This window comes from Phasianus colchicus, chromosome 1 (assembly GCF_987193195.1).
Source record: "Phasianus colchicus chromosome 1, bPhaCol1.hap1.1, whole genome shotgun sequence".
Taxonomy (NCBI): Eukaryota; Metazoa; Chordata; class Aves; order Galliformes; family Phasianidae; genus Phasianus; species Phasianus colchicus.
Window position 1 is genome coordinate 19,953,039 of NC_143436.1, and position 72,089 is coordinate 20,025,127.

Sequence of the window (72,089 nt, forward strand, 5' to 3'; positions counted from 1 at the left end):
AACCTCCTCCATACTAAACAACCCCAGTTCAGAAAATTATAGAATGGTTTGAGTTGAAAGGGACCTTTAAAAGTCACTTAGTCCAACTGCAATAAACAGGGACACCTACAGCTAGATCAGGTTGCTCAGAGCCTGGTCCAGCCTGACCTTGAATGTATCCAAGGATGGAGCATCCACCATGGATCAGTCTGTTCCAGTGCCTTACCGCCCTTATGGTAAATATATTATTCCTTAAATTCAATCTAAATCTCCCTTCTTTTAGAGAGAAATAATTTCCGTTTGTTCTGTCACAAGAGACCCTGCTGAAGTGTCTGTCCCCTTCTTTCTTATAGCCTCCTTTATATACTGAAGGGCTGCTATCAGATCTCCCCAGAGCATTCTACAGGCTGGACAGCCTCAGCTCTCTCAGTCATTAGCCTTCGTGGTCATCCTGCACCTGGCCTTGTTGAACCTTCTTGTGTTCACATGGACACAATATTCAAGATTTTCTAAAACATCCCTTCCTTCTATTGAATCAAAAGCACCACTCATTTCATTGTCGCCAGTAAACATACTGAAAGTAGACTCAATCCCATTACACAAGTAATTGATAAAGTTGTTGAAAAGCACTGGTGCCAAGAAGAACCTCAGGGTGGCCATATTCAGCACCAAGCTCCCCTGAACATAGAACAGTTGACCAGCACCCTCTGGATGTGACTATCCAAACAATTCCTACTCCACTGAAGACTTCATCTGTGAAATCCATCTCTCTCCAATTTTGAGATATAGACATAGTGTGGTACTACATCAAAGGCTTTGCAGATATTTAGGTAGATGACATTAATTGCTCCTCTGTCTACTGTTTACAGATTTTCATGGTATATGGACATTTTTAGAAATGCCTGGTGATACCTAAGGAAACTGCTTTTATAAAAGAAAGGCTACAGCAGCAGTCACAATAAACATGTTAAGGTTTTAAAGTATTTAAGAGTGTGGCATTTGCCACCCATACAGTGGCTTTGTGTAATGTTCTATTGGCAGTAATTTGAGTCTGAAGGTGGAGGGTAATGAAGCAAGGCCAAAATGATTTATACATATATATATAAATGTCATGGGCTTGTGTGTCTCCCAGATGAAAACATTCCTAGCAGCTCAGCAAAGACTAGTCTTTTCTTAAGAGCTTCTCATTATCTGGTTTAAGGCATTACAAACCTCTCCATCTTCTTCTTTTTTAAATGCATGCGTAATAAATTAAATTCATAATTGTCTTTTGATGCCATTATGTATATTGTTAATTTCTCCTTTCCATCACAGTGTGACTATTTTATAAACAATTATTTATCTTTTTCCTGTAAGCAGATTGCAGATTCAGAAAAGATCTTCTTCCAGGTTGTTTTATCTCTTTACGTCTTCATGACTGTAGTAAATGCAGTGAGTGGAAAATAAATAAATAAATAATGGAATTACATTTTATTAGCAGCCTAAACTAGAATTAGATCAGTGTTGCACATGAAACCTTCAGCTGGATGAAATCAGAGACTCATAAGCGTGCTTGGATCAAGTGCGATGAAAATGCCATTTCAGGAATTATCTACCACCCTGTCTCCAGTCTACTTCACTAAACAATGATGTTGTTGATGGCAAGTAAAAATGGCAAACAAATGAATAGAGAGTTGTGGAACAAACCTGGAAAGCTCTGAGTTTTGCTTGCTTGCTTAAGCTCTGCAAAACAAAGACAGTCTGTTGACCATAATTTGAAAAAATATTGTGGTTGGTTTGTGTGTGGGTTAACAGCATGAATGGCAGCTAAAGTCATTACAGAGATTACAAAAGTGAAATTGAATCGTACATTAAAGCTCAGAAATGTTAGTTCTGGTCACAGAGTAATGTTCTGTAATATTATCAACATCGACTCTTGTATTAAGCAATGGAAAGAATATAGCACACCCTGATTTCACGATTTATTACAGTCTCCAGCTATCTATTTTTTGTCAGATAACTTCAAACGATGCTTTCTCTGTAATTTTCCCTGCTTTATTTCAAAAATTATTAATTTATTTCTCATGGCTCCTTCTTTCTGCTTGGAAAATTATCTCCTTTTCTATTTGTTTAGTGCTAGCAACAATAACCTTCCAGGATATTTTGAAAATGTGCTCACATATCCCATAGTGGGGGGAGTTGGAACCAGATGAACTTTAAAATTTCTTCCAACCTAAGCTATGGTTCTGTGATTCTATGTTTATGTATTTGAACAATATCAGAAAAGGTACTTTAATATCCTACCTACAGAGCAAACTGTAATAAGATTGATTGTAGTATTTGTTTCTTACTGATAAATGAACACTATATTTTAAAAAGAGTAAGCTAGCATTCTTTTAAGGTAGTAAAGCTACTGTGTTCCTGTAACAGAAAACATGTGTCTTGCATTAGAAGAGATTTTGTTGTTGTTTTTGTTCATTCGCTTATTTATGAGGAATGGCAAAATTGGCTTTCAGAAAGAAAATTTCCAGCTGATTTAGGTAACAGTATAAAATGAGGAGATGAGGGTTAGCAGGGGGTTTTGCCACAGCTGTCTGTATGTGACAATGTATCATCAGTTTATCATTTCAGAAGCAACGTTAAGGACTTTCCTCACTCCAGGAGTGGGAAGATAATTTTCCTTTGTCTTCAAGCAGTGATAAGTAACTTTCCCTTTAAAGTTCCTCTCAACATAGCACTCTGCTTACTGCAGTTCATGAGTAAGGCTGGAGACTGAACTCCCTGTATAGCAGTCAAAATAGGCTCCAAATTATTCACTTTTAAGATAATATTTTGTCACTTTATTCAAAGCACTGAGCATGCATCTATCACAGTTTGTGTCATCTCTGTTCCGTCTTGCCTCAGAGCTAGGTTTGTGGAGCCTGTTGTGGAGAGGCATGCGTGCTGTCACCCACCAAGAGATGAGTTTGGAGCTAGCAAGGACACTGGCAGGTCAGCATCACTGTGTTTTCCAGGGCTGGTCCTTAAAGCACTATAAAATCTTAGTAATTTGGTTTTCCCAGAGCCACAAACTACTTGAAGCTCAGATTGTAGATCCTGGGAAAATATTGTAAATTAATCTGGTTCTTATAAAATTACTTTTATATTCTCTTGTAACTGTCTGCTGTCCAGGTTTGGTCTTAGTACAATCAATCATCTTTTTCTTATGTTCTGATAATCTGAAATGAACTTTGAACTCTAAACAACTGAAAACAAATGATGCATTTCTGAAGTGCTTTCAAGGCATTTAACACTTATATGGGGAATTAACACAAGCCTATGTTAACAAAAGAAGCATAGTTTCATTTGTGTCTTTAGTCATTAGAGAGAGCAGGGTTTCTCCTGGAGAGAATTTGGGATATGAAGGAGAGGAGAGGAGAGGAGAGGAGAGGAGAGGAGAGGAGAGGAGAGGAGAGGAGAGGAGAGGAGAGGAGAGGAGAGGAGAGGAGAGGAGAGGAGAGGAGAGGAGAGGAGAGGAGAGGAGAGGAGAGGAGAGGAGAGGAGAGGAGAGGAGAGGAGAGGAACCCTATGGATTTTCTCAGGATTGCCTGCTTGGGAACTCTATCTTCCTGGGTAATGAAAAGATCTTATGGGGTTGGGCAGTCATTTGCCCAGTCCTTGTCAGTAGCCTTCCTTCTGTTTTGACAAGGGCAGGAATAAGGCAGGAAAACCTCTGATAACACACTTGTTGTGATGCTACTTTTACAAATACACTTGTATTGTTTCTAGGCACAGTGAAAAGTCATCCTTGATTCTGAAAGTTTCCTAGCCTTGGTGGTAAATTATAGAGTTTGGACCTCTATACACTATAAGAATAGGCAATAAGAATTGCTTTTTTGTTACTTGGTTGGAATTTGCAAACCCTATGTACTCATTCAGTTATCCCAACTGTTAAATGCAATTTAACAAAACACTTAGACATATCCTATGTGTAGCCTGAGGGTATAGAATGGTACAATAGCTTTTCCTTTGCTTCCCTAGGGGAGGAACAAGGCAGTCTGACCCTGGTCTTCCTTTTTATCCCTAAGAGTCTACAGAGCTGTATTACAAAGCAATCTGTTATGTCAAGTCTAGTAGAGGTAATGCAATTGTAACAGCATGTCTGCATGGACACATTCATGCACATATGACAAATGTTTTGAAATGTGGGTGTCCCCTTACAATGGGTGGTCCTCTGAAAATGGTTTAGTTCAGACCCTTCATATTCTGTGATTCAGACTATAGAGAGACAAATATACAATTTCTTAACAAGTTTTCATCTTTGTACCATACAGTATTCTGAACATAGTGGAGTTCTTCTTGGGCTTTTCCACAGATTCAAGAACAGGGATATTAATACTTGGAGCCTATAAGTACATGCTTTCCTATTTTTTAACTTTTTTTATTTGTATGAAAACAGAATAAATGAAAACAAAGCAACGAAAAAACAACAACAATAACAAAAAAAGCACAACAAACAAACAAGAAAAAAGACTGTTTTCCTCAGGCAGCTGTAGTACTTGGGAATGAGTAATGCTGGGGAATTGTATAAATCTTTCTTTACAATGGTTTAAGTTCACTGTAGGTTTTCTCCCACAGTGTAGGCTTTGAGATAATAAGTCTGGTTCAGGAGGGGAAAAATGTCATACTGAGAACATGTGTGGACAGATCCATCAGATAACAACTGAGTAGAAAGTGAATTGAGAGTGACAGCAGCAGCTCACTGGAGATAACAAGCAAAAAAGACAGGAAGCCATTGAGACATGACAAAGAGAGTAAATGAAATTAATCTTCTTCCTGCTGACAACAAATTTTAGGTCAGCCACAGCCACCCAGCCCTGCATTACCCTCAATTATATTCTGGCTAAGTAAATTTCCAAATTAACAGGAACTTTCTGAAGGATTTGATTGACTGGATTTGTGATATATGAGAATTATTTATATTTTTATATATATAAATTTATTTATATTATTTAAATAAATAAATTTAAATATATATATATATAATGTTTATATTTAGAGGGCATGTGTATGTGTTTGCTATAAAGAATTAGACTCCTGTCATGCATGGTATTTTATTATCAGATGTCACTGATATCAGAAATGAAAAGCATTCATTGAAAAGACATGGAGCAGTCACAGAGTCTCAAAGAAAGAATAACAGTACAGCTTTGAATGTCAAAGGTTTCCTTTTCCTTCCATTAGAGATCTTTTTATTTAAGTCTCTTGGCCTACTTAATGTGCGATAAGTGTCCCCACTGTAACTTCCTTGCATTGTATTTCCTTTGAGAGATATTCCTCAGTGGTAAATAAACACAAATCAGAGCTCAAGGTCTCTTTTAAGTGTTCCATTTTCAGATCTTCCATTTCTTTACAGTGTCATGATCATAAATGTTAGAGAGAATCACAAAGTCCAGAAGTGTAGCATAGGAAGGAAAATTCTGACTCCAAATTAGACATACACTGATTGTATCTACATGAAGATAACTGGAAAAAATCACACTTGCTCTGATGGGAATAATTGCTTTTATTGGTGCTCTTCCTCTGCTGAGTGTGATTGATATTTTCCTGTCAGTCATTCATGACACAAAATTGCTTCCAAAGTGATAATGTGAAGAATGAAGTATTTACTACTTTTTATGACGTTCACCTTCATAAGTGAATAAGTTGAATTTCAAATAAAAATATTTCAAAGTGAGATTTGTCCAACATATTTCAAACCTATTTTTTTCTTTGCTTGTAGAGCTAAATAATGATCTATCAGCATAAATAGTCTTAATTGTGTTGACCAGTGCAATTCAATCCAAATGAGAATCTAGTCCATGCTAGATGGTCAGGACAGTCATCACTGATTGTGTGAAAAGGATTCTTGTATGTTCGTTTTGATCTTTCAAATTCTTTATATGTTTTCTTCCTTTCGGGAAGTGTTTTTTCATTCTTGTATTAATTCTGTCACTGACGTGCAGTTAATAACTAATGTATAGCTTTCAGTCACACAGGAAACATGGCATCTATTAGAACACTCTTTTTTAAAGTGCTGTTGCTTTAATACCAAAGTTTTTAAAAGTGAACTCTCTAATATACTGGGAATTCAGATCTCTGAACTTTTACCAGACACTTCTCTGTGTGTGGTCATGCATGGAGATGGGTATTCATTTGTTCTGGAGAAATGATGAACCATTTATTGTGAATGTCAATAGATGCCTTTAGGAAAAGTCTAGACAAACATCTGACGGGATTGCTGTAGATATGACAGATCAAGCCTAGGGGCAGAGAGATGGACTAGATGACTTTTCTGGGTACCTTCTTACCCTAATTATATGATTCTGGGAAATGTAGGAGCACTATAGAAGCACAGGTTACATATCAGAATGCAGCATCATATTTCCTAACTTGTTCCACTATACCTGAATTGTTCATTTATTTAGTAATGGAAATGTTACCAGAAATACAATGAATGTGAATTTCACAAAAAGATAGAAAAATTCTGAGATGAACAGGCCTCTGGAAAGTACTACATCTTATTTATCTTAGTAATCATTCAAATAAGTGGAAGAAATGGAGGTTGTGGGAATACAAGGAAGACTATTCAGAGCAGCAGCTGTGAAGCAAGGTAAGCAGCATGAGAACCAAGGACATCTCCAGAAGAAGAGAAAAACAAAGTCAAGTAATTTGTGTAGTGACGACCATGACTGGAGGAAGAGAGCGTGGCTAGGAATGACTCATGGATCTGATTGGATAAGTGCCTGCATGCACAGTTAAGGAGTGTTTGTGGAATAGTCTGTTGACATGTAAAGGTGGATGGGAAAGTTGTAAGGGCAGATGGGAAAGCTAAAAAAGGAAACTTGTGAAGGTATGTAAGTGATATGAGAACTTGTAATAAACAATTTGGATCGTTCACATCTCAGTCTGTGCAACAGATGCTGAAGAGGTGTATTATCATGTGTGAATACAGAAGATAGGTTTAGAAATTAAGTGAAGACACAGAAAAAGAAATGACATTTTGAATATAAAATGTATCTTTACGTCCAAACAAATATAAGACAATAGAAAAAAATGTATTACATGTATGAATTCTAAAACAAGATGAGAATCTCAGCTCCTAGACAGAGACAGGTGGAGGATAACAATATTTTAACACATCTCTTTTCGTATCCTGTGACTATCTGTTCTGTAAGAAAACAAAAAATAAAAAGTCCAACAACACAATCCCAGTATTGACTGGGAAACATAATATATTTTGAAGATCTCAAGTCAGGTTCAGAGCTGGCACACCCACTCACATTGTGTATGTAATTGGCCAACACCTTGTCCAAACTATAAGATATATGTTGCAATGAAAGCATCATATCAGGTAATGATTATGCATAGTAAATATTGCATAGGCTACATAATGATTTAATGAATTCTTCTCATTAGACAAGATGCAGAAAAACTAGAAGGAAAATGCCTGATATTTACATTTTTCTCTTTCTGATAGAAGTGTATATAACAATTCCGAAAGTATGCCATGTTTATACAAAAAGCACACTCAAATATTTTTTTGACAAGGTAAGGAAACATTTTAGTTCATTTCTAACATGTGATATCTGTAACAATTCTAAAGCAGCAATACCAGATTACAACAGCTGAAAAACAAAATATTTTGCTTCTCCTAATTATCCAGCATATTTGTCAGCAAAGTTCTGTTCATATAAACTTCCTATCTGTGGCTATTAACTCCTACAGGTCCTACCTAAACTATCAAAATACGATATAAAAAACTGAAGCAGTCTAGAAATGATATATGAAACCAAGAATGGAATGGTTAGAATAAATGGGAAAGCTTTTAAAATGTGTGAAACATCTTGCATAGCTACAAATTTTATCCAGCATACAGGTGCAAGGAGAAATTCCTCAGCCCAAATGGGTTTGCAACATACTTTCTTTTTCTGGTTCTAGCAAGGATGAATACAGAATGAGAATGTTGTAAGTCAAGTTTGCACAATAATGAATTATAGTAATGCAATATAGAAATACAAATCTGTTTAATTGATGGGTTCAATCAGCATAGAAAAAACAATTCTAACAAGGAAGCCTTCAGCTTCCTTGTCTCATATTTCATTTGAAGGCCCTAGCTGACACTAAAATTCCTATTTATTTGTGCCTTAGAATGGCAAAGATGAAAAGAGATGATGCCTTTGCTGTCTTGCCTAATAGCTTCACTCTAGAGCCTAAGTCGTATAAATCCAGTTGCACTTTCCTATTTGCACTGGCAATTGCTTTGCAGGATTCCTGGTTCTCTCACAAGAACAAAATATGGTAAATCAAATCTATTTCATGATTTATTTTAGCTAGGAATGTTTTGTACTATGTTTTTGTGGTTTGCACAGAACTGCATTCTTTTCCTCCTCACGCAGTAGGTGAAGGTGAAATATTATGCAGGTGTGGATTAGGTAGGAACTAATACTACCATGAGCTAACTTCGCAGATGAAAGTGCAAAGACAACACTGTAGGGAGCTGGAGATCCTTTAAGTTCTTCCATATTTTCTGCCATTTTCAGTGTTGGTCAAACTTTGGTAATCTTGTAAGTTCATTTCAGCTTATAAAAAAGCAAATTTTGCAATATCTTCTCTGAATAAAGCGTAAGAACTGATCTACAAAATTTGTGCTAGAAATATTGGCCTGCATTTCCATGTATCATTTGATACTTTCAGAAGAGAACACTTTCATCTCTACTTTCAGAAGAGAACACATCCAGGCAGGCCAGGAGGTGAATAAAATTGAGGAAAAAGAAAGATGGAAATGATGGTAAACAGGAATTTATCCAAATGTAGTTGTGGCAGCTGAGCACACAGAACAGTCCCATATCCATGGATCCAGCCAAGATGACCAATTTTTTTTAATGATGGTGACTACAACTCATCTTTTTCTAGTGCACTGTGCCTACAAGTTACTTCTGTTGAAAACACAAATGCCATCCTCGCCTGATAGATTGTAGTCTTGTGAGACAAAGAATAGTCTTTAACTCAAGATTTTTATTACTATTAAATGACCAGGAGTCCTACTCCCTACTATTTTTACTGGGAAGAATGACTGTCTTCATGGCAGCTGTGCTAACACTGGCACACCACATCTGTTGGGGAAACTTTGCTTGCAGAACCTCCTGCCCACAGAAGGGTTGCAGCAGTCTCAGCCCCTAACTTGGTAGCCAGGACCAGCAACAGTGAGCACATGGTAATAGTGCAGAAATAAAATACAGTGCTCAGAATAACAAAGGCAACTACAGATGAGTTAAAAGCACTGTGAGCAGAGCCCAGATGTAAACTTTGCTCAATTCTAAACATCTTCTGTGACAGATATTCTAGCTTGACCACCCCAAAGATGTCTGAAGTAAATGGAGCTCATTTTTCTCTTACTTCTTTCTGTTTTCTTTTTCTTTTTCTTCTTTTTTTAAAAACAGATTGTAACATTGTTCACAGAATCCATTTAGACTAATGTATGTTTTATTGTAAATAATCATGAAACTGAACTTTCAGGCTGGACTTTCCCCAGCCCACAAATATTTTTGTACAATATATAATAAAGCGATTCTCAGAAAAGATCATATGCTTTTGTTATTACATTGTCTAATTGTTGAGATTATTTGTGCCAGGTGGATTAACAGCCTGCCAAAACTTGGGAAGCCAAACAACACTACTCCTTGAAAGCTTTTGCTATCCCTGCCTTATTGCAGTATAAATATCTGTGCTAGAAAGTACAGACTGTGCTAGTGCCTTAAGCAGCAGTAGTATATTGTAGTTTTCAGGTTGTGACCTAGTGTGCTTTGGTGATTTATTACTCTGAAGTGTGGTGACATAACTAGGAAACTGTGTATGTAAAATGATAAAACTTGATCTACATCTTCTGTTTCATGAGTCCTAGGAACTAGAATAGTTCTAACTTACCCTGTTCTTTCTCCACTTTTCTTCCATATTGCACAAAATTGAAAGATAGTAACTCTTCAGAAAAATTACAAGAGTCTGCATAATGGAAATTTTCCTATATGCTTACATTTAAATAATTTTATTTCAGTGTTAAAATCACAAGATTTTTTCTGAAATAACAAAGGTATTTTCCAAAAACAGTGAGATTTCATGGTAGAAAAATTAACTCAACAGCTTGAAATTCTGACATATGCAAAGGATTTTCTATTTACTGTCTCTTGGAAATATTGACACCCAGTTAATTCTCTACAGGTTTTCACTGTTTTATTGAGAAAAAAAAATCGTAAAAACAAAACCAATTTTTTTTTTTTTTTTTTTTTTTTTAAATAAAGATAGACCAAACAAGTGGTGATTGATATGATTTGGATGACACCCAGTTTATGGCATCTGCCATACTGAGAAGGTGGTGGATAAAAGGCTGTGTAGCCCAAAAATTTTTGCACCATTTTGTGAGAAAGCTATATTTATGCTGAGTGATTCTAGTAGAAGGGTAATAATTTGCCTAATCCTTTCTTCATTCTTCCCTAACTGGGTTTACCTGCAAAGCAAAAAGATGCAAATAAATGTGCCAGTCAGTGATTTTACTTTCAAATCATGGTATAAATCATCTCATTGACAGTCCTTGTTTTTTTCGTGATAAATTATAGTATGGGATATTTTTTTCAGATATATTTTTATTTATAGTAGACTTATTAACCAAGCCTAAACTGTGGGTCACGTGTTTTCCCGTAAGAAATCTTATATTCTGCCCCAAAATGTATGCAGCATAGTGACAATGCATGTCCTAGTTTAATCCTCTGGAGACCAACTCTCACATGAGAGTTGGATAAATGGTGGATTGACAAAGTCTGCCTCACTATGGAGTCAGCAGCAATCTGACTGGGATGTGGCAAGTGCTGTTAGGTACCATAGCTTAAATCTAACAAGGTTAACGCACTGCTGTATGGTAATGCTCTGAACTCAGTAACCATCACATCTCTTTCATGATCTGTGCTCAATTTCATATCAGTCTTTGTTCAAGACATTTTATGACATCATAAAGTACAAAATTTACTAAAAAGAAAAATATATAGAAAATTCAGATAAAGAACATTACCTTTGCATCTTATAGTAGGAGAAATAGATTTTCTAGCCTCAGGATACATATTTATTATGATTACTATAAGAGAATGAATAAGATAAAACTAAGCTAATTAAATTACCCATATTTTATCAAAGCCCAAATGGATTTCATTTTTTATTCTTAATGAAAATGTACATTGTTACCTAATGTAATGATTAACATCCATATTCAACAAGCACTGTGATAATGCCATAATAAATTATGGATAACGTAGGAACAATTAAAAAAAAAGAGATGCAAAGAGGGAAGAAAAAAAATCCACTTCTTTTTACGTGTTATAAGAAGTTAAGGTGCTACAGTCCTAGACACCAGAACTCTGGACTGCATTCTGCATGGGGAAATAAAGTTTTAATTCTTTAGATTTTGTTAAGAGGGTTGTAGCAGTATCCAGGTAGCATGGAAATAGATATGGAAAGCAAAGAAAAGCATTCGCTTCTTGAGTCAGTCAGTGCTGAAACCAAGACACCTATTTCCAAAGCAGGGTACAAAAGTTTTGCAGTGGTTTGCAGTGATGCTACTTCCATTATCCCAACAGACTGATCCAAATATAATCATTTAGTCACCCAAATATAATTGTGTCAGATGGGTGATTTTAGCTGTGTCCACACTGATGGAGGACCTGCTCATGTAGAACTCCTGTACCTGAAACAACTGTCCCCAACTCTTCTGTAGCTCTGGTTGCAATGTCAAAGCAATGGATCCTTGTCTGATTTTTGATTCTTCTAGTATGTACTGTATGTTCATTTACTGTTATTTATTCATCAGGTTTGTTTCATTCTTCCCTGCCGCAAATTAGTTTAGTGCTAGCAGAAGCTCATTCACTAGACTGACTTTAAGCATTTTCAACTGTTGAATAGTATCACAGCATCTGCATTCACGTGGCTTTGAAATCAATGGGAATAGTAATGCTGATTCTCTTTCATGTGAAAAGAAGCCCATCCTTTGGTACTCCTCAGTGAGACAGTGTGATTAAAATAGGAGCAATTAAAAGAAGTTTCTTTGGCTGTATGAACGCAAAATGTAAAAATGCACACCTCCAAACATAAAAGTGAGCAATTAATAACTCAGTAAGAGAGCTCACATGCATATATGCACTATTTTTTTCTCAGACAAATGACAAAAGAATTAGCTGTTGCAGAACACAACTTTCTAATTATTTTAAGGATAATATTAATACTGACAAAGAATATTTTTCTTTTGTGTAAATTCTGGAGGCACTGTTTGACACAAAGGAAGGATGTGAGCTCCCTTACACTGCATAGGAAAATGCCCATTTGAGAAGGAATGAGATAAATCTTACAGGACACATGAAGCACCATCAGTGTCCCTCTGAACTTCTCTTCCCACTATGATATTAGTGCACTGGACATAATGAGTGTCTTTGGGGCTCTATTTTCTGTACCTTTCCAAAGGAGTTATGAAAGTTTTTGTTTATTTTGGGGAAGGTTTGAATCTTGTAGCTATGGATGTGAGTTGAGCCTGGCTACACTCAATCTTCAGTTGACCTTTCATTGTCTGAAGACATCTGGAGTACTGCGTCCAAGTCTGGAGCCCCCAGTACAAAAAAGACAGGGAGCTGTTGGAGAGGGTCCAGAGGAGGGCCACAAAGATGATCAGGGGACTGGAGCACCTCCCCTATGAGGACAGGCTGAGGGAGCTGGGCTTGTTCAGCGTGGAGAAAAGAAGGCTGTGGGGTGACCTCATTGCAGCCTTTCAGTACCTTAAGGGAGCCTACAAAGAGGAGGGGAATCAATTCTTTGAAAGGGTGAGTGACAGCAGGACAAGGGGAAATGGTTTTAAGCTGAGGGAAGGGAGATTTAGGTTGGACGTCAGGGGGAAGTTCTTTACGGAGAGAGTGGTGAGGTACTGGAACAGGCTGCCCAGAGAGGTTGTGGATGCCCCGTCCCTGGAGGTGTTCAAGGCCAGATTGGATGGGGCCCTGGGCAGTCTGGTCTAGCATTAGGTGGGATGGTTGGTGGCCCTGCGTGTGGCAGGGGGGGGTTGGAGATTCATGATCCTTGAGGTCCCTTCCAACCCTGGCAATTCTGTGATTCTGTGAAGAGAATATTATTAAGCTGCAGAATATCCAGTGTGTCCACACTTTTTAGAAAGTGCAATACTTACCATGATTATATTTTTCTGTTCTTCAGTTGTATACAGTGCAGATTAGAACAGAAACCTGTTAAGCTTGAATAACTTTCAGATTCTGTTCTATAGGGCAGTGAAAAGGCTAACCACACTCCATCAAACAATGTAAAGGCACAGGGAAGAACAGCAGGGCTTCTCTTACCCAGGCTTAAATATATATATATAAATATAATATTTATTTATAATACAGGTCAAATAATTGCTGTACACCAATAAATGTAAAAGATTTAGAAGTAATAATGTCAGTTATCATTGACTTTTGTTGTTGTTGTTGTTTCTGTTAATGTATTTGCATAAGCAGAAACCTCCCTCTGTAGCTGTACTGACAGCTGCTGTCATATTGCTATGGACTGGCTTCCAGAAAATGGAATGAAAGAAAAATCAAATTGCCTTGAACACTTCTGTACACAGTTTTGACACTTGTGATATTTTGTCCACCTTTTACAAAGTTCTGTCACATGTATAAATTTTTGCAAAGTTATGTGAATTTTTACACCAAATTTCATATGTATACAAATAAATATATAGAATGGAAATATTGAGCAAAAATGGTAAGGTGCTAAAATATAGCTTTATTTACAGTTATTTGTTTTTTTTCCTTCTTAAATGACTGTTTTGAATGAAGCAGTTATCATAAAGGATGCTGGAATAAGGTGAAATAAGTAAATAATCTGATAGTCTACAAGTGGTCTACTATGTAATTTCTTTTTTTTTTTCTGTTTAATTCCTTTGGAAAGTGATGATCATAAAGCAGATGGTTTTGACAAAATTTTTAATGAAGTCAGTTAATATGTTTCATTTCCTTACTCTGCATTTAACTTTTTAGGAGTAACACATGAGGTAATTTTTTTTCTCCCTGAATGAACTGATTAAGAGTAGATTTTCACTCTGGAGTGCTCACACAAGTTGTCTCACTCAAAGATGCAACAGAAGAAAGTTTGTTAATATCCTCCATGACACTACATATTGGAGGAAAAAAAAAAAAAAGACTAAAATTTTCCTGGTGCCCCATTTACATGAGGCAGCAGTGTGCTCTTGCAGCTCGGAAAGCAAATGGTATCCTGTGTTCTATCAGAAGAGGGGTGGCCAGTGGATCACAGAATCACAGAATCACAGAATCGTAGGGGTTGGAAGGGACCTCCAGAGATCATCGAGTCCAACCCCCCTGCCAAAGCAGGATCCCTACACCAGGTCGCACAGGTAGGCGTCCAGGCAGGTCTTGAATATCTCCAGAGAAGGAGACTCCACAACCTCCCTGGGCAGCCTGTTCCAGTGCTCCGTCACCCTCACCGTAAAGAAGTTCTTGCACACATTTGTGCAGAACTTCCTATGCTCCAGCTTCTGGCCATTTCCCCTTGTCCTGTCTCCGCACACTGCTGAAAACAGTCTGGCCTCGCCACTTTGCCCCCCACACCTTAGATATTTATAGACCTGGATCAGGTCCCCTCTCAGTCTTCTCTTCTCAAGGCTAAACAGACCCATATCACTTAGCCTTTCTTCATAGGGGAGATGCTCCAGGCCCTTCACCATCTTTGTGGCCCTCTGCTGGACTCTTTCCAAGAGATCCCTGTCTTTTTTGTACTGAGGAGCCCAGAACTGGACACAGTACTCCAGATGAGGCCTTACCAGGGCAGAGTAGAGGGGGAGGATCACCTCCCTCGACCTGCTGGCCACGCTCCTTTTAATGCACCCCAGAATGCCATTGGCCTTTTTGGCCACAAGGGCACACTGCTGGCTCATGGCCAACCTGTCGTCCACCAGGACACCTCTTCACATCTGGAGTACTGTGTCCAGGTCTGGAGCCCTCAGTACAAAAAAGACAGAGAGTTGTTGGAGAGGATCCAGAGGAGAGTCACAAAGATGATGAGGGGGCTGGAGTACTTCCCCTATGAAGGCAGGCTGAGGGAACTGGGCTTGTTCAGCCTGGAGAAAAGTACGCTGCAGGGTGACCTAATTCCAGCCTTTCAGTACCCAAAGGGAACCTACAAACAGGAGGGGAGTCAACTCTTTGAAAGGGTAGATAACAACAGGACGAGGGGAAATGGTTTTAAGTTGAGGGAGGAAAGATTTAGGTTGGATGTCAGGGAGAAATACTTTGCTATGAGAGTGGTGAGGTGCTGGAAGAGGCATCCTGGTCTAGTATTAAATGTGGAGGTTGGTGGCCCTGCCCGCGGGGGGAGGGTTTGGAGATTCGTGATCGTTGAGGAAAATTTGAGTAGACAAATCGTTTTTCAGGTCATTTTTCTGAGTTTGAGATATGTATTGTATCTGAAAGAAACCCTTTTTATTTTTTTCTGCAGTACTTTTTGATCTAGTATACTATAATGTTGGCTTACTTAAGAGCTACATATGCCCTTGCTGCTGCAGATTACTCATGCACATTCATTTTATGAGTTTCGCAAGCACTGAGACCCATCACACTTTCCTACAAGGAAATGTATGGAACTGGGTGGAATTTTCTGTCAGAGATTTCTCTCAGTCTCTATCAGAATATTTTCCACATGGTGAAATTTCCCCTATGCATACAATGAGAGGAGGTAGCACGTTATTTCATTCAAATCTACAGAAATATTTAGGTACTAACAAGTAAGACAAGAAAGCCATGATCATTCACACATCGTTGTTTTATCACGATTTATATCAGTCAAAAGTGGTATTAATATGAATTTTATGTGTGAAATGTAATCTTTATGTTCCACTGACAAAAGACTTGCCTTTCTGTATTTTAAAAGGAAATAGCCAGTCTTCGCTCCTGATGATGAACATCATTACTAAACAGATGGATATCTTGAGTAAACTACTCTATTTTGGAGAAAATCAGAGATTCTGGTAGTTTCCCTGACAAATAGTGCACTTTAGTAAATTTTTAATTATTGTTATTATTATTTTTTTTTTTCCAGTGAAAGGAACATCTGGCTAACCAAAATCGACACGTGATTTTTAGGTAATTTTTCAAAAAGTTTAAAAAAACCTGAAATTTTATACATGTAATTTAATTAATTATAAATATATTGCTTTTTTATTATTTGAAATAATCCTTTTCCTTAAACTTCAAAGTTCTTCTTAAAATTATGCAACTCAGTCATTTTAATCCATTTAATCTCATTCCATTTATTTTCTCAGAACTTTTTGTTTTAGTGGATTGTAAACAACTGTTTCAAAAAGCTGTAATACAGAATCACATAGAGGAAAAATAGTCTCAGACTAAGTATTATAGACTGCAAATATTATTGCCTGGAGCTTTTTATGCTAATTATATTTTATCCACATTTATCTAGAAATATGCAGTCTTTGTGGTTCATATATAAAGAAGAGAATAGTTTCCTTTTCGCAATACTAGCATGAGAATTTTTTTTTCAGTGTTCTCAATTAAATGTTTCAATAACATGTGGCAGTAAAAAATAGAAGTTGAAATAAATGGGGAAAAATCAGTGTGTAGAAGTTAGTGTTTAAAGATAACCACAAGAAATGACTACAAAAATCTGGGTGGGGGAAACCTTTGCTGATAACAACATGATAGAAGAGATGGCAGCATTCACCTTATGTAACCATTGGAAGTTGTCTAATTTAAAGTAATCTCTAGAGTTTCCCTACAATCAATAAGACTACTGCAAATTTATTCCTGTAATACATGTACAGTTTAGAAAGGGATTAATCACTATTTGAAATCTCCTATTCTTCCACATTAACTTTAGGTAGACTTTAGATAATCTGAATCAATCTATGAACCTAAAATTTGATATATTGCAGAAAAAAAGATATTAATTTCATGCACTGGGTGGAATATCCTTTTTAGAGTTACTGAATCATTTTCATGATTCCTCAGACACTTCAGAGTTATAGATTCTGTGAGCAAATCATCCTCTAATTTAAATGTTCTAGATGATCTGCAACAAACAAACAAAGAAAGAAACAAATAAATAAGACGTGGCTACAGGGAAACTGTTCAAGAACAGCTGATGAAAAGGCAGGTCTCAAATCCCTCAAGATTTTGAATTTATTGTCCTACTTAACACTGTTATTTTTGGAGTAGCATTATCTTTTAATCCAGAAAGTTTTTCCTCTCTTAAAATTTTAAATTAAAACACTCTGGTTTTAATAAAGAACAGTAGCACATACAAATATCCCAAAGCACTCATGCTATTTGAGTCTATTTAAACCTTCCAAGCCTTTTTCCTTCCCATGATCCCAACATAGGTCAGCCTTCAGTTTGAATATCCCATTCCAGAATGCTAGTTGTACATGTAGGCCTCTTTCAGTCTAGCAAAAAAAAAAAAAAAGAGAGAAACAAACAAAGGTGTTACAGTAAGCATTGTTTCTCTATTTCTTAAAGCCACAGAGAATAACATTTGCATATGTTTGCTTACAGTTGTAAGCCCATGACTTTGGTGAACAAAAGGTTTTAAGTTTCTAATGAAGAAAGTAGTATTTGCAGAGTTGCAGCACAATTAATGGAGAAATATCAAATCCAATATTTAAGCATAAAAATGTGACATTTAAAATGTGACTTTGCAATGAGGTAGTGAGGCTGATAAAGGAACTAGATTTTCAAAATATGCTTATAGACAAACTATAGCAGATGGATTGTAGTCATGCTGTTCCTATATTACCTCCCAGCACAAAATTGATGGAAAATAATATCTTTTGTTAGGCAAACAGAAATGACTCCAAAAGCATACAACCTTTTGGTCAAGGAAATCCTTCAGAAATCATAATGGGAGTCCCAGAGTTCCAAAGATTCTCTCATTTCTGTAGCTATATTAGCTGAAATGATATTAAAAAGAAATACTACTTCACTCTTCAGTCACTTCTTTTCACATCACTTTCTCTGAACTCCTGTGCTATTCTCTGCACTGAACATTAAAAAACAATTTTTTTTTATAACTTAAGCTGATTTTAGTTTAGAAGAAATTTTAACAAGCAGCATGTTATTGAAAAGATTTATAAAATTTAGAGCCATTTTTTATTTTCTTATCATCACTGATAAACAAACAAACAAATAATAATGGATTTAAGTATTCTGCATAAGCATAAATTTTAGTGGAGGTTTTGACTAGGAAAAGTCAGGAGAGAACAAGTTTCACAGATTTTTCCAGTCTGAAGAGGCTACTGACAGTGAACAAGGTTACAACAGGAATTATTCAATTAAAGATCAAGAAAATGGAAGACTGAATCCAGAAATACAATATTGTGTAAATAGATGTTTCAGAATGGTAACCTGCAAAACAGAAAGATGTTTTTCATCCTGTGAACCAATCAGTGTATGTAAACATGTACAACAACCTATAGTACCTTTCTTCCCTTAATCCAATGCCATAATCACCTGCATTCTTACCATGTTAACCATGTTAAGTATGGTTACAGTGAAGCAGAAGTGTTTTAACTATAAATATAATATAATCAGTGCTAGAAATGTAGCTATTGCTAAAATGTCTTTTTAATGAGTTAAATAGCAATGTTTTTGTAAGTTCAGATGCATTTCAAAATAAATTACTTTTAATAAAGTCACTCATTGTTTTGTCATTCAGTAAAAGAATGTTGTGAAAGCATGTTAAACTTACTACATCCAGTAAATCAAAATAAATAATGAGGCAAATATGCTTGGTCGACTCTGACTGCTACACTGTGACGCTGTCTAAGATGAAAGCTTGAATTTTCAGATTCAGGCCAGAGACGAGGACAATCTCTCTTTTGCAATGCACTAGCATCAGGCCCCATGCTAGTTTGAAGACAGTGAAGTACATTGCAAATCTTGACTGGACTGTCCAACTGCACCCACCATATAGTCCAGTTTGGGTACTTTCTGACTTCCATTTGTTCAGTCTGGTGAAAGAAGAAACATTTTCCTAGCAAAAAAATCTGTCATAGCAGCTGTGACTCTGCTGGTGCAGATTTTTCTAAGTGTGGCAGGCAGGATCTAGTCCATCACTGGCAAAAATGCACAGCTAATGTTCTTTGCATCTGCTGCAGTTTCCATGGAACTAATTAGAAAGCACTACTTTTGGAGCAACTTATGTATAAGTATGCCTCTTGTCTTACACATTCAGTAATAAGATATTCATGTTAGAGTTAGCTATTTGAATTACTGAGGAACTCTGTCTGAGCTGAAGTAGGAAAATGCAGAGATTCTATTTTGCTTAACTTGACCAAACTAACCTTGAAATAAGAAGACTACTGATTTCTTGAAACAGGAGAAAAACAAATGTTAGGGATTAAAAAATAAAAAAAGAGATCAGAAAATTTCCCACTGTAACAACAAAAACAAACCAACTTCTGCACTTAAGAACAATGTGGTCAATATTTCACTAAAATAATATAAGAGAAGAAAAAAATAAAGGATAAGTCTACAATGAGTGACTGTAATCAGAGAAAGAATAACAGTGAATTGGAAATGATGGATGGAGAGATTTTTTTTAAATTCTACATCCCTAGACTAAGAAAAAGTTAAAAAATATATATATTTTTTTTTTTAATAGAAAACTGCATTTAAATGAAGTAAATAGGAAACTTAGTTTCCAAGATTAAAAAAAAAAAAAAATCAATAGCAGGTATTTCATTCATATATGCATCATAATTTAAACTCTATCCAGGACCAGAAATAATGGTACCACTATTTGTAACTGGTTTGTGAGTGCTTACAGCATATGTTGATTTTCATCACTTCTTTAATTTTAACTTAGCTTTCTTAATTATAGAAGTGTATGCCAATAGGATGGGCACCGATATTCTGCAAATATAGAAGAAGCATGTACTCCAGCTATAGGGGATACAAAGGAACTTCATTAATCACACAGTTCCATTTTTTTCTGATAACAAAAGCACAGCAGAGATCCTGCAAACTGACAAAAGGATCTATGAGTATTAAAAAAGTACTTCAAAACTTCTGAGGTAGAAGAAAGGAAACTCTGATCTGAAGTCCCTTTAACTAACATTTCCCATCAGGTCTGAGAATCGGGTTGGGAACCTAGAGTGTACCTAAAAATAAGTGTTTAACATTACGTACTGACCTATGACACTCTGTGTGCCTGAGTATCCCTTGAAGTGAGGACAGGTGACAAGAAAGGACAGGGGCCGGGGAAGAACAGGGAGCAGCAAAGCGTATGCCCTACAAACATTACAGTACTGTCAGCTGAAGTTCTATTTGTAAGATCTTTGCAGACATGGCTTGTGGTTTGTGTATGTCAAAAGCACTTTTACACTGATATAATCATATACTGGTATAAATGGTATAATTGTGTCCTTATCAAGTGTGTACACAGTCATTATGTTTATAGTTCTCGGGTCAATGGAACCCAACAGAAGTCGGGCTGTTTTGTACTCAGCACTGAGGATATACTGTTATATCAGCATTTCTGAAGGTCGTAAATAAATTATAGTACAAGTATTTAATGTGCTGCATATATGTCTAATGTTGTGAGCACACAGCACAGATTTCATATATTTGGAAATACAAATTGGATTTCTTTTTTTTTCCCACTGAATCATAAAGATGAGAGATACCAAACATACATGATGCCTGAGGTGTGACAAGTCATCTCCAGCTTCAGCAGAATGACATAAATTAAAAGAATTCAGAGCTCATAATAATTTCCCAATATATCTACTTCAGTGCTGCACTAAAGGCCTAAAACCATGACTGGCAAATGACTAACATAAGCTAATAACTGCTTGTATACCTCAAGGTAGTTGAAGGGCAAGCAGGTCAGTTGCTATAATAGCAAATATAAGTCATTAACTCGTGGAAAAATCTCAGCTAACTTGCAAATCCATAAGACTACTCTGTTTTGCAAGGCAAAAGTGGATATATTTGGTTTTAATGTACTTTGTTAATTAAAGAGGTAGGCAATTTTTTTTAAGAAAATATAAATGTTCCATAATTTTCATGGAAATTTCCCAGATCTCTGCTGTTCCTAAAAAACCTTATGTTTCAGCTGAATGAATGTAAAAGTTCTCAGTTTCTTGAAGAGGAAGAAGGAAGAACAAGCACAAAATTCTTATTACTAGAAAGCAATACAACACTGCAAAGATGGGCTTTCTTTTCCCCGTGTGGTCAAATGATACATACTGTGGTAAACAACCTTAAGATATGTGATCATAATTTTTCTTTATCAGTATTTATAGTCAACCAGTTCTTCACATGCTCCTCCGGACAAATACTGTTTTCTTGATGATTGCTTCTGACAAGAGGTCAAAAGGTTCTTCCCTCCAGGAACATGTTGAAGTGATCCTGCTAAAACTATAAACAGAAGCTCAGTACTCTCATTAATAAATAAAATAAAAATTATCAAACACAGCAAGGTAGAGTCTTATAAGTATTATTCTATTTATTTTACCTTATTATTATTATTACTTTTAGGACATTATATTATATTAAAAACCATAAGAAGTATCAGAGCCCTGTTTTGAATTTTCAGTACACAAATTTATAGAAACAATCTGAGCCACAGACTTTGTTGTTATTGTAATTGTGACAACAAACACATCACTGAAGACTAAAGTGGTGGGAATGGAGAGGAGTGGAGTTCTATGAATAGACAATGGCATGTATGCTAAGGGCAGGCAGGGTGTACCTTTATAAACTCACACAGGAATATTCTGTTTGTCAAGCATCAGCCCTTCCCCCTGGCATGTCCTGTTCCCTCAATTCTTTCCATGAGCTGTGCACTGGTTTATGGCCTGCAGTCCTGACATCTATTGTCAGCATCTCTCCAGACCTGACTCACTGCACTGCTAAAGTTTTTAAATTTCTTTCATGTTCTTAGCTTATAATGAGAACAGACAACCTCTTATACAGGTGAGCCTCACCATTTCTTCAAAGTGCAATGTTATTTATACTGATTCTTTATACCACATTTATGACACATTTACAAAGTTATCCTTACTGTAATTACTTTTTTGGGTGTTCACTTGTGTACTGTATAAAGACACATCCTTGTTTAACTCTCGTATTTAAAACAAGTTAATTAAAAGAGTAGAAATGCATGGGTTATTTTTCAGAGCACATAAGGTTTATTTCAGTTTGGTTTAGGTAAATTAAGAGGAAATTGAGCTAAATGAAGAAAAACAAAAGAAGAAAGAAATGAAAGCAAATCCTAACCTATATGTTAAGTTTCTGCCGGCTCAGCTAAGTAAATTAGCACACTAAAAATTCCTATGCTAAGCAACAAAGCTATACTGGTAGGGAAAAATTTCCTTTACCATATAGTTTATTTCATCTAGGTTCAAATCTCGACAAATAAAGAATTTGGTGTAAATGAGAAATAACTTCCAAATGGAAATTGTAGTAAATGGAAATTGGTAGATAAAAAGCTTGGCAACTTTGCTGATACAAGTTTGCAGTACGGATAAACTCTTCACAGCTCCTCCTGCCACAGGTACATGCCTAAAGATGGATGCAAACAGATGTGGGAGTACAGTTGCAACAGCCAGCACCTTTATGACTCCTTTTTTCAGGGAGATAACTGATCTTCCATTTACTAGCAGTTTCATGAGCTGAATTATGGTCCTTCATAACCAGGATTTAATGATCAAGAAGAAAAAAAAAAAGAAAAGGGAAAGAAAAAACAAGTTTGTCTTCACACAGTGCCTGATTAAATGATGATAGTCACTGTTCCAGAATGTTTTATAAATCAAAGGTATAAACAGTTTTGAAAAGGGGTTATTATGTTGGATGGGTTAATATTAAACAAAATGGCTTGGTTACAATAACCAGTGCAGGAAGCCCAAGAAGCTCAGGCAGCCAGAGTGTATGAGGCTGTCCCAGAAACAATCCCTCAGGCATACTGAGTCCCTTATGTATCACCAGCCCATGCTAACAACTGGCTGCCGTGCTCTTTGATCAGACCGAGTGCCATTATCCACAAGATGAGTGAGAAGTGTACAGATCCAGCCTATAGCAGCTCCACCAACAGCTCTGATGTGAGCACGGACTTGTGACAAAACAGCTCAGTGAGTAGGAGAAGGCACTTGGCACAGCATTGGTAAAACACATGTTGCCTGTTCCTTCACCTCCCTGGGAGTTGCATTTAAATGAAGCCAGAGTGTTGCAGACCATGAGAATATGTATGCAACTAAGAGTGCTTCAAGTTCATTTCCACATCAGGATTTCCGAATAAGTAGTCCCTCTGCTTTGCATAGCTTCTGTCTTTTATCCAGTCCTAGCAGACTTACTTTGTTGTTGTAAATGTCCTGACACAAGATGTCAACCTGCATCCAGCTCAGCTTTAAAGACTCAGGCCAAGAGATGCACCTATGTATACACATCAACAGTATGAATATATACTATATACTGTAGTATATAGAACATTAAGTTTATCTCCAGGTTTTCTTCTGCTATATATTAAACATGATCTGTCAAAAGCAGGTTTTAGGAAATTGTATTCTGAGTAGAGAGTCTTTGTGGTAGCTTTAAATGAGACGAAACATGAAAGATTTTATGTTAGGTTTTACATATGTTGATGTTTTGTTAAGAGTCGTTTTTAAAGTATTGAGGAATCCCTTTGCTACACATTAAGCTTAAATGAAAGTTCTTCTGTGTCATATTTTGCTGCAGCCTGAGCTATCTGTAGGGCTTCTCTTTCATAGAATCATACAATCATAGAATCATCTGAGTTAGAACAAACCCTGAAAGATCATCTAGAACAACTTCCCTGCAATAAAAAGAGACACCTCTAGCTAGATCAGGTTGCTCAGAGCCTGGTTCAGCCTGACCTTGAATGTCTCCAAGGACAGGGCATCCATTACCTTTCTGGGCAATTTGTTCCAATGCTTCACTAGCCTTATTTGTTAAAAAGTTAAAGGAGAAGAACCACTGACAGTTTTTGGAAATGGCAATAAAAGCAGCATGGAAAATTAAATTCTTATCAGTAGTCAAGATAAATGTTATAATTGACACTGAAACTCTGGCTTGGGTCCCGTAAGACATTCTGAATGAAACAAACATCTCCGTCAGATGAAAAAAAAAAAAAAAAGGTAAATATGGGTAGAGTTGTCAGAGTTAGCACACCAAAAGCTGGCAAATTTGTTTACAATGATTAATTTTTGTACTTACAAGCAAAAGTTGTTGAAAAACCTACCTGTAATTCTAAACAATATATTTGCTGGAATAATTATGGAGACACTAACAATTTGGCTTGTCACTCAACATAGCATATACAGACACGTACCTATGTATCTGTTTTGGTATCTTCTAATTACTTTTTTCTTTTTACAGTATGTATGCTACAATAGGGTGAGGTTAGTGAGAGCAAACAGAGATTGGGGGATAGAAGGAATTCATAAACTACTGTATTTCATACTACCACAATATAAAGTATATTTCCATAGGCCATATATGATTATCAGTGCATGAGCTTGATATTGAATTATGTTATTTGCCAGGAGATCTTAAAGATATATGGATAACTGAAATCAGGGAGTTCAATACTATTGATGCAGTTAATTTTCTGCTGTTCATATTCCATATTTCCTTTTTTTCCAGAAGGAAGTTATGTGTTCAAAAGAAACATCCATGGAAGTAAATCACTGGCCCTAATGGCACTTTCCATGTTTTACTTTCATAGGTCCTGAACAAGATTTATTTTCCTAAACTTCTCCATTTTTTCTGTCCAGAAAGCGAATCAGAATATAACTGTGGGAATGCAGTAAATCATAAGGGAAATATAAATTGTTGGGTATATATTGTAGCATATCAGTAATCAAGGAAACATCATTAACCAGCTATATTCTGTTTTCTGTTGAGATTGGAAGTTGAGAGTGATAATCTTCCAGTCCTTATCCATCCCAATGATCACATTGCTTCCACACACACATACACACACACAATGAAAATGAAGAAAGAATATATATATATATTGCTCAAAGTGTAGTGAAGCCCAATTTTTAGCTGTGATTTAGTTTAGCAAAGTTGTTTAGTGAAGTGCTCGGAATTTATCACTAGTGACAGTGACAATACTTGTGGTTAGTGCTTGTGTCCCCTCTGAGCCACCTAAGGAATACCACACCAGTTTTCTCTCTTTGGTATTTTGCTGCTACTCACTAGCACAGAAATTGTTCAAATTTCCCATATAGAAAAGTTGCTCAAACATCATTTTTAGACTAATTTTCTGTTTACTCCTCACAGACAGAACCATTTTTCCTGAGCGCTTTGAGTGCTAAAGATCTCTGAACGAGATCTCTTTGATCTCTGAACGAGAAATGTTCCACTCAAACAGGGCTCATAAATAATCTCCATAGTTTGATTTATGGGGTCTGATTGTCTCTTTGCTCACACCGGTTTTAAGCTTGTATAGTTATACTAACAATAAAGTAATTTCTTTCTATGAAATGATTTCCCCTCCTCCAAATAAAAGGAAAGAAAAGGAGGAGGAAGAAGTATGAGTACTCTCTTCTACTCTTTCCCTTCTTTCTCTTTCTCTCAAAACAAATAAACAAACAAACAAACAAAAGATTACAGAACAAACCTATGACTTTCTGTGACAAAAAAATTAAGAACAGATAAGGAAGGCAATTCCTCATTTGTGAGGTTTGGTGATTCTATGAAATAAGATTATAGTAGCTAATTTTACAATTCAACAAAATTTGGAAAAATTGCTTTCATTTCAAATGAAACATGTAAATATCCATAAACATATTCTTTATGGGTGGGTAATGATTTTAGGGCATTTCTGCTGAATGTAACAGTTTGGGTCATATTTCAATGACTATTATCAGCTTGGTTCATAACAGCCTTTTCATAACAGCTCCTTTCTGTTTCTTCCCTGTATTTTCCACAAACATGAAAATTGGCGTGAATGTGGATTACATAGCTCGAAAATATTTCTTCTTTCCAGATTTAGGGTCATAGTTTAGTGATGTAACTCTGTAGGTCATGCTGATAACTGAACTTGCTGATCTCCATTTCTTCAAAAAGGAGGGGAATGACTCTGCTTGTAACAGTTTTGCTCCTACTACCCAGTGATGCTTTTCATTGACTTTACAAGAGTTGTTGGCAAGTGGAGGCCTTATCTTTCCTCATTCTTTACAGGTGAATAAGGATGTCCTGCTATTTACATTTCTTAAAAGTCAGAATATCCAAGATGTCTTTGTACACTTTATAATACAGAGAGGTCTCAGATTTCACTTGGTAACCTCTTTTACATCTTTTCAGATCTTGATATTAAAGCTTTCTGAACTGAAGATCTTCTGATGTGGTTGAAGAGGAACTGTGCTACATGTCAGACACAAAGCTCTTTGGAGTAATTTTGATCATATTAGGGTTAGTGCTTGGATCTATCAAATGGTACAGAAAAGTACTGCAGAAAAGAAATAATTAAATAAAGCAGAAGTTCAGGCTGCTCTTTCTGTTGGATAATTGTGTTTGCTATTCAAAGACAAATTTTCTTTTTGTTCATAATGAAGCCAGACTTTTTTTCTTGTTCAGAGAGGTAAGTAAAAATTGTCAAGGTGTTTATATATTTAATAATTTTGCTTTCTTTTTCTGTAACGTTTTTATTCCATTAGTGAATCCTCATATAAGGATTAATATTCTAATGAAGCATTAGTTTGTTCACTATTTTTGATATTGTTATAATGATGATCAAAAATTTCATTCAAAAATTATCTTTGAAATTGGATCAACATTTTTCCACTTTTGAGCTGTAAAGAAAACGACAATTAAATAAGGTGAATTGCTGAAGTTTCCATTCAGAATTGTCAAGAAAAATAGGGATTTAAAAGTCAGCATTGTGAGGTTCCTCTCCATTCACTCCAGTTAGCTAAAATTTTTGTACGTAAGACTAACTGCATGCATGGGCTTCCTTTTTATATCCATAGGAAGAGACAAGTACTTCAAAAAGGAGTTTCTTATCTACCTGAGAATCTTACTCTTCCTTGTAATGAGCTGCTTTCTGGATATCTCCATCTCTCTCCTTTGACAATACATAATTTTAAACACCTAGCGAAGAACTCAGTCACCTTAACACTGAGAGTAACCAGTGCAAACACTAAAGTTACTGCTCTAGAGATCCTCAGATCTCCCAAATATATCATGTCATTTTAGCCAACCCCACACAGATATGCTACAGTCCATAATCAGAGGCGTGGCAAGAGACTCTAAGGTTTGCAAGGCTGTCTTAATGGAGTTCAGTTTTGGGATTGCCCTAGGTTTCAGAAATTTTATAAGCACCTTTACTATTGGCAGCAGAGATGCAAATGTGTCTCCATCCTTTTCAAGTTATCCTGAAACTTGGAGGAATATTACACAAAGACTCCTGAGCTGGCAGCACAAAAACAAGCTTGGCTCTGGAGGACACTAAAGCAGTACCTGCCCTCCTCAGTTGTCAGAAACTGGCTCTTCCCTTTCCTGTTTGCAAGCTGGTGTGCAGCCAAATTAATCATCTTTGCTTCATGTTCCCCAGCCCCCTACTTCCAGTTATAGACTTAGCATAAGCTTTTCTTTGTGCTGGCAGAAATGAAGTGTTAGGGTTTTTTTTTTTTTTTTTTTTTTTTTTTTGACAAGGTCTTTTGGCAATACATAATACTCTGGATAGAGCATATTGTATCTATAGTGTCTCCAGGCTGATAGAACTTGGCACGTCTTGATGTGCCAGCTTGAGGTTTCCACTATGGTACTCCATAGTGTGGTATAGACATAGCCTCAGCCAGACTTCCAAAGGCATAGTGGTTATATGGAGAAGACATTTCTGCAAACCAACACAGAAAACCTAGCCTTTAATTTCACTTAAACAGTGAAATTCCTTGTCTAGCCCTGAGCACAAGGTGCCATAGTACTACAGACCTGTACAGGTGCACAGTGAAAAGGAAGAGGCTGCTCATGTTCTTTTCCCTACTTGGCACACATTGCCTTGCAAGCCAGGATTTTGCCTGAAGCACTCGTTCTAAGTGAGAATGTCATGCAAATAAAAGCAAGGTCTTTTATTCCATCATGTCATTAAATAATAATCCCAAAGTAGAAATTTTATACAGCGTCTCTAAGATTTATTCTTCATATTAAACCTTGTCTGTTTTTAATGTTCACTTGTAAACCCTCTGGCTTTCATTGCAATAAACCTAATCTTCAAAGTTCTGAAGCAATACAAAGTTTCCCAATGCCCCTTAAAAAAACCTCACCCACTTTCGAAGGTACCCGATTTCAGAAGATGATTATTTGACTGAATAAAATGTCGTTACTGACCTGTTCAAGTCATCAACTTATGTCATCCTAAAAGCTGTGTTTTATACACTGAGAGAAACTGTGTTCAACCACAAATGCTAGGGAAGTATTTGTCTACTGAATGAGCCAACTGAAAAGATTCAAATTATTGTATTGAATAACGTACAGAAATAGCATGGTACCAATGCACTTTGTTTATATGTCGTTTTTTTCCCCATTAATGTTCCTATTTGCATTACAGTTATGCCCAAACTTGACCAAGACAGATACTGTGTAGACAAATGTAGAATACATTTCCTTTACAAAAAGAACCATTTATTTTCAGGATAAGAAATAAGAGGTGGATGTAATCAATACAGCAGTGGGAAAGGATAAAGGTAAAACAGATAAGATAATGCAGCTGCATGGGTAATGAATGCCTAATGGTTTTGATTAGATTAATTTGTTTTTAATTAGTTATATAACTCTTGCTTGACTCTCCCATGTTGCATTTGTAGACTTGGCTACTAGGAAAACCATCTCCCTATTTGTACATTTCATCTGGAAATTGTTTAGAAACAATAAACAACTATATGATTCCATTTTAATGCAAAATATTTTTCTTCTCAGAAATCTATTTCTGTACAATACAGTCTTTCTCATTTCTAGCCCCCAAATAATGTACCAAGGCACTCATAAAAGTAGAGGTATTTACAACACTTTATTTTGCAGAGATCCTAGACTCTGTGAGACAGAACTGAATTGTATAAGCAGTCTATTTCTATCTGTGTCAAATGCAAGCACAGAATTGATCTAAATACATCTTGACTGGCTTCTCCACTCAAATTCTTCCCCATACAGGGGGAAATTGAGTCTTTTCCTTGTGGAACACATAAAACACTAGAAAAAAAAAACAACCATGAGATTGATGGATGACACTTCTAGCAAACTGAGTGTAATATCTTACACCAATGAAGTTCCTAACTAATATTTGCTCAAAACCCTTATTCAGTAAGATACTGTGAGCACCAACATGATTCAGAAGCTTAAATAATGTTTCTACACTTGTGTTTTAATTAGTCATTTATAGTGCTCTGTTGAACCAGGGCCAGTGAGAAGTCTTTGCTGAGTAACCCTAATGCGTTTAATCAGTATCAGTGATCAGAACTATGTGCTTTTATTTGGTTTGAACTGTTGTCTTAAAAAAAAAAATACACATTTCACTATTTCTACTGGGTCTCCTATTTGCTTCTTTTAGATTTTTATTCCTTTAGACAGTTTGAATACTTAAAATGGGGAAAATATATGTTACATACTATTTAAACATTTTTATCCTTATAGCATACTGCTGAAAATTCTCTTTCACAGAGACTTAAAAAAAGAAAAAAAAAGTAAAAAAAGAAAAAGAAGAAGAAGAAGAAAATTAAAACGTTCATATTTGATTTGGGAGGAAGCCAGTGTCAACGTGACTGATGATGGGAACACTGAAACACTGACTATATGTTGGGTGCGTCTCTCAAATTCTGGAACAAGTAGAAGCCTGTTAAATAGAGCTGAGAGAGCCTGACAAAAGAGCTCACCTAACAAGAAAACTCACTGCAGGGAATTAGGATAAAACAACACAACAATAGAGTAACTTGTCAGCTGTTTGTATTCTCTTGCTTCTATACAGGTTTCAAATCACAGTAACATGAGGATGTCTATCTTTCTCAGTAACATCCCAAGCAATCCTTTGCTCTCTTTAAAATGACTGGTGGGTGTGTTTTCTTTCATAATTATAGAATGATAGAATCATAGAACCATTAAGGTTGGAAAAGATGTCTAAGATCATCTTGTCCAACTATCCACCTCCCAACAATATTGCCCACTAAATCATGTTCTCTAATACCACATCTACAGGTTTCTTGAATACCTCCAGGGATGGTGACTCAACCACCTCCCTAGGCAGCCTATTCCAGTGCCTGATCTTTCTTTTGGAGAAGAAGCTTTTCCTGATATCCAACCTGATCCTTACCTGCTGCAACTTCAGGTTATTTCCTCTCATCCTATTATTAGTTATGTGGGAAAAGAAGCTGATTTTCACCTCACCATAACCTCCTTTCAGGCAGTTGTAGAGGACTATAAGGTCTCACTTGGGCCTCCTCTTGTCCAGACTAAACAATCCCAGTTCCCTCTGTTGCTCATCGTAAGACTTGCTCCAGATTCCTCACCAGCTTTGTTACCCTTCCCTGGACTTGCGCCGGGGCCTCAGTGTCTTTCTTGTAGTGAGGCACCCAAAACTGGACACAGTATTCAGGATGTGACATTACCAGGGCTGAGTACAGGGTGATGATCACCTCCCTGCTTCTGCTGACAACACTGTTTCTGATACAAGCCAGGATGCCACTGACCTTCTTGGCCACCTGGGCACACTGCTGGCTCATGTTCAGCCGAGCATCGACCAACACCCCCAGGTCCTTTTTCTCTGCAGAGTTTTCCAGCAATTCTGCCCCAAGCCTGTAGCATTGCATGGGGCTGTTGCAACCAAAGTGCAGGACTCAGCACTCGGTCTTTTTGAACTTCATGCCATTTGTCTCAGCCCAGCTATCCAGCCTGTCCAGATCCCTTGTAGGCCCTCCCTACCCCCAGGCAGATCAACACTTCCTCCTAACTTGGTGTCATCTACAATCATACAGAGGGTGTACTCAATCCCCTCATCTAGATCATCAACAAAGATATTAAATTTACATTAAAATTAAATTTATTGATTAAATTAATTATGTACTTTGAAACTTCCGCAACTAAAAAAGTGCAATGAAGACATGACCAATCTTTTCTTTGAATTTAGTGTTCATAAAATCAATTGTTTATCAACTGTATTGTCTAGTGATAATTGGTTGTTGTATATTACACACACTGTACAGTTATACTGCTTTGAAAATGTAAAGCTAGAAAAGTCCTTTGAGGTTCGCACTTCCTCTGGTTTTAGTATTGTGCAAGTGTTTCTTTCCTCCCGGACTGTTTGCCAGTGCTTCTCTCACCTGTCTCAGCAGGTGAAAATAGTTTCCACTATGCAAACTCAGTACTCTGTTTCACTACCGAAACTGAAAAAGGATACGATACATGTATTGCATCCATGCCAAAGGCTGACTATGCTTTTCACATGTAACTGCAATAGAATGACAATAGCAGGCAGTTAACAGGTATTGCCACAGGTTTATGACTAGATCGAAGTTATTTAGCATACTTATGCATATTATGAAACCGTACACTGGATAGTCACGTTGTACGCTCAAATTTAATATTCCATGCAGCTATTTTTACAAAAGTACCTTCAGTTCTATTTTTATTTTACTTGACCATTACATCTAATGTGTCAGTGTTTATTGAACCTTTGTTTTCATGTGCACATATACCTACTTGCCAATTAGTACTGTGTTAGTTTTTTCATGATCTGGCCAAACAATTTGGACTGTAATTAAAATACTTTTTGCCATTAGTACCACATAACCATTATATGCTCAACTAAGTAGGATTAAAAAACTAACACAGATGTGAAATAACATGTTCTAAAAGCACAGTACAACCATACTATGTTTATCCTACATTTGCACGGATTCCACTCATACATTAAACTGATGAATTTTGCACCTCTTCTGACAAGGTTCTTTGCCAAATCAGTGCATTGAAATCACATCAGGAAACAAGTCTTAACAGCTGTCAATATAATACCTCAACTCTTGGACTGTACAAGACTTTTCAGTTATTATTGAGCTAATCTAAGTTCAACATGGTCACTACAAGAGAGGAAGAAGTAATGTCACTGTAGTCTTCCAGGCATCTTAACCATCATATCCATGGTCACTATTGTCTCTGGAATAAAATTTTAAAATCCTCTTTTTTTTTTTTTTTCTTCTTCCTTTTTATTCCTTTTTCTTTTCTTTGTTTTATTTATTTATCTATCTATCTATCTATCTATCTATCTTTAGGAGTAGAGAAAGGAATTTAATGACTCAGGAGAAGTACGTAGCATTCAAAAAGATGGTCCTCTATAAAGAGAGACCAGTTGAGAACAGTGAACTAGCACAGCCTAAATAAACTAGGAGGGAAAGAACAACTGAGAAATATGTGAGGGAACAACAAAGCATAGAAAAAATTACATTTTATTGCAAACAGATATAGGACAGATAATTCAACACCAGACATTAATTTAAAACTTGAATTATATCAAGAATCATCAAAATTTTTCTTGGAAGTCTCGAGTCTGCTGCTTTTGATCCTGTCTTTGTTGATCCATTTAGAACAAAACAAAGGGAACTCATTCTGTATTATCCACTGGATTTCTTTAACAGTTTTAAATCCAAGTTATCCTGGCAAATTAATATTTCTGAATAATATTAAGCCCCGCTACAAACAATTTCCCATCTGCTTACCACCCCACCCCCCAAAAACAACAACAACAAAATCAAACCAAAAAACAAGCATTAAAAACACACCACCAGTAGAAAACCTGTCTTGAAGAGAATAACAGATTGTTTAATTCTTAGGAATACCTTTGGAGCATTTGCTATGGACATTCATTCAGAATGAATGAAATTAGTAATAAACAAATGATTATAAAGCCAACATATAAATAATATATTTTGAATCTGCTTGTTTCTTTTCATCTATCTCTGTTTTGCTCTGCTCACTATCATTTCTACTTAACCCACTGTATTTTCTGTCTGAAGCAGCCTGTCAAATGACAGATTATTCAAGTTGAAGGGACCTTGGAGGAATCTCACTGCAGTCAGGGTCTATAGTAAGAACTTTACCAGCTGAGAATTGGAAACCTCAGAAGATGGAGATAACCTCTCTGTATAAGCTATTTCAATGGTTGGTAATCCTAAAACTGGAAATTGTTTCATTATAGTCAGCTGGAAGCTCTCTTGGTTTGATCTGTGCCTACTGTCTCTCATCCACGTCCCACACCTGGCTTTCACTCCTCAATGACTCCCTGTAGGAACTGAGGGCTGTTGTTTAGTCCCATCTGCAGCCATCTCTGCTCCAAGCTGGACAAAGCCATCTCCTCACAGGCCAAGCCCACCCCCCCAGCCATCATGTTGAACCTGTACTGAACTCAGTCCAGATTATCAGCATCCTTGTTATCCAGGGGGCGTAAACTGAATGCAAGAATCCAGATGTGTTCTAACAAGTGCCAAGTAAAGTGGAATAATGACTGTCCTTCATTTATTTTCTACGATCCTATTGAAAGAGCTCAGTATGCTCTTAAGTCTCCACTGCTGCTAGGTCACACCGGTAGACCTAACCTCTGGAACAGCTTTAAGGGACAGCAGCTTTGTGATTTGGCAATTAATGCTGTAATTGTTCTCCTTCTCTCAGTTCACAGAATTTACCAGGTCAGAATAAATGAAACTCAGTACAGAATGTGCAAAACCTTGGCAGAAAAATGTAAACATTATAATTCACTTGAAAATTTGCAGGCCCCTTTGTGTGCACAGAACAGATATTTACAGCATATTCTTAAATTTGTCATCTGTAATTATGGTAGATTTAAAACTAGAGCTAGCTCTGAGCTTCTCAGTATTACTGGCAAAACTCAGTTATATTCAACAGAACGGGATGAAAAGACCTTTTTTGCCACAGGACGGAGGAGGGAGAATAGAAAGACCTGGAATCAGGACAAAGATCTAGGAGAGATTACCAGGGAGTTATACGCACTATTCCTGCTGCTATGAGTGAAACTGTTGAGAGTAGTAATACTTGCTACCAATAACTACTGTCCCAGGCTTTGGAAGAACCTCATGCACCTGCCCTTACCAGGCTCGCTGCAGCAGCAGTGAGGCTTCACAGTATTTTCCAGAGTCTAGTATCTAGTCCACACTCATGTGAAGGCGGAGCTCTATTATCTCTTCTGTTTTTGTCTTGGACTTGAAACACTTCTACAAGCCCCCTGGTAATTTACTTGCTTAGATTTCTTTCAGCTCTACCATTAAAGCTCTATCCATCACTTCAGTGAGTACAGTGAGTATCAGTCATCTTTCCTTTTAGTGGACAGGTTCTTTTAACATTTTCCATCAGTCTAGCATTTCAGCAGATTAGAGCTCTGAATATTTGGGCAATCTTCTACCTAACAGTCATACTATGTTTTATTGTGCATTACTGATTACACTGATGACATGAAATAACTGGCTTCTGAAATAATTTGCCTATCAAAGGCTTTCAGGTGTGCAAACACATGTGATTTTGGTCAGCAGTATAACAGACCTTAAAGAACTACCATTCAATCTGCATTATAAAGTAGGAGGCTTTCCTATACAGTTCAGTGAAAACAGTAAAAGCCACACACAATAGTTTCAGTAAAGCACTACTACTCAATGCATAAATTCCTAATGAGTATTTTTTTTTTTTATAGGAGCAGACTGTAGCTATTATAAAAATAGTAAGCAAGTATTTATTTTCTAAAATGCTCTACTAGTGACTGTAGGTAAAGACTACCTCAGCAACTCCTTTATTTGCATAATCCATATTTCTTTCTTTATTTGTTTGTATTTAATTAAAATTAAGAAAATTTGTTACTTTGCACTACAGAATTTGTGCATGTGTGTCTATAAAAATATCTATGTTTATGAAAAACTGTAGCACGAGAGAAAATTATTTCAAAATGACAATATATTAGTTTTTTTTTAAAATATTTCCTTCCTCCCTTCCCTCTTCCCTTCCCTCCTTCCTTCCTTCCCTCCTCCCCTTCTTCCTTCCTCCATCACATACAACTTTTTGAAGATGAAGAAGATTGTGACTGCTTCCTTTTCAGCTTGAAATCAGTTTGCAAAAATCTTAGAAATATATCTTTTTCTTCCTCTTTCCTTCTAAGTGTCAGTAGGATACTATGAATTCAGACTATTTTCCTATGAGAATTTGCAAGTATAGGGGAAAAAATATGACCCAAATTCTTCCACTGGGAACACAGGATTTAGTTCTCTGTGATAAATTATGTAAGTTGTAGCTGAAGTCTTTATGTCTTCTTTCTGCTCAGTTGACTATGTGGCCTTGCCTTCCATAATAACCTCATGCTGAATTGCTGCAAAACATGATAGATGCTCCTCGCTGTACTAAAAAATGGGAAATATCTCTCTAAGAAATCTGGAACATAGAACAGAATGAAAAGAGGTACACAAACACTGCAATGGCTAATTAAATAGACTATCTACAGTGGGCAGGTCTAACAGACATCACGGCACCTTCTCTTCACAATAGCTTAAGATGTCAAAGATTGGCAATCCTGGAAAACAAGCAGTCTGAATTGCCCATTGTTCTATCATTTTTCTTTTTCATTTTTATATCCTTTTCATTATAGTTACTCCTACATTAGGTTGCCTTTGCCATTAGACTGAATAAAGTTCATAGTTCCTTTTCTTTGTAGCAAAACATATACATAGTATTGGAGCCAAGAGAATCTTGTAGAAGGCAACCAAGTTTAATTCTGCAAGATTGATCCAGGCTTCCATAAGGATAAGGATCTTCCCGGGGATCCTGAGAGATTGGATTCATTGATACTACAATCTGCTGCAGTCCAAGGTATGAAGTCATGCAGAAAAAACCTTGGGACTTTCTGTGAGAGAAAGTGATGGTTTATACTGAGAAATGTATTTTAGCACAAAGTAGAACAGTACAACTTTTGAAACACAGTTTCGATTTCTTAAAATAGAAAACACGCTGTCAACAAAATAAATATACTCCTCGGAAATAACTGTAGCTTGAAAGAATGGAAATGATTTTGAAAAAATTGTAGAATATTTACAATAAAATTATATAGAAAAGAGGCTATTTTGAGATATTCTTAGATCAGAACCTAGAAAAAAAAAATTGTTTGTATATTTCCTTTAACCGCAGATTGCAGTTAAAAGAGGAGACTGCTGTTGTTTTGGTCTTTTAATTTAAAGCCATCTATTGTCTTTTAAACTTTTCCCTCCTTCAAACTGCAGTATAGTTGGACATCTGCTACTGTAAGTTAATCAAGTCATTACTGATATTCTTCCAGAGTGAATTTAATTGTTCTATAACTGGGCTGGGTGTACAATGCAAACCTCACCATAGTTACATACATTTATTTAAATTACTTCTGAAGGTAGCACTGATAAATGATAATATCAAGTTTGTTGATCAGTAGCAATCTCTCCACAAAACAGTAAGTACAAACACTGCCATAATGTGAACAAATCATTCAGCTAAACAAACTGGGAGGAGGAAGATCTGATTTTAAATACTAAGAATGCAATCAGCTGAAGTACTGAACTGTAGGCTCTCTTCATTAGGATGTGATTCGATGTGAAAATAGAAAGGGGCTGCCTAAAGTGGAACATTTCCTCTGATTAAGAAAAAGTGATATTTATTTATCTTAATTGCTGTGACTTTTGAATGGGAAACTCTTTGACAAGGTTTCCTTTAAAATGAAATGTTATTTTTTTCTGCAAAGAACCAAGATAGAAATTGACTATAACTGGTAATTGAATATGAAGAATATGAAATAATGTTCAATAACATATTTGAAATAAAGTTTGTTTAATTCACAGTACTTGGGACTTCAACAGCCTTGTCTCCTCATATTAAAGTTACACAGCAGTGTAGGTGCCTGGCTGGTACCATAAATAACAGCATTGAAGTTGGTGTAACTAATGATCAAGTGCTCACTGATGTGTATTGGGACAGCACACTCTGTTCCAGTGTAATTTTTTTTTTTTTTCCTTAAAGACCTACTATATTAAATAGCCATTTGAATGTTTCTATTATTCTCCATAACATCCATGTGTGTCTTGAAGTTTTGTTTGTCGTGCAATACTTTGACTTCTTAAAAAACGTAAAAGATTTCTATGTAAATTGGGACAGTTTCCAAAGTGACTCACCCTAAATCATAACAAAGATTCTGATCCCTTGAAACTGCTCATTGTGACAGAATTACACAGCTGAGTTCTCTCACCCTCTATTTCACAATCCCACTCTAAAGCAGTTTACAGAAAATAATCATGGTAGAACTCCACCCTGAAAGTAAAATACTGAAATCAACCTGAGGTTAAATGAGGGTACTCTGCTAGCCTGAACAGGGAAAAGGAATGGGAAGGAAAGAAGGAATTATCTTGCATGTAGATGATTTCTCCCAAATCTCCTTGGAAAATGATATAACTTTTTGACACTGTCTATGTGATGAAGGCTGCTAGATGATAATCCCAGTCTCTGAACCCTGAATGCAACCTTTTTTTTTTTTTTTTTTTTTTTAACTAGCTTATCTTCTAGACCATGTTATATGTACATCTGTAATTCAGAAAAATCAGAGGAGCTCCAGGTTGTGCACTGCTCTTTGCTGGCTGTCTGCTTACTAGAGTGTCAGGGCTCTTGTAAGTTTGCTTGCTTCGTTTTACCTTGACTTTTTGGGGAGAAGGTAGCTTGTGATCTTATGAGAAACAAGTACGGGGAGAATCAGGTGTATGAGTCAACTGTTTTACAAGTGTTGATGAAGAGGCTAAGATTTGTGTCATACTGAGAGAAATGCTGTCTCACAAGGGAGTAAAGATTGCTGTTGAAGTGCTTCATCTTGTCAAGGACACAGCCCAGTATGGTCAAAAGAAGATAAATATTTGTTACATGAAATTGATAATGAAATTAATATTAAAAAAAAAAACCTCATAGATAAACTGCTGGTAAACTGCTAGCTGGGAAGTAAATATTTTCAAAGAATAGTGTGTTTAACAGAAAAAAAGTGAAATTCTATTCTGAAATAATAGTTTCTCACACTGCTTTACACTAAAGAATATGATAAGGTTAATCCCTATCTTGTCATATGTGACAGTAGCAGTGTTTTAGAATATTAATTTGTCATTGGCAAAATACTCAGCTGAGAGTTGTGTTTTTTTTTTTTATTATTTTATTGTTTTTAATTTACAGATAATTGTGGTTGCACTGAAGACTCTCAGATAAGGTGTAAATTTCTGCTTACAAACAGCAGTGAGAAAACAAGTTAAAATGTAAGACATTATTCAGGGCATCAGATAGTCTGGAAAAAGCTGGTTGTTGCAGCAGACATCCAGACAAAAATTCGTGTAGGCCACTTCAAAAGTAATGCTTCCAATTTATTTCCATGAAAACTACAACAGATACAAAGGGCACAATATCACTGTTTGATAGAGCAAGTTCTCTTCTACAAAACATTATCTTTCAACATAGTCACCACCATTAACTATGCATTTTCACCAGCAATGAACAAGAGCCTGCATGCCATAGTAGTAAAAATCTGTCACTCTCACAACTGCTGAAATACACCACCCACTGCCTCACTGTGCTCACATCTCACTGTTTGGTCTCCATAAACATTCAGCAAGCATCAATAAATGTCAGTGGTGCAATTTTGTCCTCATGGAGGAATTTAGTTCCACGCTTTTGTTTCACAAGCACTTCCACGTCATGTATCATTCTGTGAGTATGTTCCTCTGCTGCCACCTGTGACACGGAAAGAAAATGTAATGGAATATTGGTGGGAAGGTTCAACCTCAGCTGCATACCACCAACATCTGCCTCTGACATCATGGTCCAACATAATAAAATAGGAGATATTACTTTTGGGGCAGCTCTTGTAGTAATGTGACAAAGCAGCTAACAGAAATAATTATGCTGATAAGCACACATATTGACAATCTTTGTTTATGACTGAAAAAGCATTGACACTATCATTTTTGTTAGAGATGGATTTCCAAACATTTGTGTAGAATCTTGCACACTTCCCTGCATATATGTGAAAGCAACCTTTTCTGCTGATCTGGAAATGTTTCTGAAAATGCATGTAGAATTAAGAGAGAAAACAAAAATACTTTAAGCACTTTGCACTATACTTGCTTAGCACTGTTTTGTGGAGGGTATCAACTGTGACAATGGATTCTAAATGTTTAGGAAAAAAGAGCACAAGAAATTACTTATAGGGATACATACAGCTTCAGCCACTCCAGACAGAGCCATCTGGAGAAGTATGAGTCACAGATTCAGGCCCAAACTTCATATCCATATTCATATTCATTTGAATATAACTGACAACAAACCCATAAAGGAAAAAAGCATAAACTCCTACATCCACTGGAGCATAACACCCTCCAGGTTACCAGAGTCAAACTTCATCACTATACCATAATTTCTTACTGACTTCTGTCATACTGTCGTGGAGCTGAGATCAGGCAAAAAACTTGCCTGAAAAGTTCAGTAGGTTTGCATCTGGGAGCCTGTATTTCCTTTTCACATTGTGGTTACATAGGTGTTGAGTTAATAATAGCCTGTATCCTGTAATGTAGATGTATAAAGAGAATAAGAGATCTTTCTAGATTTCAGCATAATTATTTATGGGAAGGATATAGGTTCCCTATTACAGGACTGCTCTGTACCCTACTGGCCAGAACAGAAGATAGTTATGGGAGATGTATCAGCTTTTCTTTGCTAAAATTTCTTGGGCCTTGTGTGCATGAAATTCAGGGAGTGAGGTAGTCAACCAGTGAAGCTGTAGGTTTTGGTCAAAATCCTCCTGCCTTTCTGTTCTTCTATTCAGGACAAAGTCTGGTCAGGTTCTTTGAGTTTATTCTTATTATTCTTCAAAACAAAACATACATTTTAATAGATCTATCAGTATCTATCAGATTGCTAAAAGTTATGTAAGCAACGGAAAAATAACCAGGGTAATCATGCTGATGCTCCTGAATCGGTAAAGAATCAACATACATTTCACAAACTTTAAGGTGAAATGAATTTGCCCAACCTGTGGTTGGCAAGGGGACGTCTGTCAGTAGCTCTGACATACATTTTTAGAATGTAAACTCATTGAATTTTGTTTGTTTTGATTGAATAAAAGCAGGACCATATTTTTATCATATTGATGTGATGATGCATAACATCATAATTTCCTTGTTAATTAACCAGAGAAATAATGTAAACAGTTAGTTCACATTTTTTTTCCCCACAAAATGCCTTAGTTCAACAAGAGTTTGTCAAACTTCAGCTTAAATTTCACAGTGTTACCTTCAAGACATTCTGTCATAGAGAAATACTGAAAGCAAAGAAATTTTTCTGGTTAGGGAGAACTACCACTTTCTGCATATCTCTTGTATCTTTATCTTTGCATTCCTATGTAGAATATCAGTAAACTGGGAGGGGCTGGGGAAGAAGCATATCAGGTCAGAAAGGAGAAGTAAAGTTATGGTGATCTGTTGTGCAGTAGAACACTGGAAAAATGTCTAGAGGTGCCATGCAAAACCTTTAGGACTCTATTCATACTGTTTGTTTGTTCTTGGTCTCCAGAGTAGCAGGACTCAGGTTGGCCATGAAGAGAGTGAGATGCTAGGCAACTGCATTCACAGCAAGCTTTGTCTCTCAGAAACATTCGCTAGCAAATGTAGCACCGCACTGTCAGAAGCTACCTAAATTTTAGTTTACATGAAATTTGCAATATGTGAGTTCGTCTGCTCACCATGTCTGTTATACACCAGGTAAATGATTTCCAAGATCTCACAGGAGCACTAAGCATTGCAGTGGAAATTTGTGCTTCAACACATGAGATTGGAGCTTCTTTCTGAACTGTACTTTACAATATAAGGGAATGTTAGAATTTTCATTTTTTTTTGCATAGAAAAGGCATCCTTACTCTTAGAAGCAGTATCTTACATCAGCTCAGTTCTACAAACTTTTATACATGTGATTAACTTTTTTCATCTGAGTGGTCTCTTTTCAGTTCCACAGGAACACTCACCTTAGGACTGTATTAGAGCTCATAATAAGAGTTAAAGGTTCATCTTTGAAATAAAAATAAATTTTGAATTTCACAAAATATATTGATCTGTGGCCTGTTAATCAGATGTGCACACTGATATTTTGACCAAGTAGACATAAAGAGAAAGAAGTGATTCTTACTGATTGTAACTCATTCAAGCGTCTTGTCTCTAGGCAAAGCCTGAGGGCACATGAAATTTTCAGAGAGCCAGTATCAACAATTTTCCTCTTTCCACAGATCATCACTGCTGTTAGATCAAAGTTTATGGGTCTGGAGCTGAAAAAGGTCACATAATTTGCACAAAATCCTCTATTTCTTGAAGTAGAATGTGGTTAGTATAGCTTAGAGCAAATTATAAAACATAAATGAGAGTGTGGACACACTGGATACAATTATTTTAAAAAATCCAGCTTTTTCTTCATGCAGTGTAGAGCTTTAGAAATAGAAATATTTTAAGGCAATCTGTGAATGAATAAAAAATACTGTGCCATTCACCTGTTCATTGCCTTTCTTAATTAATTAGAAATTCCCTGGTATTTTTTCTAAAAAGGAACAGAAACTGTAGAAATGCATTCTGGATTGGAGATAATATCCTATGTAGAATTCATAGTTTTTGAGGCTTACTACCTTCTCAAATCACTTATTTAATTTTGCAACTCTTCTATTTAGAGATTGTATTTAAAAACACTAATGTAATTTAATATTCAGGACATCCTTTCTAGTCTGCATCCTCTGTGAGAAATAGAATAAAAATGTCTCAAATGCTATGCTAATACAACCTAGTCTACAACCTAGTCTAAAAATTTACAATTTTTGTTTGTTTGTTTTGATTATTTCTAGTAATGCTTGTGAAACTTTCTCACTGGGAGATAAAATGACAACCTTCAATTAGGAGCAGTCAAGATTCATTTTCTTACCATCTTCAGTTCCCTGATCAAAAGTTGTCAGGAATAAACTTCCTGATGCATCAACTGTTGTGCTGCCAATGTTCACTTTTCAGAGGATATCTGTTTACAAAGCACACACAAGACTGTTTCAATGGAACAGATTTTCACAATTATCATTCAAGCTACTAATTTTTGTAGAAATGTGAGGAAAAGTATCTGTATTCTGGACCCATTTTTTTGTCCTGGCCTGTTTCTTTTCGGACAATGGACAAGAAACACTTGCACTGTTTGAACATTCAACAGCTATGTCATCTGTTACACACCTCTGCTTTGTTCATCTCAGCCACTAAACAGTCAGATCTCTTTAACAGTTCATGTCTTTTAAGTAACCAAATGACCATTGTATATCCCTTCCACAGCTGACTTACCACACTGAGGAAGCTCAGGAATATCTAAGGATAGCTAAGAGTGTTTTAAACCAAATAGTTCTGCTAAGAACTGTCTGGTTGTTATCACTGGAGGAAAGTGCTCTTTGGAGAACGTCATCTTGAGATATTACATCTATAAGAGTCATCACCAATAGAGTATCCATTTGATTTAGTGTTATTTTCCTTGATACTTCATCCACTTGCTCCCTCTGTTCTTTGTTTATTGTTAAATACTCATTTCATTCTGCCAGTCCCTAACATCCTTTCTCAATTGGTTGCTTTCTTATTCTTTTTCATCCAGTCCTAGTGCACAGAGTTTTAAGGTTTTGCACTGTCTGCATATGATATATTCTTTTTTTTCCCAGAATTTTTAAAGGGAATTTTTGTAAACCTTTTCTTTAGCTATAGCTATCTATATTATAACAGATTATATTTAGCAGAATAAAGTGCATTTCACTTTGAAATTCTACTGCTTTTCTATGTAATCATTCTGCTGTAATATCTCAATGTCCTACAGACATCTTCAAAGAGGCTGAAATATTAAATTCATTTTAGTATGTGTTGCATATTTATGATATGCTTTAGTTATACCTTAGCATGTATACTCTTTGTAATAAAAATAATTAGATTATAATAGAGTGAAATAGGCACAACAGAACTGGAAGAGAATAGAAGTGTGATGTCAATATTATGCCATGGAACTGAACATACATCAGCTTTTTGTTATGTTTCTCTTTAATTCAGACTAGCATTTGTGGACCCTATAAGGGTATGAATAGGCATAGGGAAGTATTGACATTGTATAACTTTGTGCTTTTACCTTAGAGGCCTAAATCAGCTAGGAGGTCACCATGACCCTGTGGGAAAATCAAGAGCTGAATCAAGGACAAAAAAGACTACAAGGCTGGCCAGAATAACATTTGCGACAGCTATTTTCTTTACACAAATTCTGTGAAAAACTATGACCTATTCATTCCTAGCTGAAATTAAGGACTTGAGGTTTCTTCCTCTGACTTCATCCCCTTTGATTTGTGTACATATGTTAGGACAGAAGTGAAAAGCCTTCTATTAGCTTAGGAAGGACAAACAGTGCTTTTAATTTGATTTTGCTAGTTAAGGTGAACATTATTCTTTTCCTTTGATGGTAAGTTGAATATGAATCACCAGTATGTCCTGGCAGCCATACCCTGGGGTGCAACAGACAGAACACTGTGAGCTAGTCAAGGAAAGGGACTGTCCTATTCCGTGCTGCATTGGTACTGCCTCACTTTGAGCACTGTGTGCAGTTTTGAGCAGAACAGTATAGAAAGGACATAAAACCATTAGAGAACATTCAAAGGAGAGCTACAGAAATGTTGAAGTGTCTAGAAGGCATGGTATATGGGAAGCAGCCGAGGCCCCTTGTTTTGTTCAGCCAGAGAAGAGGAGACTGAGGTGAGGTTTCATGATGGCCTACAGCTTCTCACAAGGGGAGTGGAGGGGCAAAGCTGAGCTCTGTTCTCTTATGACAGTGATTGATAGGACCTGAGGAAATGGCAGGGAACAGTCTCCTCAGCACAGTGGTCCTGGTAACAAGCCTGCTGAAGTTCAAGAAACATTTGGACAAGTGTAGACATAAAGTTTGAATTTTCAGTGGTCTTATGTGGATTCAGAAGTTGGACTTGATTGTTCTTGTGAGTTCCTTCCAATCTGGGATATTCTGATTCTATAACTAACTCCAGTCTTCAAGTCAAGTAGCCAGTCTGAGATAAATCTACTCATTGTCTCTATTCGTGTTGTCTGTGACATGATAGATTAATTTAAGGAAATACAAATTTTTATTTTATATCTGTGCTCAGTAGGGCCCTGTAAAGTGATTTGCCCAGCTACAGTGAAAGTTTCAATTAATCACCGTTTTAATGATTATGGTATCACTAATTATTTGGTTTGGAACATAGATGCACAAATGCCTTCAAAAAACAAGCTTTGCATTCCTTCAGAGTGGGGAGATAAAGAATGATCATCAGACATAAAGGGTTCTCACTGATGCATTCAGCTTCTGCCACCTTCACTCCTGTTTAACAATAGCTTATGCAACAGCAATTCTACATATGAAGGGGATAACTCACAGAACAGAATATTGCACTGCCTGAGCAAAACTGACAATACATTCTCCGAGACATCAAGTATGACAGAATTCAGCAGGGAACCTGTTAAGGGTGACAATTTCATAGCCAGGGTTGTGTTTCAGATATCAGGAGATTAGTATTTTCTGGAGATTAATACTCGATATAAAATAATTTCCAGCAATGCAGTCTAAAATATATATAAGGTTATATCCAATTTGCAAAGCTGGGTGCAGACCTGTTTCTTCAGTGAGAAAACTGTACATGATTGCTTGTCATTAACAAGGTCGGGAAATAATTAAAAAAATGATGAGCTTATCGGGCACATACCTCCAAGATTATTTACGAATAACATTTGAGCTTGAAAAAATATGTCTGTTTTACATTATACATTACTTCAAGATAACAAAAGCATGTAGTTGAGAATGTTCAAATCTCAAATGAAGAAATCATTAGAAAGCAATGGACTGTGTAAGGCAAAACCATTAGAACAAGATCCTTCAGGATACAAAAAGTAGACTAGCAGTAATTACAGGAAAAATCAATAAGCATTTCTCATGCCTTTCTGATCAAAACTGAAGCATGATATTAGAAACCTGTGAAACGTAGAGACACCCATTTATTCTTACTTAGAGCTAAATAGTATTTATCAAATCAGTCATATTCTTAGCACTTGCACAAGTCTTTGGTCTCCTGCTATGAATGTTTCTGTGATGGAATCTCAGGAGAAGAATTTCTCTGTTGAACTCACATGGACTATATGCTGAAAAGTGAATGAATAGTGAATAGCACTTAAGTATTCAAAAGTAAAAAGAAAATATTACATTTAAACTTTTAGAGGTAAATGCTACACCGCAGGATTTAATCTTTCTCTCCTGCTGTTGTGTAAATGAATAACTCTTCTGAATTATCAGAGTGACTCCACATGAATCTGCTACAGTATGAGAGTCAAGTCTAGAGGGTACAACTATCTCATGTTTTGCATTATAGCTATTAATTAAAAAATAGATAAACTTTAATCACTGTTACTGAACTGTGGCTCATCATAACTGTCATTCAACTCCAAAATACTAATAGCCTACAGACTTCACAGTTGTATGTCAGATTGCAATTTTGTGCTTAAATAATTCTTTTTAGGAATTATACTTATTTTCCCTTTACCCATAGAACCTACTTTGTTATGGGAAACAGTTACTTTTCACAATGGAGAGATCAAGGATTACATTCTAAATTTCAAGTCTCTTTTAGGAACAAAATATTGTTTTGTGACTTATTTATGATTCTATGCTTTTGTGTCTGCTGTGGCAAAGTAGAATATAAGTTGTAATTTACTTACTTCAGTAAATATATATTTCAACAGTTCATTAAGCTGCACCTTCATGGTATAGTGACAAATGCAGCTCCTCAAGGAGCTGATTTATCTCAGAACACATGAGGAAGCCTATCTTGAATCTTATACTGAAGTTGACACCTTCTGGATAAGCCACTTCAAATAGGAATTAACTTTAAACAGTTCCATGTATGTTTCATTCACAGGACCTTTTTCTTCCTTGAGTCTTCCCCACATGAACACACTATGCCCAAATGAACTGCCTGGAAGACATCAGACAAGTATTGCCCTTGCCACTACTGGGAAAACTTCAGTCCACAGGTCAATTTGAGGAACCTTGTGATATGAAGAAAACATGTAATTGCTAACTTCTGTTCTGCTAAGTACTAGAAATTACAGTCAGGCATAAAATCCATTAGGGATGATTTAAGTTTCAACTCAGTGAAAACACTGTAAGCTGCCATAAATAAATGAGTTCATTGCTTGTTGATCCATGTTTATTTCAGCTAAGTTCGGAGGCACAGAAATTCTAATGCTTTGGTAACAACTGTAAAAATGAAAAATCATGTTCTAAAGTGCCTACATAAAATATTAAAATAACATAAAATGTGAAAATTCTAGCATATTCTATTCATTGAGCAAAATCCTTAAAAGAAGGATGATAAAATTTAGGCAAAGTTAAACATATACTTAATTTCATTCCTCTTTAATGTTTTACCGCACATCAGATGTTTTCTAGGACATGGCCTAGGGAAGGAATAATAAGTTTACCCACTGTCCATATGAGAATAGCTCTTGGTAATGTTTATTTCAGTAAGATCTGACAGACACAGAAGTCCTATTTGAGCATAAGAAAAAGTACACCTGATCACTTTACCTGTTGAAATGCAATATAAGCTTATATTTTCAGCATATTGTACATTACAAGAATAAATTGGAAGAAGCTAGTGGCTAAAATGTGATTGCTGTCAACAGAGTTTTAGTGATTTGCTTAGATATAAGTGCTTCCAAAAAAACAGATTCTTCAAATAAGATACTCAACGTCACTAAATAAAACAGGCCTATTTCTTAAAGTTCCATTAAATTTTACATGTACCCTAAAGCATGTCTATTTTGGATGGGCTTCTTAATTTAATTATGGGATTGTCATTCAACTTTATATCTGGAACTAGATGTCTACCATCTTTTATGAGCATGTCTATTATGTATATGCACCTCCTACTACCTTCATTAGAAATTGTGAATACTGTTATATATATGCACCTCCTACTAACTTCTTTAGAAATTGTGGGTATCTACAACATGCAGGATTAAATGATAAGAGCCTGAGTGGATTAGAAACATCCACCTCACAGTTCACAAATTGTCAAATGTTATTCTGCTAAAACACAATGATCTCCAGACCCAAAGATTTGTGACATTATGACATATCGATCTGCATCCTCAAACGTAAACTGAATTTATACTACAACACACACATCAAGAAAGTAACTACATTAATTATAATTCATTTATAAGGTTGTGGATTTATGGGCCAGAAGAGAACACACTAATCAAATAATCAGACCACTTACATATTATGGACAATACGTTTACCCAGAACATCTTACACCAGACTGAGATTTCTTCTATCAGCTGAAGAGTAACTTCTGTCAGCTAATAGAACTTGTAGATTACTACCAATTATACCATAGTGTGGCACATAACTTCTAAACATATTCTGACCTACCTTCATGTTCACACTATATACACATTGTGTATATCATATATATATAGTATATATAGACTATGCTAGTCAATATACTTTCTCTGCTAACCTATAACATAGTATTCTATTTACTTGCAAGTATAATTCAGTTTTTCCATGTATGATGCACAATTTGATGTTGGTGACATTCTAGGATACACTGGTCTGATTACAACTTTTTTTTTTTTAAATATTCAAATGACTTTTTTAATTCAGTGCATTTAAAAAAAATTAATGTTCTCACCTTTCAACTTCCCAGAAGATTACTTTGTATGTTTAAGATGGATGCAAAGTCATTATTAACAAACAGCATATTCTCTTCATGTAAATCTGTTCTGCCTATTTTGTAAACCAATAAATTCACACTGCAAAAAATGGTAGATACTAAATTCTTCATGTAATCAAACTTACATAACAAACGTTCTTTTTTTAAACTTGTGTGTCTACATTGCACAAAAAACATCACAGCAAAGGAAATTGTGTTAACTCTACTTGTGCAAAACGTCTAAACTAAGTGTTATAAAAAGAAGCATACTTCTGCATGTTATCAAAACAACCTCTTGCTTCTTTCACATCACTCAATCACACTACTTTCTGGCCCTCAAATGAAAAAAAATAGGGAAAACTTTCTTTTTTAAAGCCAAAGTTGTTCTTGCAATTACTCAAAATTCAGCAGTGGTATAACTTGATGACGAAGTAATATAGGCTCACTGAATATTGAAAATCTGGCAGCTCAGTGGTTCAAAATTCAAAAAAAGTGTTTATGCTTTGGACAAGTACGCAATTTACGATGGCAACATGACTTGTCTCTGTAAATCCTTTATGTATTTCCTGTACTTCTTTCCACTCCTCATTAAAATTCTGTGGGAATCTGATGCTATGCAGCACTGCAGGAAAGTTATCAGCCATGCTTACAAATGTTTTTGTCACACTGTCATACCTATTACTAAGCCAACCTATATCAATACCACTGTACTTCCTATATCAGTATATAAGCTTTTGTGCCTGAGAGCACTTTTCAGCTCCTGGGTCTTGCTAAAGGTGGCTCTCCTCCCTATTTTGGATTCAGAACTCTGAGGTACAGCATTTCTGATTGTCTTGCCAATCTTCTGTTCTCAGTAGGAATTAATGTCTAATGCATGAGCTGAGAAAAACAAACAAACAAACAGATACAATCTTGTCTCCTAATGTCTATGTAATCTTTTGTTGATGAGAACAGTTATCAAATGCATAAATCCAGCTGGTTCCATACGACAGTACAGATTGGAAGAGAACTCAGGATGTTCCTAGTTCAACTCTATTCTCAAAGCAGAGTGAGATTTAAGGACAGCCAAGATTGCCAAGAAATTTAGTAGGTCTTTGTTGTAGTGTAACCTGGTAGCAACTCAGCACCACAGGGCCATTTGCTTACTTTCCCCAGCTAGGATGAGAGAGAGAATTGGAAACAAAATAGAATTCAGGATTTAAGATAAAGGCTATTTACTAAGAAGTGATAAATGAAAATAAAAATGCACTATTAAAAATATATAACCACAGTACAATTACTTGCCACCTGCTGAATGATACACAGCAACAATACAATGCCTTATCAGTAATACAAGGTCTCACCCCCCACTAACTGATGTCCCACAATCCCTGAGCAGTTGGCTGCCCCCAGTCAACAACCTACAATTTGACGGGCTTCTGCATGATGCTGCATGGTATGGAATAACTTCTGGCTTAATTCAGGCACCTGTCCTGATGCCATGCCATAAAGGAGGTGACTCGGATTGGCCTGGCTGTGCTTCTGTTATTCAGCAACAGCATTGGTCTGCTATTAACACTGTCTTAGATGAAACCAAGACAGTCTTGAAAATTGAAGAGAATGGAGACTCTATATCCTCATTGGGCATGTCCCCATCATGAAAATTTTCATCTTATAGATCATATATATAGATCATGATTCTATTGCTTCATCTAATGCCTGTTGTATCTTACCATCCAGCCATACTTTACTATGTAATGTATTGGCAGCTCTCCTCAATTTGATTCTACCTGTAAACTTGACAGGAATACACTCAATCCAATTCATCACTGATCAGTTGATTTTGTAGATGTAAAAGAATGAAGCAGAGGTATAACAAATCCAGCTTCCTGATTCTTTCCATTCAGTTATCACAAGCATCCAATAAAATCCAACTGCAGATAATAATTGTATTTGCAGATGGCAGTACAATGTTTTACACTGTACAACAGTCTGAATGCACAGGTGACTGTAAGATAAGTTCAACATCTTTTTAGCTACCAGGATTGATATGCAGGCCATTAAGTTTGGATATAAAATAGTAGTCATCCTTGAAGTGTGGTACTTAGTGTAAAACAGGATTTTAATGTTCTTATATGTTGTCAATACTCTTAATTTAATACAATTGAGCCGAGTAAACCAAGCTTACTAAAAATACTGAGTTGCTGTACAACAATGAGTCCATTAATCTCTTAAACCACATTTGAATCTAGGATTTGTTCAACAGCTGAAAATCTCACCCTTAAAGTTAACAGGAGGCTTTTCTTTGACTGGGATTTATATTTTGTCTGCCAAATAAGAAAGTTCACTAAAGCTACAAAGGTGTAAAAAAAATCTACTTAAAGCATTTAATTACTAAAGAAGTTCTTAATCTAGGGTTGGCATATTTAAATGGAGGGTACCCTTTTTTCACCTTCTCTGCTTTTCAGAGAATTACCAATGAAGCTGATTTTGAGAAAAGAATTATTTTGAGAAAAGAACATTATTTTGAGATTAGAACAGAATGACCAAAGTATTCATCATGGCTTCTTTGTATCTGGTGCTCCAAAAATTGATTATTATTATTATTTTTTTCATCATTAACTTTGCATGCAGACAATTGATTGAACACTATTACTTCTGCTGTTCTCCTTAAGCCAATCATGCCTGTCCTAAACTTAGTTTAGAGTTAAATGAACAGTCCTATTCTCAAAATAGACAGCTAATATCAAGGATAGTCTTCTTTGATGTGAGTATCCTTTTAACAGTTTAGATATAGTATAGTTTAGAAGTATATAGTTTAGAAGTATAATAGTTTAGAATAGTATAGATCCTTATGAATGGATCAATGGCTTCAATTGAGGAAACAAAAAAAGCGAGCAACAGCAGATTTTCTCTTGACTATTTCATAATTTGCCCTAGGCAAGATAAATAAATAAATAAATGAATAAACAAGACAATTATTCATTACCATATCAATTTAGAAATCAAGAGGTCGAAATATTTGCAGGGGGTTGTGACATAAGTATCTCTAAAATTAGGAAAGCTGCCTATCTTAATAGTGACATTTCCATATCTACGTGCTGGCATGAAGACTCACACTACATTTAACAAAATGCAGTCAGAATTTCTTTGAAATATTTTTCAAAATCTGAAAGTCATTGAACTATGATAAATGCATGAATCTAAATTACAATGCGGAGAGAATATGCAGTGATTAATATCAATGAGAATATTCATTTGACTTCAATAATGCGTTAACAATTTTGGAAGCTTCATATAGAGCAAACAATGTCAGATATCCTGCAGGTTGGAATACTAAACATTTCATGTTCTAGAAAATTGCAGTTGTATCACGAGTCTTTTTTTTTCACCCTCCATACTAACCATTCTCCTATAGCAGATAGCCTGAATGCTGCTTGGAACGTACCTGATTTAGTAGGACTGAGCTAAACAAAATCTTTTTGTTTTCATTTTAGATCTTGGATTACTATTCCTCTTTGAACTGGGTTACAGACAATGAACACTGTTACAATCCTGTAATTTTAGTGCTGTCCTGACTTGATATAAAGCATGCAGAGAGATCAAAATATTAAAGATAGAGTAATTATATGTACATATTTTATGTATTATTAAGCTTTAATAACACTCTTAAATAGATCTCTTTAAGCTAATTTCCCCCCACCTCTCCACCCCCCTTTTTCTTTTTCTTTTTCTTTTTTTTTTTTTTTTTTTTTTTGCCTGAGTAGGGAGTTAATGGCAATGGATGGACAAAAATGCCAAACATATATGTTAATACACATATACACAGTTTCCTATTTCCCTTCATAAAAAAAAGATCTTAAATTGAAATCCACCTATTCATACTATTGTGTCATGTACTGTGGATGTAATTTCTGTAGTGTAGAAGTAAAACTAGAAAGTGAAAACCCTGTATCTTTCTCTTTTATCTTTACTTACTGAAGCAAGCTTTGCTGGTTAGGAATTTCAGAGAGATAAAAGACATTAATAGCTACAGCTCTATCTTTTCCTATTTAAAACATGATTACAGTATACCAACATATTAGCTTAGAAAATGTTTTGAATATGTTAATTATAAAAAGTAATTATTAAAATATATCTTATTTCCACTTTAACAAGATTTTTATTTCATAACTTCCCTTGAACAGCTTCAGCACGTCAGCAACTCAGCTTTCAGAAAAAAAAACCAACATATCACATATTAACAATAATTTCACTGAGGCTTGGTCATGCTGTATCACATATGACCTTCATCTATCACAGCCCTTAAATATGTGTTTGATTTGAAATAAGCAAATAATATCCTTGTGTTCAGGGGTACTATTTACCCTCTTAAACAAGTTTTCATACCCTTTGTAGTTTTGGATCTAAGTATTTAGAACACAGAATCTAAAGGATAAAACGAGGCAAAACCTTGCTACTTTTCCACAGACTTAACCTCTGCTCTATCAGCTGCTGGCCTAGGTAATGGAATGATCAATAACTATTTAAAGTTTTAGCCAGGTTAATCATTACATAGAAGAAAGTTGCAGATTAAGTGAAATGCCTGCCTGAGGTATGTGTCTGCACATTTCACACAGATAGAGATAAACCTTAAACAGTGACATTTAAATTAGTGAACTTAAGTTGAGAATAAACAGTTCTGTAAGTGGAAATCTTTTTCTTACACTTACCAACATTAAAGCTTATCTTACAGACTTATCATACAGGCACTTTATTTTTTTCCACTTAGGAGACCTTTACACCAGTAATAACAGGTTCTACTTATGTAAATGACACATTAAAATTTCTTCTAAATTCCTTTCAGTAGCATTCTATTTTCTTTGTGCCATCAGTTTCTTCTGTTTTCTTTCACACGTCCATCCTTAAGAATCAAATCTCCTGCTATTAAGATCTCATATATTTTGAATTTATGTGTTCTATCCCACTTGGACTTTTTTATTACATAATGTGATTTCCTAGCTATTGCTGTTTTACCTTATTTATGGTTCCCCTACTTTATGTTGGAAGAGAGAAAATAGCTTACCAACTAATATCTATTCCATCATATTGAAAATATCTATATAATATGATGTTATAGTCCACTGTAGAATTCATAGCAAGTCAGACACAAATCTTAGAAAGAAAAATCTTATGAACAATATTGTTAGCTAATGGCACAACATGAATCTGTTCTGATGAGTTTTGATTTGAATTTTTAGTTTACACCTTAGTGCCAAATTTCTCTGGGATGTTGTAGATGGACTAGTATTGCATTTTTCTTTTTTATATATTTATATATAAAAAGTTTATATATTATTACAAGAAAGGTAGCAAGTAAAACAAAGAAGAACAGAAACAAATGATACACCTCTGTCTCAGAACCTTCAAGATAGTCTGTGCATTTATTTTATGGCCTGATCTGAATTCTTCAGTACAGAGGTTTACATCTTATAACTGATAATGCTCTAACTTACGGAATCAATTGTCTGACATTTTTTTTTTTTCTGTTTGAACACTATCAAAATTCAAAGAGCAAGTAATCACCCTTGAGTGATAATCTGTTCAGAGATAATCTATATTTATAAGGACTGTGTCCTCTGTTCCTGGATCTCCTACAGGACAGAAACCTCTTTTAGGAAAAAAAAATGGACAGATCAGCTTTGAAAGGGTTGGGATGAGTTCTAGCAGAGTCAGGCAGAGAAGTGACAAATAAAAATTGACACTTTCAGGAACACCACAATTATTTTATTCATGGAACATCTGGGAGTGTGTGTTGAGTGCAGCAGCAAGAACAAGAAATGTTAATTGAGAGATCAGGCATGGCTCCCCCTGAGTCATGCTAACAAAAACATTGTAGGCTAGAAACAAAGGCGGGAGGTCAATTGAGAGTTTGAGACAGTGTTACTTGCTTCCTCTAGGATTATCTATTTTAGTATTATCTAAATTAAGTGATGATTTTAGTGACTTAGTTGATACATTTGAGCACAAAAGAAATCCTTTTAACAATGTAATAGTGAAACTTCATGAAGAAGATTCACAGTATTTCCTTTTAACTGTTTTCTCCTATGTTTTTTCCTAGAACTCAGGATAATAGATATCTTTATTTTTTAACTTGCAAATGTAAATAAATCTAGAAGATCCATATGTATTAAGTAGGCAGTTGACACTGTTGAAAAATATCTTTTTTGCCTAATAATTTCAATGTCGGTAATGGACATCTAATGGCTTTTTACATTTTTCTGACTGGACTTACAGAGTGCAAATATTTTTCTTCTATTCTGAAACAATTTTTTAGTTTTGTGGTATTTCACCTTTTCTGATTTTATAGGGAAAAAACATCTGTCTTTCCTATATAAGACAAAAAAGTTGAAGTTGTTCTCCTCAGATGTTATTAATAATTTCTATACTGTGTAAAGAAAGTATTCTTCCGAAAAAGCAGCATGTTTGCATGCATCCTCTAGATAAGAGGTTCAGATTAAAATATTCAGTCTGTTTAACCTGAAGTAAGCACTGAATTAAAAGTTCTTGTCTGAAATTTACTGTAACTATGTCAAAATATTTTAATATGAACTTTCTCTAAACTGTTCTTGTGGGCATGGAAAGTTCAGTAAACAATGATTAGAAGATATTCCTGAAGAATTATTTATAGAGAGTGGAACTACTTCAATAGTAGAAATTATACAAAACTGAATATCCCATAAGTCATTTGGCCACTCTTGCAAGACAAAACTTTAATTTCTCTCAGGCAAACAACCAAAAAAAAAAAAAAAAAAAAAAAAAAGATCTGAACTACACTGATGAGAATTCAGGTAAAATTGTGGATTAGGAATCTCACGTTTGAGTCTTACAGTTGGTGTTATTACTGCACCTGAAATCATAAGCTAGTTAAGTAGATTCAGTGTTTTATGTCTCAGTTTCTCAGTTTGCAAATTTGAGACAGTAATATCAGCTGACTCTATTGAATGTGTTGAGACTTCTACATTTCATCACTGATTTTTTTTTTTTTTTAACAAGTTGTACTTTTGCAGAGTGTATCAAATCCAGTATTTGTAGATGTTCTACAACTATAGATCTGTAGATGTTAATTTGCCACACTCAAATGCAATGATCATATATTTCCCTTACAAAATACCAAATCTTTGTAATTGAGAAAAAAAACAAAAGAAAAGACTGAGGCAAACAATTCCCTTCTCTTACCCACCCTTCTAGTTAAATATCTTGCTTAAACTTTGCATTCTATATATTTATTCAGTATTGTCCAGAAGGGACCCTCAGGCACAAAATCACGAGTAATGCCCATTCAAGGAGTACAGATTCTTTGTTTTGCTCCACTGTTTTATTTGCCATTTGTTTCATTTCACATACTCATCCAGATGGTTATAAACATTCTGCTATGGTTTCTTTCTCCTTGGAGGCCTTGATAACTGAAACAATAAGGAAAGTTCAAGACCCACAATATTACCCAAAGGACCAAAGACACTTCTTTGGTATTTACTTTCCTCCATGAACACGTATATTGAAGAGCAGATTAAAATTCTATATACTGATGATGTCTCAGAAATATAACAAAAAAAACCACCTCTGATTGCCTTCTTTCTTCAGTGGACACATGATATTAACTGTCATTAGTGTACATGTTATTTACAGCATTGTCCTGACTACAGCTGGTATGAAATCAGTTTTCTGCATAATAGCTGAGATGGTACTGTGCTTTAGATTTATGAAAAAAATATATTGATAACACATCAGTGTTTTAGTTGTTGCTGAGCATTGCTTACACTTATTCAAGGACTTCTCAGAACCTTGTGCTGCACTTCCAGCAATAAATCTGGGATGCTCGAGAAGCTCAGAAATACACAACCAGAAAACTAACTCAAACTGGCCAAAGGGATATTCCATACTGTACTGCATCATGCTGAGCAGAGGAGTTGCAGCTGTTTGGTAGCTGTCTGGTCATGTGTTGGTGATGAACAATTATGTTATCCAACACTTATTTTGTATAGACTTTTCCTCCATTACTCCTTCCTTCCCTTCTTTTCTCCCTTCCTCCCTTCCTCCCTTCCTTCCTTTTAGTTTTAATTATAAAGTTTTATTAATTTATTTATTTATTTTTCCAGATCTCTTCTCCACAGTCTTGTGAAAGGAGTGAGTGAACAACTGTGTGGTTCTTAGCTGCCTGTTGGGTTAAACCTCAGCAACCACATTTACAGTACTGTATTTCTTCCTTGTCCAAATCTTTCTTGGTCATGGTGTTTGAATAGACCAGGGCTATTCCCAGTATGTATTTTGAATATGGCTTCTTTGTCATAGATGTTAAGTATGTATGACACGACAAAATACCATTTCATTCCTAGTTACCTTGGTGCAAAAAAAGCATTTTCTTTTTTTAATACATTAGCATAGACATAAACATACATTCTCACTTATTCAGTAGGAACCCACATGAATGTGTCAGCAGTAGAGAGGAGTTTTTGCAGAACCAGAGCCAAAACTTACATATTTGCAAAAATTATTCTCAACAAATTGTCCAGTTAATGGTTGTTACTACTCTTCAAATGCAGTATTTAATGAACAGTATTTATTAGGTACATTTGCATTTGAAGTGAGTTATTTTAAATAACTTATTCAGTGAAGGAAAGAATACATATATAGAGATATGTATAATATATCTAGTGCAAAAAATGTTCCCTTTGCCTTTATGATAACCATTTCTCATGCTTCGGTATTTCATCCATATGCCAACATTGCTATGAACTGGAAGTAGTCCCATCACAGGTAATTAGCTGGCCATTGATTCAGCTCAGTTCCCTTATCAGACTTAATTTGCTTTTTGCAGCAATTTGTCTCATAGCTGTAATAAGGCAATGGCTTAGAATCAGCAGGTACAAAGTTTAAGAACAAGTCATCCACGATATTTTGATGACTCTTGCAATTGTGAGTGAAGCTTAAACCACTCCTAACTTCTTTCTCCAATAGAAGAGTTAATAAAATGTGTCCACACTGCAGCAATACCAGAGCACAACATGAAGCTATAGGTGAAGCCATTACTTGAGATGGGTTTGAGCTAATGTGCTGAGTTGTGAACTGCAACGGCTAAGATGCAAACATCCATTTATTTTCTTCTGAGGATGTTACTGATACAATGCAAAATGCTGAGAGTAGAAACATCACAGCTCTAAACCCTGTAGTATTCGTGTGTCAGAAGAAGGCTACAGCCACAGGGTTGTGGTCAACAGCTCCATGTCCAGGTAGGGGTTGGTGATAAGTGTTCCCGAGGAGTCCATCTTGGGACTCTTGACCTGGATAGTGGGATCAAGTGTACCCTTATCAAGTTTGCTGACTACACCAAGCTGAGTGGTGCAGTTGATACAACCCAGGGAAAGAATGGCATCCAAAGGGACCTAGGCAATTTTGAGAAGTGAACCCACATGAACATACAAGGTGTTGCACATAGACCAGGGAGAAGAGCTCATTGAGAGTAGCTGTGTGGAGAATGAGCTGGGGGTCCTTGTGGATTAAAAACAGGACATGAATCTGGTTCATGCATTTACAGTCTAGAAGGCCAACTTTATCTTGAGCTGCATCAAAAGAGGGGTGGTCAGCAGGATGAGGGAGGTGATTGCCTCTACTCTGTCCTCGTAAGGCCCCATCTGGAGTACTGCATCTAAGCCTCCACATAAGAAGGAAGTAGAGCTGTTGGAGAAGGTGCAGAGGAGGGTCACAAAGATGATCAGAGAGTTGGAACACCTCTCTTATGTAGAAAATTTGACGGAGCTGGGCTTGTTCAGCTTGGAGAAGAAAAGACTCCAGGAAGACCACACTGTGGCCTTCAAGTATTTGAGGGAAGATTTTAAGCAGGAGGGAGAGCAACTTTTTACTCAAGGGGCAAGTGGGAACAGTTTTAAACTAAAAGAATGGAGGTTAGATGATAGGGGGGAGATTTTTTGTACTCAGACCATGGTGAGCTACTGAAATAGTTTGCCCAAAGACATTGTTAATATCTTATCACCAGACTTGTAAAAGGCCAGATTATATGAGGCCCTGGGCAACTTGATCTAGTGGGTGGTTCCAGCAGGGTGCTTGGAACTGGATGAACTTTGAGGTGCCTTCCAACCCAAACCATTCTATTATTCTCTGAAAATAGAATAATTATAGAAGAAATTTCTAGTCTTTCTTATTTATTTTTGTCTGTGGGTAATTTTGTTCAAGGAGTAGTAAATCAAATCACTGCCCTAGAGTCTCTATTGTCTCATTATACTCAGCTGTGAGTAGTGATTTCTCAGTTATGAAAAAGATTGTAATCAGCTCAAATCATTATTAGATGGAAGTTATTCTTTCAGGAAAATATTTAAAGGAGGTAGGATAATGACATAATTTTAAAGCATTTCCTTCTCGTGTAAAAAGAAAGATAAAGTATTTCCATATTCCAAGTGATTTAGGGTTTTATTTCTGTAGTCCAAGCACAGTTTTATCTTCTGACTCAAAATGCAAAGAGTCAGAATTTTCAGTGCTGCAAACTTGTATAGCTACTGTAAAGATGTGTTTTGTTCAATTATGGTTTAAGAAATTGCTGAATAAAAAACAAACAATCAGGCAAAATGAGTAAAAATAAATCCAATATTGTAATGACATTTGTCCATTCATTCCTATTTCATCTTTGCCAAAGTAAATTACAAGACACAACAAAAAATTTAACATATTGCATTTATAACCATATACTGTGCATATTTCACAATCTGTTGAGTACATTTAACAATACATGGAAGCCATCCAAACTCTTATAAAAGCTGATATCTATCTCATTAGCATTTTGAAGATATCAGCCATTTTTATATAGGGATATAGAAAGCAATCTTCCAAGGGAAATAGTTGTTGTACTACTGTGTGTCAGAACAAACATGATTAACGTTGTGCCATATGTGTGTCCTCATGAACTCCCATGAGGAATTGGATAACTAGGATTTGTAGTCAACTCCTGAAATTGCTTTGTACCTCAGAGTTTTGAGCATAAACAATTTGTACATAGGGTGATTAGGAATACTGATTGTGAATGCTTGTGTGCAGACTTGCTGATGTAAATTTTTGTCACTTTTTTTTTAATAACAGAATCAGAATCACAGAATCACAGAATTAAAGAATGGCCAGGATTTGAAGGGACCTCAAAGATCATGAATCTCCAATCCTCCTGCTACATGCAGGACCACCAACCATCCCACCTAATGCTAGACCAGGCTGCCCAGGGCCCCATCCAATCTGGCCTTGAACACCTCCAGGAATGGGGCATCCACAACCTCCCTGGGCAGCCTGTTCCAGCATCTCACCACTCTCTCTGTAAAGAATTTCCCCCTGATATCCAACCTAAATCTCCCCTCCCTTAACTTAAAACCATTTCCCCCTGTCCTGCAGTTATCTATCCTTTCAAAGAGTTGATTGCCCTCCTGTTTGTAGATTCCCTTTTGGTATTGAAATGCTGCAACAAAGTCACCCTGCAGCCTTCTTTTCTCCAGGCTGAACAAGCCCATCTCCCTCAGCCTGTCTTCGTTGGGGAGGTGCTCCAGTCCCCTGATAATCTTTGTGGCCCTCCTCTGGACCCTCTCCAATAGCTCCCTGTCTTTCTTGTACTGGGGGCTCCACACTTGGATGCAGTATTCCAGATGGGGCCTCACAAGAGCAGAGTAGAAGGGGACAATCACCTCCCTGTCCCTTCTGGCCACCCCTCTTCTGATGGAGCCCAGGATACCATTTGCCTTCCGAGCCGCAAGGGCACACTGCTGGCTTATATTAAGTTTTTCATCTATCAAAACCCCCAGGTCCTTCTCTGCAGGGCTGCTCTCAAGGACTGCTCCTTCCAGTCTGTATGGATGCCTGGGATTCCTCCGGCCCAGGTGCAAAACTCTGCACTTTGCCGTGTCGAACCTCATCAGGTTCACTCGGGCCCACCTTTCTAGCCTCTCGAGGTCCCTTTGAATGGCATCCCTTCCTTCAACTGTGTCAACCACACCACTCAGCTTGGTGTCATCAGCAAACTTGCTGAGGGTGCACTCAATTCCATCATCGGTGTCATTGATAAAGATGTTAAAGAGCACTGGTCCCAAAATAGACCCCTGAGGGACGCCACTCGTTACCGGCCTCCACCTGGACATAGAGCCACTGATGACCACCCTCTGTCTGCGGCCTTTCAACCAATTTCTTATTCATCAAGTGGTCCACCCATCAAATCCACATCCCTCCAATTTGGAGATAAGGATGTGGTGGGGAACCGTGTCAGAGGCCTTGCTCAAGTCCAGGTGAATGACATCGGTCGCCTTTCCTTTGTCCAACGATGCCGTCACTCCATCATAAAAGGCCACCAGATTGGTCAAGCATGACCTTCATCGAAAAACAAACAAACAAAAGTAAACCACCAAAAAAACAGAAAGAGAATGAAGTTAAATAAAGAAGTATCCTATATTGATATATACTACTTCTGTCCTTCCATCTTGGATTATTTCACAGTTATTTCAACTGTTTCAAATGGAGGATGATAGCATCAACACATATCTTATATTTTTACCATTATTTATAGAATCACAGAACCTTTTGCATTGGCAGGGACTTTTAAAAGTCCCTTTAAAGTCCAACTGCCCTGCAATGAACAAGAGCATCTACAGCTAGGTCATGTTGCTCAGAGCCTGGTCCAGACTGACCTTGAATGTCTCCAGAGAGAGATTGGACTTCCACCATGTCTCTGGGCAACCAGTTCCAGTATCTCACCAACAGCATTGCAAAAAACTTCTTCCTTATATCCAAACAAAATCTTATCTCTTTTACTTTGAAACCAGTTTCTCTTGTCCTGTCCAAGCAGTCAATACACTTTTTTGTTATAGCTCCCCTTTAGATAAGCTGCTGTCAGGTCATCTCGGAACCTTCTCTCTCCAGACTGAACAGCCCCAGCTCTTTCAGCCTGTCCTCATAGGATCAGCCTGTTCAATCCTTTGGATCATTTTTGTGACCCTCCTCTGGACACACTCCAACAGTTCTATGTCTCTTCTATACCGAGGACTCCACATCTGGACATGGTACTCCATGTGAGGTCTCACCAGCACAGAGTAGAGAGGCAGATGGCCTCCTTTAGTCAGCTGGCCATGCTTCTTTTGATGCAGCCCAGGATAAGTTTGGCTTTCTGAGCTGCAAGGGCACTTTGCTGGCTCATGTCCAGCTTTCCATCTACCCATATCTCCAAGTCCTTTTCAGCAGGGTTGTCCTCAATCCTTATGTCCTCCAGCTTGTGCTGATAGTGGGGATCTCTGCGACTCAAGTGCAAGACCTTGCACTTGGATTTGTTAAACCACATGAGGTTCACCTGGGCCCACTGCTCAAGCCTATGTAGGTCTCTCTGTATGGCATCCCATTCCTCATGCACGACACAGCTTGGTATCATCAAATGGTATCATTTGTTGAAGGTGCACTCAATTCCACTGTTTATGTAATTCATGAAGATATTAAAAACAATCAGTCCCAGTACTCACACCTTGAGGGACATCATTTGTCACTGATCTTCATCTGGACACTGAACTATTGACCATCAGTCTCTGGGAACAATCTTGCGACCAGTTCCTCATCCTTCATACAGCCCACCCATCAAATTCATCAGTGGCTCTTCCCTTGTCCATTGACGCAATTACACCATTAAAGAAGGTCACTAGGTTGGTCAGGCAAGACTTGCCCTTGGTGAAGTCATGATGGCTTTCTTGTATCAGCTCTTTCTCTTTCACGTGCCTTAGCATACCTTCCAGGAAGATGTGTTCCACGGTCTTCCCCAGTGCAGATGTGAGGCTGACAGGTCAATAATTTCCTTTGTTGCTCTTTCTACCCTTCTTGAAAATGGGTGTGATATTGCCTTTTTTCCAATCTCCAGAGACATCATCTGACTGCCATGACTTTTTAAATATCATTAAGAATAGCTTGGTAGGTACACCGGTCAGTTCTTTTCTACCAACTGCATAGATTCTGTTTGATGACTAGTAATGCTGAAAATGAATTGCTGAGATTCAGTATTAGTTCATAACTTGTGCAGCAGAAAGTGTTTTAGTAAAGTCAACTGAACTTTCAGAAAGTTTTTATTTAATACTCCTTTCCCTGAATATTTTCTGCAAAAATTATCCACATATCTATACATATCAGGATGATAGGGGCTGTACCACAGATCAAGGATTCGCTTAATATTCTTCTAAACACAGCAGTAAGAGCAGAGAGGAGTCTCTGCTTCCTGTTCCAAGGTAGCAGGATACAAGCCATGTGATTGTGTTATAACAGAGTCTGAATAAGTAAGTGCCAGTGGGAAGAAATGCTAGAAATTCAATTGCCTTGACATGATAACTAAAGTTTCTCCAGTCAACTCAGAATGACAAGAGGAATGAGCTCACTTTTTCTTAGATAGTATGTTTCTCTAAAAAAACACTTATTTAAGGCCAGATTATAGATTGGTTTACGTGGGTGATTTTCTGTACAGATTCAAAAGAATTTGCTCACATCATATAAAGCTATGAATTTCATACTGAACTGCTTCAGAAGAGCAACATGTTCTCTACTGATCGGTGTACTATCCACCCATCATTTCAGCCCTTGTCATGAGACAGAATATGTGAGTAGCACCTACTGCAGCTTTCAAACCAAGCACTTCCTTGTCTGATGTTTGGGCATCACTTTATTGGTGTTCATCTGAAACAAACTGGTACTTTGCACACGAAGGAAAATGTGGTCAAATGCGGTAAAATGCATATCAAGTACCCCAGTATGTACAGATGTGAATCAGCATGTTGAAACATATGCTCAGGCATTTGTTTTTATCTGTTATTATCTGTTTTTATCTGTTGTTTTGTTTGTTTGTTTGTTTGTTTTCTAATGTTGACAAAAATCTCACTGCATCAAAGAATAACCTTGAACCTCATGATGGAACATCCAAGAAAAATTAGTTACACTGTACAGCTCTAAACTATGACATTATTTGGTAAGGATGAACTTCAGTTATTTTTATAGGAGCAAAAACAATTCCTTCCATTCTTTTCTTACTGTCCTCCTCTTTTCCTCACATCTCCCTCAATAATCACTCTTTTGTCTGAACATAGTGCCAAGTTTCAATTGCACCCAGACACTGTGAAGGCAAAGGCGTTGTGCCATCTGGGTTTGCTGGTTTGCTGAGAAGGAAACATTGATCTGTGTGCTGTGGAAGAGCCGCACAGATTTTCATTCTAATTACTCAGGCAATCTCATGTACACACTGAACAAGGCAGGTTACAGCAAATATATCTGCATAACTTTATGTAAAATAGATAATCTTACTTTGGATTTTTAGAATGTTGAGCAGTTGGCTGGGAATAGTCTGATCTATGTAGCATGAAAGCATTGGAGTTTCCAAGCTACCTTATTCATTTAGAATACATTAGAAAGTACTCATTAATCACTGTGTAAAGATCTTACACTGGAAGAGAAATATTAAAAATATACAGAGAACAAAACACTGTACTTTTGTAGCAGCTTAAAAGTGCATGTACATTGGATTGTGACAGAAAAACAAGCCCAAGAAAGACAAAACAAATGTGCAATGGCAATTTTTCCTTCTTGTGATTTTTTTTTTTTTTATTCTCTTGAAAGCAATGTAAAGTGAAATATTCTATGAACCTCAGAAATAATTCATCAGAGGCAGCAGTTTTTTAAACTTCTCCATCTTCCTTTATCCATATGCTTCATCTATCACATGAAAGACCATCTGTTAGCAAAAGACTATTCAATTTTCAGGCTAGTCCCTCTCTGGGGGCATTTAGGTCCCACTGTCTGAGCATGCTGTGGTTCTCTTTAACCCTGTGTACTTGAATTCCTCTCTGGCAAAAAACCAAAGTGAATAGACTAAAGTCTGAATAAAGAACTTTCAGGCAGCCACCGAAGGAGTATTGGAGATGATCTCAGATACGACAGTTTAGATCATAGTCTTTTATGATTGAATAGAAGGATGTCCATAGCTGTCTGCTTGTAATACAAAACACATACTTCTCTCCAGAATTAAACTATATGCCTCTGATACAAAGGTAACAATGGACATAGTATATAATATCTGATGATTAAAACTTTCAGTCATTACAGAAAAGAATATTAAAAATAGGATCCCAGATGTAAGGCTCATTTATAAGTCCCTATCATTCTCAATTCATTTTGATTCCTATTTTTGCTATTGCTGCTGCTTTCCTTTTCAGCAAAATCTGGGTATATTTATTTATTTTATAATCTAATATTCTTAGATGCAGTGAAATACAATTAAAATAATATAATTAGTAAGGATTTGCACAGAGACAGCGACATTAAGATTTTAAAAAAATGAACTTGAAATGAAAATGAAGAGGGTCAGAATTCAAGAGGAGCCTGAGAATCTGTGGACTGAGCCAGGTAAAATTCTATCCAAATTCTGTCCTCTAAGAAACAAAAAATGATATATAGATATATAGATATATAGATATATAGATATATATGTACTTTTCAGAGATTTTTGCAAGCATGTTTACTTATTTACTATGATCAAAGGCTTAAGAAAAGTTAAGGCTTCAGAACTATTAAGTGATATAAATTTTACTCATGTTTAAGTTAAAAGATAGGTACTTTTTATTGTGGATTTATTTTTAATATCAAAAGACAGAAAATGCTTGAAGTTTTTACTTAGTCTATTCCAGTTCTTATTCTATCTGAAACATTACTCTTGTAAATCAGTCATACTGGCACTCTGTTCTTTAGTTCTCCAGCTGGAGGAGCAGTCCCATACTTAGGTACGTTTTTGAGGGTGAACTAAATTAAATGGAGTGCGGTTTGTGATGCAAATACTTACAACTGAGAGTAAGAATTCAAACATTTTTCACTAAAAATAGTGGACTGTGCTATCACTATGATGATCAGGGTTTGCATAGTTTAAATAGTATATTGCATGCACATATATGTATACATTCATATATATGCAAACATATATTTTGAGATGGAAAGTAGTTATTTAAAACAGGTAGACAAAATGTCTAGCGTTCAAATGCATCCTAATCTTCCAGTTAACATCAGTATATTTTTCTTATCATTTTGGTTTCATTTTCCAAAACAAAGTGTTTGAATTCTTAGCAAAACTGATAAAAGGCGTTATAGACAGATACAGTGGAAAGGTCCTTCCAAATAACCTTGGCTAGTGAGAGGTCTACCACCTGCAGCTTCCCAGTGTTCCTCAGATCTTTCCCACTATTTGATTTTCCGCTCTCCCCAAGCTGTTTTATAAACAGCTGTTAGAGCTTGACCAGATCCCATGACCCAGGCTATGTCAAGGTTTGAATAGGAGCATGATAATGGAAAGTGTGCTGACAAGATAGGGTTTTAAAAAGTTTTTAAGGAGATTTACAGCTGTGGTTTTATTGCTAGGGTGAGATGCAATCGGGAAACTTATACAAGTCTATAAAAGAGATACAGCATTTCTATTCAGTAAATTCAATTGTAGCCAAGATCTTAGAAAGCAGATTGTTGTAAGAGATTCCAAGTGTACACTTAAATATCTAAAAAAACATAACATTTTCTGCCCACTCCATGCCCAAATATTTTGTACATAGGCTGGGAGTTGAAAACATTTACATATTGAAACTCAAAAAGGAAAGCTTGTAGGGGTTGAAAATCCACAAAATAATATGCATTAATTTGTTGACATTGGAGTTTCTTGTTATTTTTGATTTTTTTTTGTATATGTGTGAATAGATTCATTACAAGAGAGTCCCAAGACTCTATTTTGTTCTATATAGGAGATCTCTTCTATCTCTTCTGTAATGACAGAGACAGGCAGCTGTTTCTGCTGAATATTTCTTCAGTAGTTCAGATTAGTTTTTATTACCTTTGGTCCAGTTTGCAACCATTTTTCTCCCTTGTAATCAGAATTCAGGCAGTGAGGTGTTGTTTCTGCCTTTATTTTTATTTATTTATTTTCCCTGGTGATGAGAAAAATATGAAAATCAGCCAAGGTAGAAACAACTTCAAAACAGGTAAAACATCCTCGACTAAAAGAGTACTCTAAATTAGTTTCAATGTTTAGATGGAAGCAGCAACTGTGTATTTTATTAAGGTCTCCATTACAAGATACTGCATTCTTCCTCATATAATTTTATCATACATTAAATAATTAAGCTGACATTTCAAAAGCTGTTTGTCTCTTTTAGGCAGAAGTAAATTATTTTTACATGTATTTTAATTTAGGTCAGAATGATTTGAATATTTCTGAGAATTAAACAAGAAAAACGTATTGTTTAATTCATATTAAACAAGAAAACTTACCTTCAGACAATACTATGGAGGATAATCTGAAGGAAAAGGAAGTAGCCTTCATATCAGCATTATGTCTTTTGCCACTCAGCACAAATTTGTCTGTGTTTTCAGTCAGCCTGGAATTAACATGACAAACATGAGGACTCAGAAATAAGCCACTGAATGCAATAGTTGCTTTCATCAAACTTGGATGTGTTTGTTTACTAGTTGATAGTCCAGTTCTTTTGCCAGGTTTTATAATCTTAGAGACATTGCGGCTGTCAAACGTGCTGCACAGAGCCTTCAGCACTATTGCTTCTCAGAATGACCACATACTAAGTTCAGCACTTAAGGTGCATCTCTAACATACACATACTCACACATTCACAGGCTAACTCATATATGTTCTTGCCATGTACTGGCAGAACGCCATGGAAGATCTCAAAAGCCAATAAAACCTTACACTTTTTTTTTTTTCCTTTTTTTTTTTTTTTTTTCCCCAGAAGATCAAGATAAATACATATTACATTGTACTTACACTGTGATGTAGACTTTATCTTATAATATTACAGTACAGGAACCTGTGCTCCATAAAAGTGTTTTCCCTTCTCTCTTTTCTTTTACCTCTGCAATTTGACAGAACCATTCATCTTATACCAGACTCTTAACGTTGTAAGCATGTCCTTCTCTGGATGGTACCTCGACCTGCTGTGCCTTCCGTGGGGCCTACTTTGTCTAATTCTCTAGAAAATCTGTATATGATCATAACTATGCATGTGAATGCCTTGGCTGTAATACTGAGCCTAACATCACAATCACAGACAATGAGCCTGCCCATCCTGTGATCTGAAAAACCTGTACCTGGCCCTCCCTCAAATTGCATGAGGGTAAACAAAATGCATGAGAGTGAAGGAGGGGTAGGACTGTGTCAAAGAAGAAATAAGAAAATAAGAGGATCGGAGAAGGTTAAAAGTAAGAATGGGAGTGGGAAAATTGAAGATTAAGTTAATCAAATACAAGATACCTAAGGAAAACAAAGTTACATGAGGTTTACTGTGAAGAATGAAACTGAAGTCTGCTGTTTGGTTGATTGGGTCCATGAACTAGTGGAGAGACTGATCAGACAAGAAAAATAATGTGAATCAGGGAAGCAGGAGAGGAAATGCCATCTGCTTGGTTGAAAAAGAATGACCAATGTGATTAGATAGTTTATTGGAAATAGTAGAACAGAGTTGGAGTGGAAAAAAAATTGAAAAGATGAAGTAGAATGGAATGGACCAATTAATGGAGGAAATGACTGTAAAAACAGTTTGTCAAAAGGAGATGGTAGGAACAGTAAAAGTGAAGAAAATTTTTTGTTATTGATTGGTTTTACAAGTTTCAAAATGCACAGAGAGATAACAAACCAGCTATGCTGTAATTAAGACAAGGTAATGATGAAAAGAGGAGAGAAAACAAGGTGTTGAAATGGCAGTAGGAGTTCTAGAGCAGACAGTTCTCAGTACTGAGATGAATGGATACTCCTACTAGAATCTGGAATGGATCCCTAGATTATTTTTTTTAAACACCAAATTTCTTTTATCTGCAATTTTCTTTTTCTATTGTCTGATAGAAATATTTCATGTGGGAAACGTTTGCATTTATTTAATATACATAGAGAATAAAAATCTGTAATTACTATCACTTAGTTATTCCTTTTAGCTCAAGACTCTGATTGCATCTCAGGATGCAGGGAAGGAACTGTGGTGCCCTGAAATAGAGTATCTATACTTTCAGATTGTATAGAATCATTGAATCATAGAAAGGCCTGGATTGAAAAGGACAAAAACAATCAATTGGTTTCAACCCCCCTGCTATGTGCCTGATTGCCAACCATCAGACCAGGCTGCCCAGAGCCACATCCAGCCTGGCCTTGAATGCCTCCAGGGATGGGGCATCCACAACCTCCTTGGGCAACCTGTTCCAGTGCGTCACCACCTTCTGTATGAAAAACTTCCTCCTAATATGTAACCTAAACCTCCCATCTCAGTTTAAAACCATTTTCCCTTGTCCTATTACTATCCACCTTCGTAAATAGCCATTCCCCCTCCTGTTTATATGCTCCCTTCAAGTACAGGAAGGCCACAATGAGGTCTTCCCGGAGCCTTCTCTTCTCCAAGCTAAACAAGTCCAGTTCCCTCAACCTTTCCTCATAGGAGAGGTGCTCCAGCCCTCTGATCATCTTAGTGGTCCTCCTCTGGACTTGTTCCAAGATCTCTGCATCTTTCTTGTACTGGGGTCCACAGGCCTGAATGCAGTACTCCAAATGGGGCCTCAAAAGAGCCAAGTAGAGAGGGACAATCACTTCCCTCTCCCTGCTGGCTACCCCTTTTTTAATGCATCCCAGGACACAGTTGGCCTTCCAGGCTGCAAGTGCACAGTGCTGACTCATGTCCAGCTTCTTGTCCACCAGGACCCCCAAATCCTTCTCTGCAGGACTGCTCTCAAGGAGATCTTCTCCCAGTCTGTAAAAGCACCTGATATTGTCCTGGCCCAAGTGCAACACCTTGCACTTGGCCTTGTTGAACCTCATTAGGTTCACGTGGGCCTTCAGCCTGTCTAGGTTCCTCTGGAACTTATCATTGTAGCTGAAAGGAAGTAAAATACAAACACAGCATATGTACAAAGATACAAACTTACATAGAATGGTGGAAAAAATAAGAAGTGGCATAACTGAAATGTTACAAAATTTCAGGATAAAATTGTCAGGATAGTATTGATTCAGACTTAATAAGTGTATCCAGTATAATACAATGTATTGTTATGGTAATTTTTTCAAGAATCCTGGCTCGTTCAATGTGTAAGAGGTGTATTCAAAGGGTGAATTAGGTATAATATTTAAAAGATGCTTGTGACTTAAATGGGACATCCAGGAAAAAAAAAAAAAAAAAAAAAAGAAAAGAAAAGAAAAGAAAAGAAAAGAGAAGAGAAGAGAAGAGAAGAGAAAAGAAAAGAAAAGAAAAGAAAAAAAAGAAAAGAAAAGAAAAGAAAAGAAAAGAAAAGAAAAGAAAAGAAAAGAAAAGAAAAGAAAAGAAAAGAAAAGAAAAGAAAAGAAAAGAAAAAAAGAAAAATAATAATAAGAATAATTTCCTTGCTGAGTTCTTTGAATACTGTTTTGAGGAATTTAATTTCTTCCCTCCCTTTTCCTAACGTATCTACATGATGCTAAACAAATCATGCAAACCAAACATTTCTGAGGCCATCATTTATTGCATGTCCTCATGCACTAAATGCTCAGCATGAGAAAAAAAAACAAAAAAAAAAAAAACAAAAAAAACAAAACAAAAAAACCTACTAGAAATACAGTGCACTCAGAACTGCAACTGAACTTACTGGAACCCGAACTTGAAAAACATGAAGAGATCTATCAGCTTCTCAGGAAAATTACATTTTAGGATGTTCATTTGGATACCAGGGGTGTTGTTGAGATGAATTAGGAACAAGCTAATCTATAGCACTGAATACTGTAAGAAGTATGAAAGATAAAATTAATATTTTGCCTACTTGTAGTTAGTGATTCTTGGAAATAGATCAAACCTGAGATGTCAGGCTTTTTCACTGATAAACTACACTTGACTTACATGAAACAGAATTTAAAACAGATTCTCAAAAGAGTAACTGTTTCTGTCCTCTGCAGTGAACAATAAAGTACTTTTAAAAACAAGAATGGTCACGTTAATGTAATGAAAATATACAAGAAAGCTGAATTAAAATTGCATTAGAAATTTAAGGATGTGTTTTTCTAAATGCAAAGCAACAGATGTTTTAATATTAGTAAAGTTCTAGTAGCACTGTGTGTGCGTTTAGGCATAGAAGTGTTATTCATAGCCTACACAAGTGTGTGTATCCACAGTATCTATTTTTCCATTTGTCTTTTCATCACGCTTCTTCATTGCTTCTCTTTCCATCATTTTGCCAATGAATTAGGGGAATTCAGTAATGATTTTGCTCAGCTTTGAAAAATGAACCAGCTTCTCTCTTAAACTAAAATAAAGTATCTGAACCAGCAAGTCTGATTATGTATGAAATGAAATAAAACATGGTTATGAATCCACAAATGAAGTACAGTTTTCTAATGTATTCAGTGTGTGGGACTTGGTGCTGTACACTCTTGAATTTTTTTTCCAGCCTCTAGTCTTTAAAGAAGGTGCATTATATGTGGTGGCAACCACAGAATCATGTCTGCAACCAAGAAAACATATTACTACAGTTCAGTAATGTTGCTTAATTTTCTTCTCTCTGTTCAAGTTATCCAGAAATTCTTGCTCTTCTACAGCTCTGTAGTAACAGTTAGCTAGATGAAATGACCTGCATTCAGAGGAATTAGAGATATATTCTGAGCTTCACTTACATAAAGGGGTTTCCTTCCCTGGAAAACTACATAACCTCTCTGAGCATGGTATTTTCACAACTAGAGATTTCTATCAGGAACAATCAGTTTGTGGTGAAAAATGTTCTCGCCTTGCGGATGAGTATGTACCACACTGCAACATATAGCTGTAGGATATAACATGATTTGTGAATTACAAAGGCAGTAAAACTACAATGGGGAAAAAGCAAAAATAACAGGAAAGTGTAGGACTAGCGTCTTTCTGATCCTTACCCAGATGTACAGAGGATGAATGAATGGACAAGGACTGCCCATTGTTCCTGGATAACGTAATTTGCTTCCTTCCTTATCAAAGGGTAATGAATCTAAAAATGGGAAGAAAGGTCAATGACTAGAGGAATTACTCAACATTCTTCCTTTACAGTTGCACAGTGTGTGTTTTCTGTGCTCCCTCCCTAGGGCTTTGTGCTAGAATTTCATTCAACATAGGGCTGTGTTTAAATGACACAATCTAAGGTCTTAAAAAGTGTGAAGACATTGTCAGCACACTCAGAGCTAAGTGAAACAAATTAGCTTATCAGTTTCTGGTGGAAAGCTGGAGATTGTTTTCTTACTTATCTAAAAATAAGCACTATCAAGTTAAATTTGATAGAGGAAAATTCTGACATGAGAAAAAACTTTGTAAAGTCAGAGAATCAAATACAAAATTGTATGTGTCTAATGAATGGAATGTGTCTGTTCTTCAGTTAATAGTGTAATTTAGAGATCCTTGTTTTTCTGATTCTGTAACTGGAAACTGGTATATTGATTAGCTCTACTAAACTAATTGAAAAAGCTAACAAAATAGACTTAAAGTCAAAAACTTCTACAAGGCAGAAAGAATACAAATAATTTGAATATTTTATATTGACTTAAAAGAAATGCAATTAAATCTTTTTACTATTTACTGTTTTTGTTGTTGTTTGTTTGTTTGTTTGTTTTTTCTATCAGGACAAATAATTTCTGTCTCAGAATAATTATTATTTACTATATACATAGTAAAATAAAAATAAAACCAACTAACAGCCTGCTGTTGGTCTTCCCTAAAAGATGAAGTGAAGCATAACTTAAAAGGAGTTTTAGAGTAGCAAGGAAATCTTTTGAGAGGGATTATGTAGCTTTGCTTGCCTTGTAAACTTCACAGAAATGTCTTCATATGGCTGAGACACAAGACCAATATCTACAGTCAACTAAGTGGAGGAGAGCTCCAAAGTCATTCACAGGTAAGAGATTATACCAACTCTACACAGTTCATGACTTCACTTCAAGGCAGTACAATTCTTTCCCCCTTGTTTCTTTCAGACCACTCCAACCACCTGCACCTATATCTGAAGTATCATGTGTGTAGGCATGAATGATGCATTATTACTGTCCTTAAGTTATATTCAGATTCCTGAATTACTGTTTGGTATATAAAGGGTATGAATGAGGTGCCAAAAAAGAACTGTAGTGAAATGAAATCATAAGGAACTTGTGCTTCTCAAATGTGCATTTATAACTCATCTTCAAGTCA